The sequence below is a fragment of the Mus musculus genome, chromosome 8 (genome assembly GCF_000001635.26).
Source record: "Mus musculus strain C57BL/6J chromosome 8, GRCm38.p6 C57BL/6J".
NCBI classification, from domain to species: domain Eukaryota; kingdom Metazoa; phylum Chordata; class Mammalia; order Rodentia; family Muridae; genus Mus; species Mus musculus.
Window position 1 is genome coordinate 20593861 of NC_000074.6, and position 72089 is coordinate 20665949.

A 72089-nucleotide genomic window follows, 5' to 3' on the forward strand; every position below is an offset into this window, starting at 1 on the left:
ATTTGGTTATTCACTGGGGAGTCAGGGTCAGGTGGATCCCTGGGGCTTGCTGACTGGCCTGCCTAGCTCACTGATTAGGTACACCACTGGGGGATCCGCTCTTAAAATGAAGTGGGCGGTGCTTGAGGAGTGAAATCTGAGCTGTCCTCCAGCCTCCACACACATGCGCACCACACACAAGCACTGGTCATTTGGCCAGTGAGATACTTCACTCCCAAGATTTGGATACTAGCATATATTTCTAAAGTTGAACAAATATCCACTAAATGGGACTTCCGATTGAGAATACTGGAGCCACACTGTCCAATTTATGACTACCAATACTGGATAATCCATTAGAATCTAGACTTTCCAACTCAGGACTATCAAATACAGGATAGTCTACCCATATTGGTCAATACGTGGTCTATTTTATCCCATTCACTTGGTGTGGAGTGATGGATGCCCGAAGTCACGCACTAATATTCCAAGAACAAAAAGCACACACTCACAGATGAACTTTGTGTAGCTTATGAAGTGTTGAAAATATTCAAATTGTTTTTGACATTTCAAGACCAAGAAGTTTAATACAGAAACTTGGGTTTCCAGTTTACTGGACAACATTGTCCTCATGGGGACCCAGTTCCCATTGTGATGCTACTGTTTGGGGCTGAGTCTCAAGTGTCCTCTCCAGAAGTGAGTATATGTTTTCTCACTGTGATGGTCACCTGGTTCCTTTGAGCATCTGAGTGTATGACCCCACCCCTGGTCTGTGCTAACCTATGAAAATCTAGGAACTAGCTAGCTTAAGCTTGTCTGGGAGAGAGCACTCAAGGAAGCCATGACAATGTGTGTCATCATACACTGACTGAGAACCATTTATTCAGATAGGTTGCTCCTCCTGGCTCCTATATGGCAGAGTTAGCCCTTTAAAGCAGTGGTTCTCAACCTGTTCTCGACCCCGTTGGGGGTCACATATCAGATATCCTGCATACATACCAGATATTTACATTGTGATTCATAACAGCAGCAAATGTACTGTATGAAGTAGTAATAAAATAATGTTATGGCTGGGGGTCACCACAACATGAGGAACTGTATTAAAAGGCTACAGCATTAGGAAGGTTGAGGACCACTGCTCTAGAGACTGTTGGGCTTCTAGCTGGGTTTTGTGGCTGCTCGTAGGTTCCGGGTCGCATGATCTAACAGTCAACTCCTCACTTTGGATGTCCTTTCTGATCCAGAAGACATCAGAGGCCATACTTAGTGAATTGAACTAGGTATCATGTAAGAAGTGGCGGAGAAAGCCTAGAGTCTCAGTGAATGTGTATTGTTGACATCAGATAAAGACATGTTGTCACAGACCTCAGAATCTCAGACCTATGGAGAAAATGGCAATGTCTCCTCTAAGGGGAGAGGCTCAGAGGAAAATGGCAAAGCCTTCCTCTGGACCAAATGTAGATATTGAGAGTGTGCACAGGAAATGTCCACTGTAGCTTTCTCTCCCTGGATATTTATAGTCTGAAGACTGTTCCCCTATAAAGACCATTCCTACTAAGATTAGGTAAACCTGTCTACTTGATCCAGCTGTATACCATACACCCTGTCTCCTTTGTTTATCTGTACCTACTAACCCCACTTCCTTGTTCAGCCATATGCACTCACCCTGCCTCTCTGTTTATATAATAAAAACATGTTTCCATTATGTGCTGAAGTTTCTTCAACTGAGAGCTCAGACCACCCAACCTTGGCTTTTCTGCTTCTGGATTTGTTTGTGTTTTTCATTCTCTTGCCACCCCAGTCAGGGCCATGTCCCCAGAGCCATGCTAGATGTAGCAGTGTTCTCTCCTGCGTGGGTCTATCCTTGAATCCAGCACTGGCTATAGAGTCCAAGTGCTTTGAGAATTCCTGGGTCAGGAGGCTGACCAGCGGTTCCAATGGTTGTAGGTCCTTTAGTTTGCTCCTCTGTTCCTGTGATAAAACACTCATCAAAAAAACAACTTAGGAGAGGGAAGGATTAATTTGGGTTGTGGGTCACAGTCTACCATCAAAGGAAGCTTGTGCAAGAACTCAAGGCTGGAACACAGAGGCAGGAATGGAAACAAAGACCATGGAGGAATGTTTACTGGCTTGCTCTATGTGGCTCACTCCGACAGCTTTCTTATACAGCCCAGGAGAATGTGCCCAAGGTTGGCACTGCCTACAGTGGTCTGAGCCCTCTCGCACCAATTAGAAATTAAGAAATGTTTCTTCCACAGACATGACAACTGGCCGATCTGATAGGGGCAGTTCTTTAGTTAAGGTTCCCCCTTTCAGGGGACTCCAAGCTTGTGCCAAGTTGACAACTGAAGCTAGCTATGATAGGGGTCTTTGTCCAGTTCCCTTCTCCGGGCGTGTATCCATTTCTCTGTAGCTGAGGCAGTCATTTGGTGGGCATTGCGGTCAGCTAGTGGACACTTGAAAATCCTAGATTCTTAACCTGTGGGTAGTGATCCTCTTGGGGTCTGCTATCCTGCATATCAGATATTACATTATGATTTATAGCAGTAGCAGATTTACAGTTATGAAGCAGCAACAAGATAGTTCTTCTAATACTATGAATGACACTTTATCAGTCATTTTCTTTACAACTGAAACTCTGGGAATTCCGAATTAACATCCTTGCCTGTGGGCTTCTTGTACACACCAGAAAAAGTTCCAACCTTGTGCTCCTAGTTGTTCTGCTGTGCTTTGTCTAAATGAACTTTTATGAGCCGGCTGCCATCCAGTTTCACACAGATCCTCTACCCACAATTTCACTTGGGAAGACCAAGTCTGCTGTCATGCACTACTGTCAGGGTGTGGTTTCTGGGGCGCTTCTGCTTATTTTTCATACGGATTTTCCAGGTTGGCTTGGGCAGAATCCTCCTCTGAGCAATGAACACTATTTGCTTCCCACTGAATTTTTTCTCCAATTCACGAACTAGCCTGACATGAATTTTCTGGAAAGACTTAAAACTGAGGAACTGGTACAAAAATTATGGTAGCTTTCCGACCACCACCAACTTCAATTTCCTTGGTTGTGGTGATGTTGACTTCCTGCAGCAGAGCCTTGACATCTGCGTTCATCTCCAGCTCGAGCAGCACCTGAGAGATGCCAGACTTGGAACTCATCCGGCTTCTCCCCATTTGGCTTCACAGTCTTGGCACTGGAGCTGAACATGGCTTCATCCTTACGGAGTGCCAACTTATAAAGAGGGACAGCTGTCGAGAGAACCGCAACAAGATAATTTTATGGTTGAGAGTCCTCACAACAGGAGGAGCTGTGTTAAAACTCCAACCACTGTCTTAGATGAGAGCCTGTAGTGAGTAAAGCTGACACAGGTGGTACTAAGGACCCCCTCCTCACAGTTTGGAGCCTCCCCAGCTCCTGTAGAACTGGCTTAGACCTCAGTGGCTACAACATTGAGGCTCAGCTCCTCTGTCCACCCAACTCTGTCTTCCTTTCTCACGAATATCTTGCTTGGGGGGGGGGGTAGAGGGGGAGTGGCGGGGGGGTGCATTTCCCAGCATCTCTTCCAGAATGGTTCCTAAGGAGCACACATCAAGACTTGGCAGGTCTTTGTAAAAATCTGGCATCCTTTTGGCATCCCCCCCAAATCATCTTAGAACATCTGGATTCTTTTACAGCTGAGAATTCCACATCAAGACGGGCTTTCCAGCTGTGGCTCGTGGCTGAAAGTCTGCTGTTTGCAGAGCAAGTACCTGGGTAATTTGGATACTGTTGTGGCCACCTCAGATGTTGATATAAAACAAGGAGAGACAGAGAGAGGCACATTCTATTTAAATAATCAAACCAAATCCAAGTGCTCGTACGCCACAGCTGCTTGGGGGAAAACAGTTCCAGCTTCTTGCCTTCTTCCAACTGGGGGCCTTCTGGCTTCCCCAAACCTGTGTGTGTGTTCTGGCTTTCACTTAGAAGAGAAGACACTGGTCTTTGCCTTCTGGCTGATCAGCCCAATCAAGCAAGGCACCTTGTCCAAAGGTGAGGTTGTGGCTTCATCATCCAAATGATACTTTGTGTTTTAGAGTGCCTGCAAATGTACTGTCATTGTCAGAGAAAAAATTTAAACTCTTTGGTCTGGGACTCAGGGACAGAATCCATAATTTCATGACTTCCTCTCAAGACTGTTCTCATGTTGTACAAGTTCCTGCCCAAACAAATCACCTACATTTTTTTCTGGAATCTCCTGCTCATTTGTTTCTGTCAATGCAGCAGTGGTTCTACCTCTCTACCCTTTGTTGCTGTTGTTGTTACATTTATTCTCTCCTACACACAATGCTACAGATACTTTTGTAGAAGCTGAGCACTGGAAAGTTTCATTGGAAGCTTCACATCCTGCCCCTGTGGCTAGGAGCTGTTCTTGACATCTGCTCTAAGTCTTGCCTCTCCGCCTCCCCAAGCTGTTCTTGCTCTAGGACTGCACTGAACTGTAGGAGCATAGGTCATCTGGAGAGTTCATATTAAACTGGAAACTTCAGGGGACCAGCAGGATGGCTCAGTTGGTCAAGGCGCTCTGCTGCTGAGTCTGATGACCTGAGTTTGATTCCTGGAACTCACATGGCAGAGAGAGAGAGAGAGAGAGAGAGAGAGAGAGAGAGAGAGAGAGAGAGAGAGAAGAGGAGAGGAGAGGAGAGAGAGAACTGACCTTCACGTGCATGAGTTTGTATGCATGAGTGAGAGTGGGAGAATAAATGGGAAAAATACACATGTAGAAAGAAGTGAGACAGGAAGTCACACAGTCTTCCTTTTCACCAGTCTCTGTGGGATGGTTTCCGGGCCAAGAGGAGCAGAGCTGCCCTCAGGTCTATCTCCATTCTGTCCATATCAGGGAGTTGGGCAGGGCTCTCCTGAGGAGGCAGCACACCCCCAGGCTCTGCTTCATCCACTTAGCCTAGGCCCGTGCTCCTCAACCTTCCTAATGCTATGACCCTTTAATACAGTTCTTCACCTTGTGACGACCCTTCCCTGCCAACAATAAAATTATTTTTGTTGCTACTTCATAATTGTAATTGTCCCACTGTTTCGAGTCAAAATGTAAATATCTGATATGCAGGATGGTCTTAGGCAACTCCTGTTGCCTGATATATGATGGCGTTGGGGTTGGGGGAGAGGGGCATAAGGGGTGCAACCCACAGGTTGGGACCTTAGAACCACTGTTCTAAGACCTTCCCAGAAGTCTTCACTTCTAAGGCAAACTTGGATCGAGACATTACTTGATTCCAAGACTCGGAGGCCCCCTGAGCTCTGTTTTATCTCACTTTGGGTCCGACAAGACACAGTTAAAAACAGTGATCCTTATGTGCCCCAGCCTTGTCTCAGCTCTCAATGTCAGCCTGTGTTGTCCTTGCAGCAGCTAGATGGGCATGGTGGGAGTTTGCAAGTGAGCAAGGGGGGGATGTTTGGGAGCCATACCCCGGGGAAGCAATCAGCAGCTACCAGGGGTGGGAAGAAGCAGAGGCTTAGCTGTGACTCAGCATAGCATCAAGCAAGAGCCCAGACAGCCTCAAAGATCTCTGGGTAGCCTGAGTTTAGGGCAGGCTTTCACACTCTTTCACTGCTCCATCACTGCCACAGGCTCCTTCGGAAGGAGGTGCAACTAAAACTTCCGGAAGTTTTCTGTAGCAGGTAGCTTAACACTGTCTCCTGGCAGCAGGCTGGTCACAGAGAGGGGGAGAGGAGGAATGTGTGGAAGTTGAGGCACACCACACCACAGCGTCCACCACCCACATATTATCTCACTTAACTCTCTCAGGACTCCAAGGAAGCTGATTCTAGTGTGTTGCTGCCTACGTCTGCTTTATAGAGAAACACAGGGAGGCCCAGAAGAGTCTCTTTACTCACTCAAAGTCATGGCGCCAATGAGCGATAGTTCATCTTTCTGGAGTTTCCCCAAGATCCTTTCTTATAAAGACTCTCAGTTTTTCCCAGTAGCTTTGTAGAATTAAAACGCACGGATGCCAAGGGCTGGGGACACAGCTTATGGGTAATTGTCTAGTCTGCAAAGCTTCGGATTTGAGTCCCAGCATTAGAAAAAACAAACTTATAAACTCCTATAGTTCTTCTTGTTTTTACTTGGTTGATTTTTGCCCCTGAGTTTGATTATTTCCTGCCCTCTACCCATCTTGGGTGAATTTGCTTCCTTTTGTTCTAGAGCTTTTAGGTGTGCTGTCAAGCTGCTAGTGTGTGCTCTCTCTAGTTTCTTTTTGGAGGCACTCAAAGCTATGAATTTTCCTCTCAGGAGTGCTTTCATTGGGTCCCATAAGTTTGGGTATGTTGTGGCTTCATTTTCATTCAACTCTAAAAAGTCTTTAATTTCTTTCTTTATTTCTTCACTGCCCAAGGTATCGTTGAAGAGAGTGTTATTCAGTTTCCATGTGAATGCTGGCTTTGAATTATTTATGTTGTTATTGAAGATCAGCCTTAGTCCATGGTGATCTGATAGGATGCATGGGACAATTTCAATATTTTGGTATCTGTTGAGGCTTGTTTTGTGACCAATTATATGATCAATTTTGGAGGAGGTACCATGAGGTGCTGAGAGGAAGGTATATCCTTTTGTTTTAGGATAAAATGTTCTGTAGATATCTGTTAAATCCATTTCTTTCATAACTTCTGTTAGTTTCAATGTGTCTCTGTTTAGTTTCTGTTTCCAGGATCTGTCCATTGATGAGAGTGGGGGTGTTGAAGTCTCCCACTATTATTGTGTGAGGTGCAATGTGTCCTGTGAGCTTTACTAAAGTTTCTGTAATGAATGTGGCTGCCCTTGCATTTGGAGCATAGATATTCAGAAATGAGAGTTCATCTTGGAAAATTTTACCTTTGATGAGTATGAAGTGCCCCTCCTTGTCTTTTTTGATAACTTTGGGTTGGAAGTCGATTTTATTCGATATTAGAATGGCTACTCCAGCTTGTTTTTTAGACCGTTTGCTTGGAAAATTGTTTTCCAGCCTTGCACTCTGAGGTAGTGTCTGTTTTTTTTTCCCTGTGATGGATTTCATGTAAGCAGCAAAATGTTGGGTCCTGTTTGTGTAGGCAGTCTGTTAGTCTATGTCTTTTTATTGGGGAATTGAGTCCATTGATATTAAGAGATATTAAGGAAAAGTAATTGTTGCTTCCTGTTATTTTTATTGTTAGAGTTGAGATTCTGTTCTTGGGGCTGTCTTCTTTTAGGTTTGTTGAAGGATTACTTTCTAGCTTTTTCTAGGGCGTAGTTTCTGTCCTTGTATTGGTGTTTTCCCATTATTATCCTTTGAAGGGCTGGATTTGTGTGCATTTGGTTTTGTCATGGAATACTTTGGTTTCTCCATTCATAGTTTATGAGAGTTTTGTTGGGTATGGTAACCTGGGCTGGCATTGGTGTTCTATTAGTGTCTGTATAACAACTGTTCAGGATCTTCTGGCTTTCATGGTCTCTGGTGAGAAGTCTGGAGTAATTCTAATAGGCCTGCCTTTATATGTTACTAGACCTTTTTCCCTTTCTCCTTTTAATATTCTGTCTTAGTTTAGTCCATTTGTTGTTCTGATTATTATGTGTCAGGAGAAATTCTTTTTCTGCTCCAATCTATTTGGAGTTCTGTAGGCTTCTTGTATGTTCATGGGCATCTCTTCCTTTAGGTCAGGGAAGTTTTCTTTTATAATTCTGTTGAAGATATTTGCTGGTCCTTTAAGTTGAAAATCTTCATTCTCATCTACTACTATTATCTGTAGGTTTGGTTTTCTCACTGTGTCCTGGATTTCCTTGATCTTTAGAATTAGCATCTTTTTGCATTTTGTAATTTCTTTGATTGTTGTGTCATGTTTTCTATGGAATCTTCTGCACCTGAGATTCTGTCTGTCTTGTATTCTGTTGTTGATGCTCACATCTATGGTTCCTGATTTCTTTCCTAGTGTTTCTATCTCCAGAGCTCTCTCCCTTTGTGTGCTTTTGTTTTTTATTGTTTCTACTTTTATTTTTAGATCCTGGATGGTTTTGTTCAATTCCATCACCTGTTTGTTAGTGTTTCCTGTAACTCTCTAAGGGTATTTGCATTTCCTCTTTAAAGGCTTCTAGCTGTTTACCTGTGTTTTCCTGTATTTCCTTCTTAAAGTCCTCCATCATCATCATGAGAAGTGACTTTAGATCCATGTCTTGTTTTTCTGGTGTGATGGTGTATCCAGGACTTGCTACGGTGGGAGAGTTTGGTTCTGATGATGCCAAGTAACCTTGGTTTCTGTTGCTTCTGTTCTTAAGCTTGCCTCCTGCCATCTGATTATCTCAAGTGCTTGCTGCCCTCAGTATATCTGATTGGAATATGTCCTTCCTATAATCCCAGTTGATTCAGGACTCCTCAGAGTCCAGCTTTCTCTGTGATCCTTTGATTGTGGACTCTTGTTAACCTGAGATTCTGGGTGTGTCAGAGTTTTTGGCAGTCAAGCTTCCTCTGAGACCCTGAAATACTGGTGTGACCCACCTTAGGATATCCTGAGATCCTGTTGTCCTGAGATCCTGCACGTGTTACAGTGCCTGGAAGTGGTGTTGCCATGCAGTCAGTGATCCTAAGATCACGTGGAGAGTCCTCTGGGGACTGTGGGGCTGTCCACAGACTCCACGCCCTAGGTGACTGGGTGCTGGCACTGACCAGAAGGGATTTGTGCCCCTGGTCAGGCCGGTTTTCTACTTCCCTTCTGCTGTGTAAGGTCCCGCACGATTGGATTGGAACGGATGTTGTGTTCCACTCACCAATGATCCTAAGATCGAGTGGAGAGTCCTCTAGCAACCATGGTGGTGTCTGCCAACTCTGCTCCCTAGGTGACAGGGTGCTGGTTCTGACTGGAAGGAACTTGTGCCCCTGGTCAGGGCAGTTTTCTGCTTCCCTTAGGCTCTTTTATACTGAGCCTCACTAGATTATTTACCTGCTTTAGGGTCCTGGGCACCTAGACATGCATACTTTAAGACATCAGCTCCTAGGCCTTCTATAAGGAAAGAAAACCAAAAAATTCAGTTAGTTTATAAATACTTTTCCATTGTCTCTTTTGAAGTACTGTATTGGATACTTTAACATGACTTAGTTAAAGAAACTACATACATTTTACTTTGTTGTATATGCTTAACTTTTGTAGATTTATATAGAGGAGTATTTTGCTGCTATGTGTTTTCTATGCACTATGTGGTAGAATTGAGTGGGGAATGCTCTGGAATTGGAGTTATGGACAGTTGTGAGCTGCCATGTGGGTAATAGCACTCAAAACTCAATGCACTACAAACAAAACTAGATCGCTTAACTACCAAGCCATCTCTCCATAATATTTATGTTACTTATACGATGTTATAGATAATACGGAAAGTTTTATCATAAGGTCTATTGTCAACTTTAATGCAAAAATATAACTAAGAAACATTCCGTCAATATGTCTCGTGTTGGCTAATGGACCAAATGAAGACATTTTGAACTGTAACCATGACCCTGCTCCCCCATATTCACCTTGTGCACATGTGGTGTGTGCATTGATACACATGTGAAGGACAGAGACTGACACTGTCTTCCTCTCATTTTCCTGTGTCCCACACATGAGGAATTAAGTGTGTGGTGGTCAGAGGATTTGCCGCTTGGCAGTTCTCTTCTGCCACATTATGTGTTCTGGGTCCCTCAGTTTTAAAGACATGTTCACTCACCCAAAACCCTGGTGTGGTTGATTTACTCTCTTGAAGCACACTGACTCTCAGACTTGCAGGCAAGTAAGCTTTGGGGATCCCACATCTTCACTCAGGATTTCAGGGCAAGTGTTTTACCAGTTGAGTTTTACCGACCACCCTAGCCCCTTATTCTTATTCCTATTCTTATTCTGCACTAGGTTATGAAGGGGAACCAATCACACAACTGTAGATTTTCTGTAGTCCCCTTGCTTCTAGATCATTTTGTAGCTCTAAGGGGCTAATTATTCTTTACTTTGGAGCTTGATATAGATAATATAAGAATAAATTATAAATTTTAGTTTCCAGATATTCTTTTGCTCATTGAATGTTTTCTTTAAAAACACTGAACTGTCCAACTGTAGTTTTTCATTTTGTCAGTCCATTTATTTCCCACACATAACTTACATAGCTACTGTGTAGAATGTAGATTCTACTATCTCTCCAGATCTTCCTATTCTTATATCTTTATGTTCCTCTTCCCAGTCAAGTTTAACACACTCTATAAATTTATATTATGAAATGGAACGAGCCATACTCTTTGGAACCCTAGTTTCATTTTGCTTAAAGTCTTTTGAATATCAAGCATAGGTTATCACTTTGTAGGGATATTTACCCAATTTTGGTACTGGTCCAGGGGCACACTGAGGATTTTATGGCAAAGCATGAGGTCCTGCTTTGCTAACATTTAGCACCTGGATTACCATGGACACTTTATCTATTACCTTAGGAGTGTGTTGTTCTCCTGCTGGTAGTGAGGTATGGAAACACTACTCATGGGCATAGAACAAAAGAAATGAAAAAAAATCAAAGTAATGATGACTTAGGGTTTAGATTTTCATTTGTTATCAAAAATTTATATAGATTCAAGAGATCTGTAGAATTGCATCTATAGGTCATTCCTATGCAAGACCCAAAGCCTGTCAGTCATCCACAGGACACACACAGCTTATCAAAATCTGTGCAACAACCCCCCACAGCCTGTTAATTATTCATAGGAAAAGCCCACAGGCTGGCAGTCATCCATAAGAAGTGCCCAAGTCCTGTCAACCATTCACTGGAAACGTCCCCAGCCTGTCAGTTATCTACAAGCAACTCACAAATCCTGAGAGTCAACCAGAAGAAATAATCACAGCCTGCCAGTCATCCACAGAAAATTCCTACAGCCTGTCAATCATGCATAAAAAATGGCCATGGTCTGTTAATCATCTATAGGACATGCCCACAACTAAACAGTTTTGCATACAAAGTGTTCAAAGCCTGTCATTTGTGCATTGGAAACTCCTATAGCCTGTCAGTCATCCAATGGAAACACCCACAGCCTGTCAATCTTTCCTAGGATATCTCAGAGCCTGTCAATCATTCATAGGCAATGCCAACAGCCTGTCATTCAACCACATGTCCTGGCCACAGACTGTCAATCATCCACAGTAAACACATACCAACCCTGTCACTCGTCCAAAGGACAAGCCCACAATCGGTTAATCTTCAATAGGAAATGCCTATACCCTGTCAATCATTCACAGGAAATACCCAAAGCCTGCCAACCATACATAGTACACATCTACAACTTTTCAATACACACAGGAAACATGCACAGCCTTTCAGTCATCCACAGGATATGTCCACAGCCTGTCACTCATCTATAGTAAATGGCCGCTGCCTGCAAATCATCCATAGGAAATGTCCACAGCCTGTCAATCATGTATAGAAAGTACCCAAATCCTGTCATTTACCCACAATGTATACCCACAGCTTGTTAGTCATTCACAGGAAATTCCCACAGACTTTCAATCATTCATAGGATATACCCAGATCATGACAATTATCCTTAGGACATTCCCACAGCCTATCAGGCATACGTAACAATTACAGCTTGTCAATTATCCATAGCAAATACCCACAACCTTTCAGTCTTCATAGGAAAAGCCCATAACCTATCAACCATCCACAGAAAATAGCTACAGCCTGTTAGTTATACACATGGCACACCCCCAACCTGGCAATCATCTTGAGGAAAAACCTATATCCTATCAATCATCCATAGGAATTCCCCACAGCTTGAGAATCATCCATGAGAAATGCACATAGCTGATAGTCAAATACCGCAGGGATAGTGTGGGTAGCACTGGAGTGCAGACATACCTGTGAGCACAGGTAAGACTGGAGGGACCTGCCCAGAACCCTCAGGACACAGGATCGGAAGAACAGCCATGGACAGGTCCTTCTGGTTTCTGTCTGCACCCAGGAGCTGACACTGTGCCACAGCTTTTCATACCCAAATTCCTCTCAGAGAGACCTGGTCTCCCAGGAGTACTGACACACAGGCTAGCAGGAGGGACAAGTCACAGTCAGAGACAGTGAGACCAGCTAGCGCCAGAGATAACCAGATGTCAAGAGGCAAGGGCAAAAACATAAGCAACAGAAACCAAGCCTACTTGGCATCATCAGAACCCAGTTCTCCCACTACAGCGAGCCCTGGATACCCCAACACACCACAAAAGCAAGTCTCTGATTTAAAATCACATCTCATGATGATGATAGAGGACTTTAAGAAGGATGTAAGTAACTCCTTTAAAAATACAGGAAAACACAATTAAACAGAAGTCCTTTAAGAGGAAACATAAAAATCCCTTAAAGAATTACAGGAAAATACAACAAACAGGGGAAGAAATTGAACAAAACCATCATCCAGGATCTAAAAATGGAAGTAGAAACAATAAAGAAATCACAAAGAGAGACAACCTTGGAGATAGAGCACCTAGGAAAGAGGTCATGAGTTATAGATGCAAGCATCACCAACAAAATACAAGAACTAGAGAAGAGAATCTCAGGTGCAGAAAAAGACAATAGGAAACATTGACACAACAGTCAAAGAAAATGCAAAATGCAAAAAGTTCCTAATCCAAAACATCCAGGAAATCTAGGACACAATGAAAAGACCAAACTTAAGGATAATAGGTATAGAAGAATGTGAAGATTCCCAACTTAAAGGGCCAGTAAATATCTTCAACAAAATTATAGGAGAAAACTTCCCTAATTTAAAGAAAGAGATGCCCATGAACATACCAGAAGCCGACAGAACTCCAAATAGATTGGACCAAAAAAGAAATTCCTCCTGACACATAATAATTAGAACAATAAATAGACTAAATAAAGACAGAATATTAAAAGCAGTAAGGGAAAAATGTCAAGTAACGTATAAAGGCAGACCTATCAGAATTACACCAGACTTCTCACCAGAGACTGAAAGGTAGAAAAATCCTAGGCAGATATCATACAGTCCCTAAGAGAACAAAAATGCCAGCCTAGGCTACTTTACCAGCAGAACTCTCAAATACCATTGATGGAGAAACGAAGATATTCCATGACAAACCAAATTTACACCATATCTTTCCATAAAACCAGCTGTACAAAGAATAATAGATGGAAAACTCCAAAACTAGGAGGGAAACTACACCCTAGAAAAAGCAAGAAAGCAATCATTCAACAAACCCAAAAGAAGATATCCACAGAAACATAATTCCACCTCCAACAACAAAAATAACAGGATGTAACAATTACTTTTAATCAATAACTCTTACCATAAATGGACTCAATTCCCCCCAGAAGACATAGGTGAGCAGGCTAGATATAGAAACAGGATCCAGCATTTTGCTTCCTACAGGAAACACACCTCAGTGACAAAGAGAGACACAACCTCAGAGTAAAATATTGGAAAACAATTTTCCAAGCAATTGGTCCCAAGAAAGAAGATGGACTAGCCATCGTAATACTGAATAAAATCAATTTTTAACCAAAAGTTATCAAAAAAGACAAGGAAAGACACTTCATACCGGTCAAAGGAAAAATCCACCAAGATGAACTCTCAATTCTGAACATCTATGCTCCAAGATGCAAAAGCAACTACATTCACAAAAGAAACTTTGCTAAAGTTCAAAGCACACATCATACCCCACACAATAATAGTGGGATACTCTTAGCAATGGACTGATGATGGAAACAGAAAGTAAACAGAGGTACAGTGAAACTAACAGTAGAAATGGTTCTAACAGATATGTATAGAGCATTTCATCCTAAAGCAAAAGAACATACCTTCTTCTCAGTACCTCATGGTACCTTCTCCAAAACTGACCATATAAATGGTCACAAAACAGGCCTCAACAGACACAAAAAGAATGAAATAATCTCATGCACCCTATCAGATCACCATGTACTAAGGTTGGTCTTAAATAACAACAACAACAACAATAGCAACAACAAAAAACAGAAAGCACACATACACATGGAAGCTGAACAAGACTCTACTCAGTGATAACTTGGTCAAGGAAGAAATAAGAAATTAAAGGCTTTTTAGAAGTTAGTGAAAATGAAGACATATCACAACAAAACTTATTGGACACAGAATGCAATTTTAAGAGGAAAAGTCAAAGCTTTAAGTGCCTCCATGAAGAAACTGAAGAGAGCTTACAGCTTGACAGTACAACTGAAAGCTCTAGAACAAAAAGAAGAAAATACACCCAACAGGAGATGAAGGCAGGAATGAATCAAACTCAGGGCAGAAATCAACCAAATAGGAAGAAAAGGAGCAGGGCTGGCAAGATGGCTCAGTGGTTAAGAGCACTGACTGCTCTTCCAAAGGTCCTGAGTTCAAATCCCAGCAACCACATGGTGGCTCACAACCATCCATAACGAAATCTGATGCCCTCTTCTGGAGTGTCTGAGGACAGCTACAATGTACTAAATAATATAATAAGTAAATAAATCTTAAAAAAAAAAGAAAAGAAAAAGATCTATACAAAGTATCAACCAAACCAGGAGCTGGTTCTTTGAGAATATCAACAAGATAGATAAACACTTAGGCAGACTAACAAGAAGGCACAGAGACAGTATCCAAATTAATAAAATCAGAAATGACAATGGAGACATAATAACAAAATATGTCTTTAAAATTATCTTTAATGTTGAATATTGACAGTTGTAAATATTATAATCATGTTCTACAAAAAAATAAACGGAAGGTGAATATGCAAATTTTATCAGGAATTTGTACAGTGACCTAACTAAAGTTTTATTAAGCACTGTCTGAATTTGTCAATAGATATTGGACCACAAAAAAAAAATAATGCCACTGGAAAAAAGAAGAAAGAAAGAAAAAAATAAAAGAAAAAAAAACCAAATATAAATAGGAGCAAATAGCACAAGAACATGAAGTGACTCACAGTGTCGCAGGACCATCATGAAGAACCAGAGAAGGGCACCTGACTCCAAGATTTTTGCCAGCTCCCTCTTCTACCCTACCTGCCCATCCGGAGGAGCACACAGCTGCCAGTGGATGAGAAAAACCCCAGTTCTCTTCAGTATGCTGAACTTACCATAGGTAGAGGTAGAGCGAATGGATCAAGCCATCTGTGAATGGTCTGGCCAGTCCAGGTTAATGAGCATGAAATGGAGTCCCTTGTAGGGTCTCCCTGTGTCCTGAGAAGGTCTTGGGGCACTCCCATCTATGTGAGTGAGCCAGGTCTGGGTGCCAACATCAAGAGAAGTAAGCTCAGGTCTCTGGCCCTAAAACAAGTACCTTGGTCTGAGCCAACAGAATGTCAGGCTTCTTTCCTATAGAATAATAAATCCAAGTTCGGAAGACTCTCCAAGCCAGGGAACATTTCTATATCAGAGAAAGAACTGTGGAGTTCAACAGTGCCTGCTCCACAGTCAGCTGTGACCCTTTACGTAGGCTCCTGGTACAGCCAGCATGTCTGGCCTCCTGAAGGCACTGAGTTATTTCTGGACTAGGAATCCAGACCAGAGACACCTAGCAGCCGCAAATTGACCCTCCTGCCTTGTTGCCCCCTCCTATTTATCTGAGATGAGGTCAGAAACTGACATTGTATATTCATTTCTGGCCAATCAGAACATGTCACTACACCCTTATTTACCAACAGACCCTGTCAGCAGACAGAGCTGCCTCACTGCCAAAGACGCGGTTTAATGGAGGCAGATAGTGATGAACTTCACAGAGGCTGGTGTTCCGAGGGTGCGGGCAGCCACCTGTGCTATTGTAGTGGGGAGTGCCCTCCTCCTTGTAACCTGTAAAGAGACATCATGTACTGCTCTGGCGTGACTATGGTTTCTGAGCAGCTGCTGGACTTAATTAAATGGCCCTCCGAGGGTTTCTCTTGGAGATGATGACCCATGTAAAACCCCCATCCACCTGCAAAGCAGTCCCCCTAGATGTGCCTGCTCCTGCCTGCTCCTAGCCCTGCCTCTGTCTGGAACCCACCCAGACATGAACAGGCTTCTAATTGCATGGTGGCTTGCCAGGGCCTTCCCACATCATTAGGATTCATCAACATAATGCCTTGGCTCCAGCCACAGCTGCCCAGCCAATCATGGGCCACCTTGACCTCAGGAAGGAGGTGACTTGTGATGTGAGCTCCTGCTGAGACCTATGTTGCATCACTGTCACATGAGAAGGGGGCTCCAGAAGGACTTGCCACCAAAAGCATGCTGAAGCCTGCCATCAAATATTGATAAAGGCAGAGGGGAGAGGACTATGTAACTGAATTATCAATGACCAGACCTGGCTCTCAGGCCCTGCAGTCAGGGATGGGCCTACATGGTGGGCTTGCTGTTATTGTTGTTTTTTTTTCATGAGACTCCTTGTTTGATTTACTGACTTGAGTTAATTTTTTTATTGCTTAATTGTTTTATTTACATTTCACATGTTATCCCACTTCCTGGTTCCTTCCCTGCACACCCCCCCCCCTCACTCCCTGCAACCCTGATGCTCACAGCCAACTATTGAACTGAACCCAGGTCCTAAGTGAGGAGTTAGAGAAAGGACCGAAGGCTGTTTTTAAACAGGGACACTCGGGTTCATTTTACTTTGAAACAATTTGTCAAGCATGTTTGTTAGATTGGGCTCATGAGGCAAACACCACACAGGCATTCAAGGTCAGAGCCACTAGCTTGCCACATGGGTGACCTGCCTTCCCAGGAGGCGAGGGTGAGACCTGAACCACATGCTCCTAAGGCAGCCCAGGCTGGGCCTATAGACTGCAAGCCCTAGAGGCAATGAGGAATGGGGATGGGAAGCAGGTATGTGAGGCAAGAAACTTCGGGAGGTTTCTTACCTTTTCAGCTTACTGAGACCTTTGAGAATGTTCTGAGCTTTCAGCAGCATTGTGTTGTGTTACTTAGGGCTCTTACATGTATCCTTTTATCCTACATGCAGCCTGTGGCCACCCTGTTAGGAGACAGTTTCCTGAGTCCAGTCATCTCAGAAACTCCTTGGAATACCTTGCTGACAGGCTCAAAACTGAGTTTATGTTCCTAGGCTCCAGAAGCTAACTCCTTCCTGTTCTGCTCCTTCAAGTGTTCCAGGTTTGTCTGATGGCCAGTGGAGGATGTAAAAAGGGAAGACAGCTGTTATCCCTTTATGTAAACTAAGGCACATAAGTCATAAGTGTGCTGCCTGTCTTGACTTAATTAATGTGTGTAACTTGCCCACTCCTTTGTTCCCTTAACATTCTAAAATTCTGGGCCAGAGTCCAGAAGGGGACCTGACAGCAAAAGCTAAATCAAGGACCCTGAAACACGTGACCCAGATAAGGCCAAGAATGTCACCAATGTTAACTTCCTTGTTAATTTCCTTGCTTAAGCCCTTATGTCAAAATTGGTCAATGCAACAGCCCACCCTTGCTTTTTGTTTCCATTCTATAAAAATGTTGTACAGCTCCATTCCGGGATACAGTTCAGATCATGAAATGTCCAACTTCATGAGCACTCAGAAAATAAAGCTTTCATTTTTAAGCTTCAAAAAAAAAATAGGCACTATCAATCACAGGTCATTAATATCTCTCAATATAAATCGACTCAATTTTCTAATTAAACACACACACACAAACACAAGCAAATAGAATGGATGTGAAAACAAGATACACTATTGTAGTGCATACAAGAAACACACATCAGCAATAAAGATAGTCATTACCTCAGAGTGCAGTGCTGAACCAAAATTTTTCAAGCAAGCAGACCTAAGTATCAAGCTGAGTCAAACCAAGACGAAAACCTTCTAATATCTAATATTATAGACTTTTAACCAAAGGTAATCAAAAGAGACAGGCTTCCCTGTATGAGTATCCTTCATAATGTATGAGTATACTTCATATACTTCATATACTTCATACAGGCTTCCCTGTATGAGTATGCTTCATACTCATCAAAAGAAAAATCTACTGAGATGATATCTCAATTCTGAACATCTAAGTTTCAAACACAAGGACAACCACGTTTGTAAGAGAACACTATTAAAGCTTAAAGCATACACCAAACCCCATAGATTATTAATGGGAGACTTCAACACTTCTCTTTCACCAATCTACAGGTCATTCAGACAAAAACTAAATGGAGAAATAATAAAACTAACAGATGTTATCAATCAAATGGACCTAAGCATTATGTGTAGAATATTTCACCCCAAATCAAGAGCATGTAACTTTTTCTCATCATCTTCTGGAACTTTCTCCAAAATTGACCATATCATTGGTCACAAAGAAAGCCTCTTCAGATACAAAAAATTTGAAATGACCCCTTGCATCCTATCAGAACACAGTAGGTTAAAGGTGGACTTCAATAACAACAGAAAAACCAGAAAGCCTACACACTCATGGGAACTGAACAACTCTCTACTCAATGATCTCTGGGTCAAGGAAGAAATAAAGAAATTAAAGACGTTCTAGAATTCAATGAAAATGAAAGCACAACATACCTGAAATTTCAGGGGCACAATAAAAGTGCTGCAAAGAGGAAAGTTCATACCTCTAATGGCCTCCCTAGAGAAATTAGAAAGCCCTCATTCTAAAAATTTAAAACTACATCTGAAAGCTCTAGTAAAAGAGGCAAACGCACACAAAAGGAGTAGACAGCAGGAAACAATCCAAATCAGGACTGAACTCAATCAATTAGACACAAAGAAAACAACAAAAAGGATCAACAAAATCAAGAGCTGGTTCTTTGAGAAAATCAACAAGATAGACAAACCCTTAGCCAAACTAAAAGGCATAGAGACAGTATCCAAATAAACAAAAATCAGAAGTGTTAAAGGATACATAACAATAGACAATCAGAAAATTCAACGAATTAATAGGTTTTATTGAAAGACCTGTATTCACAAAGTTGGAAAGTCTCAATGAAATGGACTTTCTTTTTCTAAACAGATACCACTTACCAAAGTTAAATCAAGACCAGGTAAACTATTTAAACAGTCCTATAATCCCTAAAGAAGTAGAAGCATTAAAAGCCTCACAACCAGCTCTTACCCTCTTGCTCTCTTGCCTCTCTCTTCCCCCTTGTGCCCCCCCTCTCTCACTCCCTTCCCCTCTCTCTCCATGTGACCATGGCCAGCCTCTATGTCTCTACTTTCTCCTTCTGTCTGCCTTTCTCTGACTCTGCTACCCTCTTAACTCCCCTCCCCATGAGCTCCATTCTATACTAAAAAAAAAAAAAGTCTCACAACTGAAAAGCCCAGGGCCAGATGCCAGATGGTTTTAGTGCAGAATTCTACCAGAACTTCAAAGAAGAGCTAATACTCCTCAAACTAGTCCACAAAATAGAAACAGAAGGAACACTGCCAAACTCATGGTATAAGCAACAGTCACCCTGATACCTAAACCAAGAAGCACTGAACAATGAAAGAGAACTTCAGACCAATTCCTTTCATAAACATTGATGAAAAAATACTCAAGAAAAGACTTGCAAAACAAATACAGCAGCACATTAAAAACATCACCCATCATGATCAAGTACACTTCATCCAGGGATGCAGGAATGATTCAATACATTGCTAGGGTTTCTTCTTAAAGATAAAAATGTTTTTAAAACAGAGTGATGGGTGCATAATTTTAATGACATACTAAGAAAGCACTACTAGATTGTATTCTTTCTTAGAATGAACTTAAACATAAGTATATTACATACCTGTAAACCCATTATTACTGAAAGATAAATTATGTTTATTTCATGTGTATGTATGTCTTGCCTACATGTATGTGTGTGCACTGTGGGCATGTCTGGGCCTGTGACAATGCAAGAGGATTTGGATAGCCTATAATTGGCTTTGAAGATGGTTGTGAGCTGCCTTGTAGGTGTTATTGTAGGTTTCAGGGTTTGTAGCTGACAGATATTGAGGATTTCCTTTGTTCTCCAGTAGTAACAGGTTTCCTTCCATTCTTATGAACTCTGGTTAGTAGGGTGAAGAGTCTAGTTAGACCCAGCTCAACCTATTGCACTGTGATGACAGAAAGGTGACCTTCAGAAATCAGTCCTAACCATCAGATTGTGTAGACCACCCAATACTCTTGGCACTAGCCTGTGCTGATAGTTGAGGCGTAATGTAGGACCCTTTGGTTAATGACTCAACAGGTTGCAACCCATTCCTGTTACTGGAGGTGTAACTTGGTGGCACAGGATGTGTAGTTGGAGCCTTGTCTCCTCTGTCAGTTTTTGGCTCCATAAGGATCCCTTGCATAAATGTATAGGAAGCTGCTAGAGTAGCTGATTTCCATATAGCTTTTCAAAAGGCCTTTAGTGTTTGTGGTCCCTCCCCTTATTTCCTACTTTAGCTAGGCCTGCATGCCAGGGCTGTGGGTGCTTGTATAACCAAAGGAAACTGACCCTCTACATGTTTCAGGTAGGAATCCCTGTGCAGCCAACAAGGGTGACCTGGATACAATGGAGAGACTCATCAACTCCAGTCAATATCATGTTGATGAATATAATAGGAGGGGCAGGTAACGGAGCCTGAAAGAGGTGAGGGCTGTGGAAGGGTGTACCCCATGCCTCTACCTGTCTCTCACAATTGCCTCTTATTAAACCCTCCTGCTCTAGATTTTCTGTCTCTCTTTATAACACTCTACACTACTTGCTCTTCCTTGGGAGATAGCATTCTCCCACTGGTTCCTTACAAGATACTAATCCTGTGCGGTTATTTAGATCATAGTTCTCATCTCAGATCCTTAACCACTAACATCCTTAAAAGAGGCCACATAACATATTTGTGGTGTTGGGTCTGGATTTGGCAACACAGGATGATCATTTTTGCCCCATCAGGCCAGTTAGGTCCACATATTGGCAGGGCTGCAGGGTTGCAAAGTATCTAAACCATCACCTATCTGCCCTCAGTATTCCCTTTGAAGGCCATGCACGTAGATCTAGTGCAGAGTCAAAACTGACAGTGCTTTGCCCAGGCACCCAGGAGGGTGGGCTCCTGCCACTGCACTCTGAGGAAGAAATGCATAGAACACACGCATCATAGATAGCACCATTGTGTGCTCAGAGCATGTCACTGTGGTGGTGCTAGCAGGGCTGTGCTGCTGCTACTTGCTGAAGTACAGTTCACTTCACACTGAACTGGTTGTGCTCTCCTGCTTTTTAGATACAAGAGTTGCCTTTTTTTTCTTTAATTATAGAATTTGAGAGTCAGATATCAGTTAAAGGGAAGGGAAGAGAGGGAAGAAGGTTCGTGGGCTACCCTAGGCTCCAATAATGGAGGAAGAAATCAACTATGATTCCCAGACAATGAACATCCCCAGAAGGAGACGCTGGTACACTCACCTGTGGCGTTCATGTCTGGGTCTTAGATGCATGCATCCTCAGAAAAAGAAGAAATATCCCCTCTACTTGATTGGCTATGATCCTATAGGCCCATTACAACGAGCGGCCAGCGTGGGTGACCTTGATACAACAGAGAAGTTAATCCACTCCAGTCAACATCATGTGGATGAATCTGATAGGAGGAAAAGGTAATGGGGCTTGAAATTGGTGAAGGTGGGGGGGTACACAGAGGTGGGTGGGATCTGTCAGGTGTACTCAGAGATAAACAGAAAAATCAACTTTCAGGGCCACATCCTAATGGAGGAGAGATGTCATGCTTAGGGTCATTTCCACTGGGGTCCCCTACATTGTGTTTAATGCTCTTAGTAATATGAGACCTGCATACCCTGAAACAACAGGTCCTAGGCCTTGATCAAACTACATCATTTTATTTTTATGTTACACTAAAACTTTGAAGACACTCATGCACAGCAACACACACACATGCACGCACAAAGGTTTTTTCTATGTGCATTTTCGTTGAACCATGTGTGACACAATCAGTACTTGGTCCCCTGGAAGTGGAGCTATACACAGTTGTGAGCTGCCATGTTGGTGCTAGCAATCAAAGCTGAGCGCTCTAGAAAACATACCTAGAGCTGTTAACTGCCAAGCTGCCTGTCTAGATTTGTCTCAATATATAGAACTTTAGCACTAATATACAACACTGAAAAATTTATCATAAGATAAATCATCAACTGAAATGGAAAAAATCACTATGAAATCTTAGATCAATATGACCCATTTTTATAATGGATCAAAGACATTTTGAACTGGAACAATGATACATTCCCCCACCACCACCAATCCCGGTTCTCATCATATGTACATGTTATTTGTGCATTGATACACATGTTAAGGGACTGACATTGTCTTCCTCTCACTTTTCTGTGTCCCACACATGTGGAACTAAGTGTGGGGTGATCAGAGAAATAGCCACTTGACAGTTCTCTTCTGTCACATTGTGGGTTCTGGGGACTGAACTCTGGCCATCAGGGCCCCTGGTGGGTTCCACCCAATGGTCCCTCAGTTTTAGAGACATGTTCACTCACCCAAATCCCATGGTATGTTTGATTTACTCTCTTGGAGCACACTAATTCTCAGACTTGTAAGCAAGTAAGGTTTGGGGATTCCCATATCGCCACATCTGCATTCAGGTTTCCAGGGCAAGTGTTTTACCAATTGAGTTTTACCAACCATCCCAGCCCCTCATTCTTATTTCCTATTTTTAGGTCATACTAGGTTATGAAGGGGAATCAATGACACAACTGTAGATTTTCTTTCTGTAGTCCACAAGCTTTTTGAGTATTTTGTAGTTCAAAGATGCTTGAAGTTGGAACTTCATATAAATAATAGATGAATAAATTATAAATTATAGTTGAGGATATTCGTTTGCTTAATGAATGTTTTCTTTAAAAACACTGAGTTGTCCAACTGTAGTTTTTCATTCTGTCAGCCCATTCGTTCCCCACACATAACTTAGATATCTACTGTGTAGAATACACATTCTGCTATCTCTCCAGATCTTTCCAGTCTTATACCATTATGTTTCTCTGCCCAGTCAAGCTTCCTTACATTCTATAAATTTAAATGTTAAATGAACTGAAGCATGCTCATTGGAACCCTTGCTTCATTGTGCTTATAGCCTTTTGAATATCAAGCATAGGAGCTAGGATGGCATAGGTTATCACCTTGTAGGGATATTGACCCAATTTTGGTGTGAGTCCAGGAGCACATTGACCATTTTATGGCAAAGCATGAGGTCCTCCTTTGCTACCATTTAGTGCCTGGATTACCATGGATACTGTATCTATTACCTAAGGACTAGGTTGTGCTCCCCCTGCTACCAGGAATGGAAACACTACTCATGGGCATAAAAAAATGAACTGTAGAAATGAAAAACAAACAATCAAAGAATTGATGGCTGATGTCTTAGAGTTTTGTTTGTTTTTAAGAATTTACATAGATACAAGTGATCTGTATCATTGCCATTTACCTGTGGATTGTGCCATATTTTGTTCAATGTAAGGCACAATGGGTTTCATGATAACCCTTTATTTTGTAGAGAAACAAAGTTAAAAATATTGGCAATTATAGTTGCTAAATAATAGAAATGATGAATGACATTCCAATGTTAGAGAGGCTAAAATGTGAATGAAAAGGGACAGTGAGCCCAGTGTCACTGGCCACTATTTAGGATGAGTTAGGAGGATTATCATGTTCAAGACTTGGTTGGTGAAAAAGAGTTATTTTTAAAGACATGTAAACTTCCTTGACTAGAAAAGTTTTATATGTGTACTGTTGATAGAATCCTGTTTTACCTTCACTGAAATGTTGTGTTTGTTATAACAAGGAAGAGAAATCATTATCATGATGAGCAAATGCTGAACTCTCAGGAGCTGTAAATGCTTGTAATGTTCTAGCAGAGTACTTGCTCATCCAACCTGAAGCCTCCCAGCAGCCCCGGGTAAGATAACAGCTATGCTTAATCTCCATTCTTTGGATCTGGAAATGGAGTCATGGAGCTCATAGAAATCCCAAGTAGTCACTAGTGAGTACCAGATATTAGAGTAGGATTTGAATTCATGCTGAGATGAACTTACTGGGAACTTTTCTATGATGCTTTGTACAAAGATGAAGGTAGTGAGAGAACACCTGCCTTATGTGGACACAGCCATGCACATTATCCCTAGCACAGTAAATGAACATTTGAGTAGTTATAAATAAATAAGGCAATTCCAGTTATTTTCTTGCATCAGAAGAAAATTTGCTTCATAGTATGTGGTGCTTAAAGGAGATGGGGCTCTTATTTAGCATTTGGGAATGTCCCTAAATGTCCTTTCCATTTGCAGGACTTCGCTGCATTATGCATGTGCCCACAACCATCCAGACGTGGTGACACTATTATTAGAAAATAATTCCAGCATTAACATCCGGGATGATGAAGGCTGCACACCCTTGATTAAGGTAGCTATTGGCCATCTGTTTTGACATGAAATGGATAGAGGTTGTCCTTGTTTGGTTTCTCTTGCTGTGATAAAACACTGACCAAAAACAACTCAGGAAAGGAAGTGGTTATTTGGCTTACATTTACACATCACAGATCATTCTCAAGGGGAACCAGGGCAGGAGCTCAAATCAGGAACTGGAGGGAAGAACTGAACTGGAGTTCACAGGAGAATGCAGCTTTTCCATGGCTTCTACCAAGCCTTGCTCAGGTGTTTACTTTTTGTTGTTGTTGTTGTTTTTGTTTTTTAACAAAATTGAGGACTTTGTCCCAGGCATGCCCCAACTCCTAAAACCTAGACTTTCCTACTTCTATCTCAATTTAAAATTAAAAAAAAAAAAAAAAAAGTCCACATAGTTAACCAGAGGCCAGTCTGATAGAGGCATTTCCTCAAGTGAGAATCTTTCTAGGTGTGTTAAGCCTGTGTTACACTGGCAAAAAGAAAAACAAACAAACAAATAAACAAAACCAACCTACAAACAAAAAACCTAACCAAACAACTAATCTCTGCACTGCAACAACGAACCAGCACAGAGCCTGAATTCTTAGAATATCTAGGTGTGTTGGCAGAATCCTTAAACTCTACCACTGGGAAAGAGATGTGGTGGGGAGATTATAAAGTTAGGCAAGCAAGCCTGGGGGTTCTTGAAAGACCTTGTGTCTAAAGAGAGTGATAATATGCAGAAGTGGAACTCTATGTTTTATTTTAGGGAAACTATTCAGTGCAATGGTAGAAAACATCTCTCTTGACTTCCTTGAATTTAAGATGTATTTCTTTGTACAATTTTACAGGCCACCCAACGAGACAATGTGGATTGTGCTTCCGTATTGCTCACCCACAATGCAGATCCAAATCTGATAGATTCCAGTGGGAACACAGCCTTCCACCATGCTATATCCAGGGGTAACATAAGGATTGTAAAAATGCTCCTTGAGCACAACGTAGACATTGAAGCCAAAACAGAGGTAAAGATCACTCAACTTCATTCCCAGGGCACCTCTAGCAGTGACACGCACATCTATTTTCTACACACAGAAGCTCATGCATTTTCACTGTATCTGTTCAGTGGAACACTTTTATTTTCACCAAATATGTTTTTTCATATTTTTGGTAGTTCATTCAAAAAAAATAGTGTATTTTGTCTCAGAATTGGCCTTGATTTTAAAATTCAAAAATAAAGGATTTAGGACCACACAAACATCACATACGCACAGACAATAAAAATAAATTCATTTCAAGTTAAGTGATTGTAGAATAAATAGAAATGTGTTGATGCAAAGAAGGTACTGATATGTGTTTGGCTTAGGATAAGGGTAGACTGGAAAACGAGAGAGGTAACAGGCAAATGAAGAAATTTGGTCACTGGAGAAAATATGCCAAAAAAGTTATTTAAGGTTTAAAAAGTTTTGATGTACATGGGAGAGGCTGTCAAGCTTCTGAGATAAATTCTTAGTTTAGAAAAGAAATATATTTGAAATACAGGTTGAGAAACTCTGCCCCAGACCCCTCCTGAGCACACTCCTTCAACAGGGGCATAGCACAGTGTACTCTGTATTCTGGGCTGTGGCAATGGAGGCCCCACTCCACGGAGCTAAGAAGATTGCAATCCTTGAGTGTTTGGGGAGAGTTCTGGAAGGGAGCCCTGTTATAGGCAGTGTTGGACAGGGAAAAGGTGTGTCAAAGGGAAAAGACAGCTGTGTGTGGGAAAGTTCAGCAGGTGTTGTAGGATGAATGATCCCTTGTGACTCTTTTCTTGTCTACTTATCTTCACAAAATCGGTGATGAGCAGATTGTTGAGAAACAAGTAGTTTTGTAAAATGCATTATTTTTTTCCTTTATAGTATGGCTTGACACCATTGCAACTTGCAACATTTGAACAGAAACCTGAAATGGTAGAATTTTTAGCAGCAAAGTGTGCAAAAAGGTACAGTTTCTTCCTTTCTTCAATCTTAGTGCTGCTCTTGAGGGTGACAATTGCTTAAGTCAGGAGTATTAAAATGATAGAGAGATTGTAAGCAACTCAGAGGCATAGTTAGGAAGCTTAGCACACATGAAGTGGGAGCTGGAAAAGAGACAGTTTCACCACAACAAAGAACAGCATGCAGTAGGGATCACTGCCTAGTTCAGGAGTTCACCTCATGAGCCATCCACCAAGCCAAAGGATAACAAAGATCGGTTGCTGCTCCACAGCCATTGTATTTTTACTTTTGAAAGTGTTTGTCACTGAATTAAGAGCCATAGGTGTCTATGGCAAGTGTTCTACCATGATAAACACCCACAGTCCCTAAGTCTGAAAACTTATAACCTGTGACCTCAAAGATGACAGCATAAGCCATTTCTTTAGAATTATACCATACGTAATCACAGGTACCAAGCAGTGTTTCCAAATGATGTTTGAGTCTTGAAATGTCCAAGTCAGCAGAAAACTACCTTTCACTGGGAGATGTTCTTAAACTGTCCTAGCACAGGTACCCAGCAACTTTGGTGATTCGGCAGTTCAAGACATTTTTCTTCCCCATTTCAGATGGAGCTTTCATAGTGGATATATAAGTAGTTCATTTCTTTCCGCAGAGTCTACTACTTTAATTAGCGTTATAAATCTTGTACTGAATTCTGTGAATATATAGCTCTGAAAGAGTTTGCTCTTACAATGCCACATGCTTTTTCCATATGGAATACATCTGTTTATGCTGAAATTTTCTGTTTAGTAGACATGTATATCTGTTGTTTATGTTGAGCCATTATTTCCAAATAACAGTTCTTTCTGTGATTGAAGATACATTTCAAAACTTTAATGATTTCTGTAAAAATTTAATTTAATTTTTTTCTTATGTTTACATCTAGCTCAGTGACCCCCTCCTGGTCACCCAGTCCCACAGTCTCTCCCTGCCCCTCCTCCACTTCACCTCTGAGCAGTTTGGGACTCCCTGTATGTCCAAACCCTGGCACTTCGTCTCTCTCTGAGGACAGAAAAAGTAGCTCAGCTAGAAGAATAAAACTGAGGTAGGATGAACAGCTTTTTTTGATACCCCCATTCCAGTTGATTGGGACCCATGTGAAGACCTAGCTGCCCCTCTGCTACATAGGTGCTCGGAGATATCCGTCCAACCCATGTTTGTTCTTTGTTTCATTGTTCCATCTCTGAGTGCCCTGAGGGTTCATGTTATTTGATTCTGGTGGTTGGTCATTCTCTGGAGTTCCTATCTCCTTCAGGCCTGGAATCCTTCCTTTTAGACTTCCATAAGTGTCTACAGCCAAACCACCCTGAGCATGCCCGATCTTGTCTTTAATTCTTTTTAGTGTGTGTGTGTTTGTGTGTTTGCGTGCGCGTGCACCTTTGTTTGTGTTTTAATTAAGAGCTAAGTATTCCTCATATTTTCTCTTGAGAAAAGGTGGGAGGAGAGCAGTCAGCAATCATAGTCAATTGCTGAAAAGTGAATTCAACGTTTTGTCTAGTCTTGTTGGCCCATGGATTGCATCCCAGAACTTGGGAAGGAGGACATGAACAGATTTCTGTGAGTTAAGGCCAACATGCTCCATAGAGCAGTTTTCAGACCAGCATGGATACATAGTGAGATCCTGATTCAAAAAAATGTTGTTTGTAAACATCTAAAGTAAGATACAGAAGGGACACAAATATAAAGTACTTAAAACACTTGCTAAATATTTTTCTTATGAATAGCACAATAATGCTAACTTTAAAATCTATGTCACAGTACTGGATCGTCAGCTCAGAGAACTGAAGTGAAGCATGTCAGGTTCAATGAAGGTAAGGTTTTTTTTTTTTTTTTTTTTTTTTTTTTTTTTTTAAAGATTTATTTTTATTTATTATATGTAAGTACACTATAGCTGTCTTCAGACACTCCAGAAGAGGGCGTCAGATCTTGTTACAGATGGTTGTGAGCCACCATGTGGTTGCTGGGATTTGAACTCTGGACCTTCGGAAGAGCAGTCGGGTGCTCTTACCCACTGAGCCATCTCACCAGCCCTGAAGGTAAGGTTTTTATAGTGAATATAAATATGGTATATAGTAGCCAGTCCTATTACCCTAAAGAAGAGTAGAGATTAAGCTTCTTTCCCACTGAGTCCAGAAAAGGCAGCTCAACTAGCAGAAAGGAATCCAAATGCAGACAACAGTGTGAAGCGGTCCTCCCTTCAGTTTATAGAGAACCCACATGAAGACCAAGCTGCACATCTGCTACATATGGGGAGGGGGTCTATGTGCAGCCCATGCATGCTCTTTGATTGGTGGTTCAATCTCTGTGAGCCCTCATGGGCCCAGGCTACTTGATTGTGTAGGTTTTCTTGTGGTGTCCCTGACCCCTCAGTCACAATGTTCTCCTTTGAGTTCAATGTCCTTCCCCAACTCTTCCACAAGACTCTCCAAACTCCCCTTGATGTTTGTCTGTGGTTCTGTACATTTGTTTCCGTCCTCTGCTGGATGAAGCCTCTTAGAAGTGTTATCCTAGGCTCCTGTCTACAAGCATAGCAGAACATCATTAATGGTGTCAAAGCCTGGCTCTCTCCCACAGTGTGGGTCTCAAATTGGGCCAGTTATTGGGTGGCGATTCCCTTAATCTCTGTTCCATTGTAATCCCTGAATATCTTGTAGGTAGGATAAATTTTGGGTTGATGTTTTTGTGAGGGCATTGGTATTCCCCTCCTTCCACTGGAAGTCCCTTCTGGCTACAGGAGAAGATTGCTTAGGGCTCCATATCACCTGCTGCTAGTTGACTCACCCCTATAGATTCCTAAGAGCCCCCACAGTCCCTGGTCTTTGTTTCATCACAGAGGTGCCTCTCCTCAGGTATCTCTTCTCCCTGATACCACCCTACTCTTGCTCCCCACCTTAGTTCCCTCTCCATCTCCCACAAATTTCCCTCCCTAAATCAAATCCTAATGTCTATTTTATTTTCCCTTCTGAGTGAGAATCAAGCATTTTCCTTTTTTGCCCTCGTGTTTTAGCTTCTTTAAGTCTGTGGATCTTAGCATGATTATCCTGTACTATGTCTGAAAAAGTACTCATTCTAAGTGAGTACATACCATGCCTGTGTTTCTGGGTTTGGATTACATCACTCCAGATGATATTTTCAAAGCCTACCCATTTGCCTGCAAATTTCATGGATTCCTTGTTTTAAGCAGTGGAATGATATTTCACTGTGTAGGTATACCACATTTTCTTCATCTATTTTTCAGTTAAAGTCCATCTTGGTTGTTTCCTGTTTCTGGCTATGACAAATAAAGGTTTTATTAACAGAGTTGAGCAACAGTTATTGAGATGGTATGGTGGAACATCTTTTGGGTATATGCCCATGAGTGATATAGCTGTGTCTTGAGGTAGAACTATTCCTAATTTTCAGAAAACAACAACAACAACAGCAACAAAACCTGCCAAATTACTTTTCTTTTTTTTTTCTTTTTTTTTATACTTAAGAATCTAATTTTATATTATCATTTTATTTATTTATTATTACGTATTTTCCTCAATTACATTTAGAATGCTATCCCAAAATTCCCCCATACCCTCCCCACCACTTCCCTATCCACCCATTCCCATTTTTTGGCCCTGGCATTCCCCTGTACAGGGGCATATAACGTTTGTGTGTCCAATGGGCCTCTCTTTCCAGTGATGGCCGACCAGGCCATCTTTTGATACATATGCAGCTAGAGTCAAGAGCTCCAGGGTACTAGTTAGTTCATAATGTTGTTGCACCTACAGGGTTGCAGACCTCTTTAGCTCCTCGGATACTTTCTCTAACTCATCCATTGGGGGCCCTGTGCTCCATCCAATAGCTGACTGTGAGCATCCACTTATGTGTTTGCTAGGCCCTGGCCTAGTCTCACAAGAGACAGCTATATCAGGGTCCTTTCAGCCAACGCTTGCTAGTGTATGCAATGGTGTCATCGTTTGGAGGCTAATTAGGGGATGGATCCCTGGATATGGCAGTCTCTAGATGGTCCATCCTTTTGTCTCAGCTCCAAACATTGTCTCTGTGACTCCTTCCATGGGTGATTGTTTCCAATTCTAAGAAGGTGCAAAGTGTCCACACTTTGGTCTTCGTTCTTCTTCAGTTTCATGTGTTTTGCAAATTGTATCTTATATCTCGAGTATACTAAGTTTCTGGGCTAATATCCACTTATCAGTGAGTACATATCATTTGAGTTCTTTTGTGATTATGTTACCTCACTCAGGATGATGCCCTCCAGGTCCATCCATTTGCCTAGGAATTTCAGAAATTCATTCTTATTAATAGCTGAGTAGTACTCCATTGTGTAAATGTACCACATTTTTTGTATCCATTCCTCTGTTGAGGGGCATCTGGGTACTTTCCAGCTTCTGGCTATTATAAATAAGGCTGCTATGAACATAGTGGAGCATGTGTCCTTCTTACCGGTTGGAACATCTTCTGGATATATGCCCAGGAGAGGTATTGCACTATGCTCCGGTAGTACTATGTCCAATTTTCTGAGGAACTGCCAGACTGATTTCCAGAGTGGTAGTACAAGCTTGCAATCCCACCAACAAAGGAGGAGTGTTCCTCTTTCTCCACATCCACGCCAGCATCTGCTGTCACCTGAATTTTTGATCTTAGCCATTCTGACTGGTGTGAGATGGAATCTCAGGGTTGTTTTGATTTGCATTTCTCTGATGATTAAGGATGCTGAGCATTTTTTCAGGTGCTTCTCAGCCATTCAGTATTCCTCAGGTGAGAATTCTTTGTTCAGCTCTGAGTTCCATTTTTTAATGGGGTTATTTGATTTTCTGGAGTCCACCTTCTTGAGTTCTTTATATATATTGGATATTAGTCCCCTATCTGATTTAGGAGAGGTAAAGGTCCTTTCCCAATCTGTTGGTGGCCTTTTTGTCTTATTGATGGTGTCTTTTGCCTTACAGAAGCTTTGCAGTTTCATGAGGTCCCATTTGTCAATTCTCGATCTTATAGCACAAGCCTGTTCTATTCAGAAATTTTTCCCCTGTGGCCATATCTTCAAGGCTTTTCCCCACTTTCTCCTCTATAAGTTTCAGTGTCTCTGGTTTTATGTGGAGTTCCTTGATCCACTTAGATTTGACCTTAGTACAAGGAGATAGGAATGGATCGATTTGCATTCTTCTACATGTTAACAACCAGTTGTCCCAGCACCATTTCTTGAAAATGCTGTCTTTCTTCTACTTGATGGTTTTAGCTCCCTTGTCGAAGATCAAGTGACCATAGGTGTGTGGGTTCATTTCTGGGTATTCAATTCTATTCCATTGGTCTACTTGTCTGTCTCTATACCAGTACCATGCAGTTTTTTATCACAGTTGCTCTGTAGTAAAGCTTTAGGTTAGGCATGGTGATTCCACCAGAGGTTCTTTCATCCTTGAGAAGAGTTTTTGCTATCCTAGTTTTTTTGTTATTCCAGATGAATTTGCAGATTCCTCTTTCTGATTCGTTGATAATTGAGTTGGAATTTTGATGGGGATTGCTTTGAATCTGTAGATTGCTTTTGGCAAGATAACCATTTTTACAATGTTGATCCTGCCAATCCATGAGTATGGGAGATCTTTCCATCTTCTGAGATCTTCTTTAATTTCTTTCTTCAGGGACTTGCAGTTCTTATCATACAGATCTTTCATTTCCTTAGTTAGAGTCACGCCAAGGTATTTTATATTAATTGTGACTACTGAGAAGGGTGTTGTTTCCCTAATTTCTTTCTCAGCCTATTTATCCTTTGTGTAGAGAAAGGCCATTGACTTTTTTGAGTTAATTTTATATCCAGCTACTTCACCGAAGCTGTTTATCAGTTTTAGGCGTTCTCTGGTGGAATTTTTAGGGTCACTTATATATACTATCATATCATCTGCAAAGAGTGATATTTTGACTTCATCTTTTCCAATTTGTATCCACTTGATCTCCTTTTGTTGTCGAATCACTCTGGCTAGGACTTCAAGTACTATGTTGAAGAGGTAGGGAGAAAGTGGGCAGCCTTGTCTAGTCCCTGATTTTAGTGGGATTGCTTCTAGCTTCTCACCATTTACTTTGATGTTGGTTACTGGTTTGCTGTAGATTGCTTTTATCATGTTTAAGTGTGGGCCTTGAATTCCTGATCTTTCCAAGACTTTTATCATGAATGGGTGTTGGATCTTGTCAAATGCTTTTTCTGCATCTAACGAGATGATCATGTGGTTTTTGTCTTTGAATTTGTTTTTATAATGGATTACGTTGATGGATTTCTGTATATTAAACCATCCCTGGATCCCTGGAATAAAACCTACTTGGTCAGGATGGATGATTGCTTTAATGTGTTCTTAGATTCAGTCAGCGAGAATTTTATTGAGTATTTTTACATCGATATTCATAAGGGAAATTGGTCTGAAGTTCTCTATCTTTGTTGGATCTTTCTGTGGTTTAGGTATCAGAGTAATTGTGGCTTCATAGAATGAGTTGGGTAGAGTATCTTCTACTTCTATTTTGTGGAATAGTTTGTGCAGAACTGGATTAGATCTTCTTTAAAGGTCTGATAGAACTCTGCACTAAACCCATCTGGTCCTGGGCTTTTTTTTTTTTTTTGCTGGGAGACTATTAATGACTGCTTCTATTTCTTTAGGGGTTATGGGTCTGTTTATATCGGTAACTTGATCCTGATTTAATTTTGGTACCTGGTATCTGTCTAGAAATTTGTCCATTTCTTCCAGGTTTTCCAGTTTTGTTGGGTATAGCCTTTTGTAGAAGGAGCTGATGGTGTTTTAGATTTCTTCAGGATCTGTTGTTATGTCTCCCTTTTCATTTTCATTTCTGATTTTGTTAATTAGGATGCTGTCCCTGTGCCCTCTAGTGAGTCTAGCTAAGGGTTTATCTATCTTGTTGATTTTCTCAAAGAACCAACTCCTCATTTGATTAATTCTTTGAATAGTTCTTCTTGTTTACACTTGGTTGATTTCGCCCTTGCGTTCTGATGATGGTGAGTGGTCTTGATTTCTGTTAGTAGGATTCTTTCGTTTGCCTTTCGCCATCTGGTATTCTCTGGAGCTAGTTGTTATAGTTGTCTCTGGTTAGAGCTTGTTCCTCAGGTGATTATTTTAGCCTATATCAGCAGATCTGGGAGACTAGCTCTATCCTTAGTTTCAGTGGTCAGAGTACTCTCTGCAGGCAAGCTCTCCTCTTGCATTGCAGGTGTCCAGATATCTGTTGTTCGAAACTGCCTCCTGGCAGGAGTTGTGTTCCACTCATCAGAAGTCTTAAGATCCCATGGAGGGTCCTGTGAGGACCTTGGGGGTGTCTAGAAACTCCGCGCACAAGGAACTCCACTGCTGGAGTGAACCGGAAGGGACTTGTGCCCCTGATCAGGCCGGGTTATCTCCTTCCTTAATTAATGCAGTCTCAGGTCCCGAGCGATTGGATTGGAGCAGACACTGTGTTCCACTCACCAGAGGTCTTAGGATCCCATGGGGAATCCTGTGTGGTTCCTTGGGGGTGTCCCCCAAATTACTTTTCAAAAGGGGTTGTAAACATGTGCCCTCCCACCAGCAATAGAAGAGTGTTCCCCTTGCCCAATATTCTTACCAGCTTGTGCTGTCACTCCAGGTTTTGATTTTAGCCATTCTGACTGGTGTAAGGTGGATTCTTCGAGTCCTTCTGATTTTCATTTCACTGAGGACTGAAGACTTTGAACTTTCAGGTGTTTCTCAAACTTCTGAGATTCCTCTGTTGAATTCTCTGTTTAGCTATTTACCCCATTTTTAAATTGATTTATGAGTTTCTAACTTCTTGTGTTCTTTATATATTTTGGACTTTAGTTCTCTCTCAAGTGTAGGGTTGGTGGGTATCTTTTCCCAATATGTAGGCTTCCATTTTTTCCTATTGACAATGTCCTTTGTCTTGCAGAAGTTTTTCAGTTTCATGAGTCCCTATGTTTCAAGTATTGATCTTAGAGCCTGAGACATTGGTGTTCTGTTCAGAAAATTGTCTACTGAACCAATGTATCAAGGATATTTCCCACCTTGTCTCCTAGCAAATTTAGTGTATCTGGTTTAGTGGTCTAGAGGTCTTTGGTGCCTGTGAACTCAAGTTTTGTGCTGGGGGATAAATATAGGTCTATATGCATTCATCCTCTTGTAGACGTCCAGTTAGACCTGCAACATTTGTTGAAGATATTTTCTTTCTTTTTTTCCATTGTATGACTTTTATGTCAAAATCAAGTGTTGGTGGGTGTGTGACTTATTTCTGGGTCTTCGATTTGATTCCACAGACCAACTTGTTCATTTCCATAGGTATACCATGCAGTTTTTATTCTGATTGCTCTGTGGTATGTCTTGAGACTAGGTATGATGATACATCCAGGAATTATTTTATTATATATAGTCATCTTGCATTTTTTGTTTTTGATAGGAAGCTAAGAATTGCTGTTTCTCATTCTGTAAGTAATTGTGTTGGAATTTTGGTGGGAAATGTACTTGGTGGGAAGATGGTTTTGGTAAAGTGGCTATTTTCACCATGTTAATCCTGTCCATCCATGAGCACAGGAGATCTTTCCATCTTCAGATGTTTTCTTCAACTTCTTTTTCAGGGAATTGAAGTTTTTGGTAGACATGTCTTTCAGTAGGTTGGTTAGAGTTATACTGAGATATTTTAGATCATCTGTGGCTATTGTGAAAGGTTTCATTTCTTGTCCCTTTTATCTTTTGTATAAAGGAGGGCTACTGATTTCTTTGGGTCAATTTTTTTTATTCAGTCATTTTGCTGTAGGTGTTTATCACCTTTGGTGTAGGCATTCTTTGGTAGATTGTTTGAGGTCTCTTATGTATGTGGGCAGCGTTGTTTAGTCTCTTACGTTTCTCTCCATTTAAGTTGTTGGCTATTGACTTGTCATATTTTGGTTAGATGTGCAAATTTTATCACTGAAATCTCCAAGACTTTCAACATGAAGGGGTGTTTGATTTTATCAAAGTTTTTTTTTTTCACCATGCAATGTGACAAGCATGTGAATTATGTCCCAAACCCCAACCCCTGCCACCTGCGGATATCCCTTCATTCTCATGGACATCAGGTCATCTCCCCTGTGTCTCCGTACATCTGATACTGAAACACCCCATTTCCCTGACCATCCCCACTCCCACCTAGTTCTCTCCTTCCATTTTGCTCCTATGACTATTTTATTCTCTGTTCTAAGTCAGGTTCAAACAACTTTGTTTGGTCCTTACCCCTTGTTTATCTCCTTTTTGTCTGTGGAATATGGTATGGTTATCCTGTAATTTATTACTAATATCCATTTATAAGTGAATACAAACCATCCATGTTTCGGATCTGGGTTACTTCATTCAGGATGATAATCTCAAGTTCTATCCTTCTGCCTGCAAAATTCATTATGTCTTTACTATTAATAGTTGAATAGAATTTCATTGTATACACATACCACATTCTCTTTTGCCATTTTTAAAGAATAATTTTTATTTTTAAAATTCTATGTGCACATGTGACCCTTGAAGCCAGAGGAAGGCATTCTCCTAGAGTTGGAGTTTTAGAGACAGTACTGAGAACTGAACTGCAGTCCTCTGGAAGAGCACTGGGTGTGCTTAACTGTTGAGCTGTGTCTCCGGACTACAATTCTTATATATTTTTTTAATTTAATCTAATTGTTTTCAGTCATTCACATTATTTTTTGAATTTACTTATTTATTTTCTTTATCTGCATTTCAAACTTTATCCTCTTTCCTCATTTCCCCTCCACCACCACCACCACCACCCCAATCCCATCCCTCCTCCCCCTGCCCACTAACCCACCGACTACTGCTTCCCTGTCCTGGCATTCCCCTACACTGGGGCCCATCACAAGCCCAAGGGCCTCTCCTCTCCTTGATGTCCCACAAGTCCATTCTCTGTTACATATGCGGCTGGAGCCATGAGTCCCACCATGTGTACTATTTGGTTGGTGGTTTAGTCCCTGGGAGCTCTGGAGTTACTGGTTGGTTCATATTGTTGTTCCTCCTATGGAGCTGCCAACTCCTTCAGCTCCTTGTGTCCTTTCTTAGCTCCTCCATTGGAGACCCTGTGCTCAGTCCAATGGTTGGTTGTGTGCATTTACCTCTGTATTTGTCAGACACTGCAGAGCCTCTCAGGAGGCAGCTCTATCAGGCTCCTGTCAGCAAGCACTTGTTGGCATCCACAATAGTGTCTGGGTTTGGTAATTGTATATGGGCTGGATTCCCTGATGGGACAGTAACTGGATGGCGTTTCCTTCAGGTTCTGCTCCAAACATTGTCTCTGTATCTCCTCCCGTGGGTATTTTGATCCCTCTTCTAAGAAGAACTGAAGTAGTCACACTGTGGTCTTCATTCTTCTTGAGCTTCATGTATTCTGTGAATTGTATCTTGGGTATTCTGAACTTCTAGGCTAATATCCAATTATCAGTGAGTACATACCATGTGTGTTCTTTTGTGATTGGGTTACCTCACTCAGGATAATATTTACTAGTTCCATTCATTTGACTAAGAACTTCATGAATTCACCCTTTTTAATGGCTGAGTAGTAGTCCATTGTGTAAATGTACCACACTTTGTGTATCCATTTCTCTTTTGAACGACATCTGGGTTCTTTCCAGCTTCTGACTACTATAAATAAGGCTGCTATGAATGTAATGGAGAATGTGTCCCTATTATGAGTTGGAGCATCTTCTGGGTATATACACAGGAGTGATATTGCTGAGTCCTCTGATTAGTACTATGTCCAATTTTCTGAGGAATCACCAAACTGATTTCCAGAGTGTGTGTACCAGTTTTCAATCCCACCAGCAATGGTGGAATGTTCCTCTTTCTTCACATCCTCACCAACAACTGCTCTCCCCTGAGTTTCTGATCTTAGCCATTCTGAATGGTTCTCAGGAGTCTAACATCTTGAGTTCTTAGTATACATTGGATACTAGCCCTCTATCAGCTGTAGAATTAGTAAAGATCTTTTCCCAATCTGTTGATTGCTGTTTTGTCCTATTGACAGTGTCTTTTGCCTTACAGAAGCTTAGCAATTTTATGAGGTCCCATTTGTCAATTCTCAAACTTACAGCACAAGCCATTGCTGTCCTATTGAGGAATTTTTTCCCCCTGTGCCCATATCTTCGATGCTTTTCCCCACTTTCTCCTCTATAAGTTTCAGTGTCTCTGGTTTTATGTGGAGTTCCTTGATCCACTTAGACTTGAGGAGATAAGGAGATTAGAATGGATCAATTTGCATTTTTCTACATGATAAGAGCCAGTTGTGCCAGCACCATTTGTTGAAAATGCTGTCTTTTTTCCACTGGATGGTTTTAGCTCCAATGTCAAAGATCCAGTGGCCATAGGTGTTTGGGTTCATTTCTAGGTCTTTAGTTCTATTCCATTGGTCTACCTGTCTGTCGCTATCCCAGTACCAGGCAGTTTTTATCACAATTGTTCTGTAGTACAGCTTTAGGTCAGGCATGGTGATTCCACCAGAGATTCTTTTATCACTGAGAAGACTTTTTGCTATCCTAGGTTTTTTGTTATTCTAGGTGAATTTGCAAATTGCTTTTTCTAACTCAGTGAAGATTTCAGTTGGAATTTTGATGGGGATTGCATTGAATCTGTAGATTGCTTTAGGCAGGATAGCCATTTTGACTATATTAATCCTGCCAATGAGCATGGTAGATCTCTCCATCTTCTGGGATTTATCATCCTTTGAAGGACTGGATTTATGGAATCATATTCTGTAAATGTGGTTTTGTCATGGAATACCTTGGTTTCTCAATCTATGGGAATTGAGATTTTTATTGGGTATTGTACCCTGGGCTGGCATTTGTGTTCTCTTAGGGTCTATATGACATAAGCCCAGGATCTTGTGGCTTTCATATTCTTTGGCGAGAAGTCTGGTGTAATTCTGATAGTTATGCATTTATATATTACTTGACCATTTTCCCTTACTGCTTTTAATATTCTTTCTTTGTTTTATGCATTTGGTGTTTTGATTATTATATGACAGGTGGAATTTTTTTTTCTGGTCCAATCTACTTGGAGTTCTGTAGGCTTCTTGTATGTCCATGGTCATCTCTTTCTTTTGATTAAGTAAGTTTTCTTCTATAGTTTTGTTGAAGATATTTACTGGCCCTTTAAATTGGGGGTCTTCACTCTATTCTATACCTATTATCCTTATGTGTGGTCTTCTCATTTTTTCCTGGATTTCCTGGATGTTTTGGCTTAGGAGTTTTGTTGTTGTTGTTGTTGTTGTTGTTGTTGTTGTTGTTGTTGTTTTGTTTTGCATTTTGCATTGTCTTTGACTGTTGTGTTAATGATTTCTATGGTCTTCTGCACCTGAGATTCTCCCTTCTATCTCTTGTATTTTGTTGGTGATGCTTGCATCTATAACTCCTGACCTCTTTCCTAGGTTTTCTATCTCCAGAGCTGTCTCCCTTTGTGGTATCTTTTTTTGTTTCTACTTCTATTTTTGGATCCTGGGTGGTTTTGTTCAATTCCTTTGCCTGTTTGTTTGTTTCCATGTAATGATTTAAGGGAATTTTGTGTTTTTTCTTTAAGTTCTTTTACCTGTTTTCCGATGTTCTCTTGTATTTCTTTAAGGGACTTATTTATTTCCTCCTGAAAGTCCTCTAACAGCATCCTGAGATGTGATTTTCAATCCAAATCTTGCTTTTCCGGTATGTTGGGGTATCCAGGACTTGCTCTTGTGTGAGAACTGGATCCTGATGATGCCATGTAGCCTTTTTTCTGTTGGTTAGGTACTTGGGCTTGCCTTTTGCCATCTGGTTATCTGGGGTGTTAGTTGGTCTTGCTGTCTCTGGGTTGAGCTTGTCCCTCCTGTGGGCCTGTAAGTCTGTGTCAGCACTTCTGGGAGACCAGCTCACCCTGGCAGGGCCCATGCACAGAGGGCTGTGGAACAGCCCCAGCTCCTGGGTGCAGATGGAGGCAGAAAGAACACTGTCTCATCTGTTCTACTGCTTGTGCACTGCTAGCTTTGTGGCCCTCAAACCCCATTAGCACCTTTAAAAGTGGGATTTAAGTTGTAAATGTGGGGATTCAGAATTGAGAAGTCATCTTGGTGTGTTTTTCTTTGATGAGTGTGAAATATCCTTCCCTATCTCTTTTGATTCATTTTGGTTGAAAGTCTCTTTTATTTAGATATTACAATTGCTCCTTAGCTTTCATCCTGAGTACCTTTTCTTGGGAAAACTTTTTACAGTCCTTCATTCTTAGGTAATATCTCTGTATGTTTGCCAAGGTATGTTTCTTGCATGAAGCAGAATGATAGATGCTGACTTCATATCCAGTCTGTCAGCTTATATCTTTTTATTGTGGAAAATGACTTTACTGGTGTTGAGAGCTACCAATAACCAATGATTGTTAATTCCTGTTATTTTGATGTATGTGGAGGGAAGATGATTATGTGTTGAGAACACCAATGAAGTTGGTGTTTTGTAAGCTTTTTCTACGTTATTAGGCATTCTTTCTTTAGTTTGGGTGAATTTTCTTTTATGATTTTGTTGAAAATATTTCCTTGTCCTTCGAGCTGGTAGTCTCTTGACTTGTTGTTTATTCCCATTATTCATAAAAAGATTTTTTTAGAGTGTCACAGATTACCTGAATACTTTGAGTCAGAAATTGTTTTAGGTTTAACATTTTCTTTTGTTATATCATCTATGCCTGAGATCATCTCTTCCATTATTTTTGCTCTGTTGGCTGTGCTTCTGTCTCTGTTGTCCTTCTTAGGTTTTCCATGTCCAAAGTTCCCTGAGTTTGTATTTTCTTTACTGCTTCATTTACCATTTGCAGATATTAGATTGTTTTATTCATTTTCTTCACCTGTTTGATTCTATTTTCCTGTATATTTAAGGGATTTATTATTTTCCCCATTTAAAGGCCTCTATCATCTTCATAAGACTGGATTTAAAGACATTTTACTGTGCTTTGATTGTGTTAGGATATCCAGAGCTTGCTATAGTAGAATACCTGGGCTGTGGATATGTCATATTGATTTAGTTCTCTTTGATTGTGTTCTTATGTTGGCCTTTAGCCAACTGGTTATCCCGGGTAGTTTCTGTCACAGGCGTCCTGAGGTGGGCTACCTTTGCCTGGACATTGGAAATCAGGTGACAGTGTATGTCTCCAGGAAACTGGGCAGAGCAGTGGATGTTCCTGCTGCAGCAGGCCTGCTTAATGTGGGTTTAATTGTAGCCAAAGACTGGCACTCAGGGGAGAACATCTTTAAGATCAGCTCTGGACTTTACTCTTTTTAGGGGAGGGGTTGAGACACGGTCTCACTAAATATAGCTCTGTTTGTCCAGGGAGTCACAGTTTCTCCATCTGCTTTTGCCTCCTAAGTGTTGAGATTCAAATTGTGTGCCACCAGACTCAATCTATAATTCTTTCCAGAACCATTAGCCTAGAGTTAAAAAGAATCACAAGAAGTTATTTTTGAAACAGTTGTTTATTCTGGTCAGGATTGTCCTCGCTATCAGACTGTGAGAGTTCATTTAGGATCATTACAAATGTGTATGTGTGTATATTGTTAGGCATTAATGTTTGATAAATTATCGTCGTCTTCAATTTGAAATATACAGGGAATGAATATTTCTATGCAAAGTAATTTGCTAAAAGTGGATATTTACTCTTGAATAGTCTCTAGATTGGTCTCATAGAAATTGATACTAACAATGATTCTGATCATTTTTATATGTAATGTTTTTCTATAGTTGTAATAAGATATATTTTGTTTTTCTTTTCAGAAGTCTTATACTTTAAAGAGGAAAGGCCTTTGTCCTGGTAAGGTTTAACAATTCATTAGTAGTAGGTAAATTCAAAAATAAGAAGCAAATTCTTGTTGTGAGTACTTTGAGACCTGTGTCTTACAAGTCCCATAATATTATGAATATATTTTTTTAGCTTGGAAACTTGCTCAGTGTAGTTCATAGGAACATGAACACGATAGTCACCCACCATTTCCAAGAACCAACTCTGAAGTTTGGAAAAAGAGCCTGCTGGGATTAGCTATGCATATGGATGTCCATCTAAGATTCACTGGTTTTTCAAAGCCTTACTGGATTCAGTTCGTGAACTAAGACCCACACTAGGAGCTATCATTTCAGGCATTTCTCTTGTCTGAGAGTTTACATAATTTAGGATGATTCTCAGTTGTCAGTCATCACTACGGGATGCCAATAAATTTCTTTCCACTTCTGACAGAGCTTTACTTTACATGCAAAGGACCTTTTTTGTCAGGTGTAGCATCTTTCATAGCTGTTAGAAGACACCCATGTCTTCCAGAATGTTCCATCCATCAATGATCTGTTCACATGATCTGTTTTCCACCGGAATGATTCCTTTGACTCTCAATTGATTATCTGAATGACAGTGTAACTAATAATTATCTCTCTATAAAGGGGGCATTTGTCTTCCACATCAGTTAGACATGACCATAGAGTTGAAGGCCCATCCACTCCTGTCCAGGATGCTAGGTTAGACACTGGTTTGATAGAAAATGAAAAGTTGTATTTCAAGGTAATTCTGTGCTCATTAGGATTCATTACTTCCACAAGAGAGGACAATTATATTGTCCTCTTTATTTGTGCTATGTATCAACAAACATTTTCAAACATTATTAAATAGCTTACTGAATCCATGTTTGAAAATTCCCAAAATCATCAAAGGTAATGTTGAAAGTGAAGATTCAAAAATCTTCAGTACTTAAAACTCTTCAGAAACTCCTTGAAAAATACACATGTTGACTTCTATTTGGAATCCTAAACGGTTCCACAGTAAAACTGCAAGTGTCAACTAAATTTTATTGTTCTTTGCTCTTGTTACTATCTTATTATGTTCCTAGAAATGCTTGTTTGGAATAGAAACAAGCAGACTACGATATCAGGACTCAGTCATACATGAGAACAGAAGGAGCAGCTTGAACATTATGAAAGCTGTGGTGGGTTGTTTAGAGTTCTAGAAATCTACTTGATGATGCACAAAGCATCCTCTTGTGTGGTAACATCATAATCAATGAAATATGCACAAAGTATCATGAGAGAAGTACTTTGCCCTTCCAGGAGCAAAGACTGAAATTGAGTGAATACATTAAAAACAAAAAATCTGTAAGCTGTTAAAACAAAGGCTGAAGAGGTACTAGTGTGTATGCATGTGTGCACGCGTGCTTGTCTGTATCTGTGAGTGGTTTTGTAGGGCTATATTTTGTATGCTAACTTCTCCCATATGAGGAGAAGTTGTAAGGAAAGTGTCCCCAAATGTAATCAACTAGTTGAAGAACAAGTTAATAGATTTTATTGGTTTGTAATGTAGCATAAATTGGGAAATCAAACAACAAAGTATTCAAAGTCTTTGATTAATTTTTATATGAATATTAAAATAACATTCTTAAAATATGCCACAGTGAAGCAAGACCACCAAGACAGCTTAAATCTATCTTGAAAAACACTGTCCAGTATAATACAGGTAAGTTTAAGAGTAAGTACTCTATTGATTCTATCCCAATCATAAAAAGAATTTTGTTCCTGCTAGAATAGAAACTAAGGAAATCAAATATGCCAATAGTAGTTATAGCCTTTCTTAATTTGCTGCCAAACATTTTTAGGATTCAGGCTTATTTAGGAATTGTTTCAAAGAAATTTCAAATTCAAATTGTATCACCTGAAATATGTTTGTTTATTTAAAATGAACTACTGATGCATGTAGTGTCTTTTTAGAAGTAAAAAGATTTTTCACCTATTCTACAATGTAGATCCTCTCTAGTTCCATAACAGCAAGTTGACTTTGGTATGAAATGAGTTTTTACTTAAGTTTTATGATTGATATATATTACTGACTGCATGTTGTTGTATGTGTATCGGTGTCCATAAAATGTGGTTATGTTAAGCAAACAAAAATAGAGTATTAAATTACTTTCACTGTATTTTGAGGACTTAATGTCATAAGGGCACTCTGGATTTTTTTCCATCATAGAATTTCTGAATTTCCACTCATTCGATAATTCATACATTGTCTTCTGGTTATTTTTATTTGTCTTCCATTTAATGTGAATATCCTGATACAATAAATAACTGGCTCAATAGGAACTTTTAAAAAAATGACTGGTGTGTGAGTTTTGTTGGTAGTGCTGTGGAATGAGAACTGCCATTCTCAGTATTCTATGCAACAGCCTCCATATGGGCTACTCTGACAGCACCTTTTCCCTGTAGTTCTATTAGTTACCAAATATATAGTGATACTTGGTTTACATGCTACAAGACATAATTTGCAGAAAAAACTGCCACAGTAGGAGGAAGGTTGAGAAAATCCTATCATCCTGTAGTGCATAGCATGGAAGGGCCCATTGGTTCAGTCTGAATATGATTCTCACAGTGGGAGAAATACCACACAGTTTATGCTTTCAGCAACTGTCACCACAGCATCTCTTGCACCTACTTTGCCTTTGGAAAACACCAGCCAGAGAATAGTGTAGAGGAATCTAAATGGCTGTCTTCACATAAACATAGGATGAAATACTATTAGTGTAATGTGGGTGAGTTTCTTTTAAGTTATTTTAGCATTAGAGTTTTCTTCTGGTGATAAGGATTGACAGAGGCCCCATACATGTGTAGCATAAGGTCCTCCAGAGGTTCACTTTCTCAGCCCATTTCTTGTTTGGGACAAAGGCTGTGCTCTGGCCATGGGCAATGTCCAGCAGGGTACTGTGGAGTTTTACATATTGCAAAGGAAGTAAACAAGAATTGTTTATTTGTTAGCTTGTTTGCTGAGCAGGCTTTTTCCATATAGTGAAACCTGAGTCACTCAATGGTTTATATGCAGAAATAAATAAAAAAACGTTTCATGTGAGGCATTAGTCCCTTGGAATTACTGCTTCATTGTGTCTTCCATGCTTCTCTCTGGAGTAATACTTCAGTTTGCATAGCTACTAAGAGGTCTTTCCAGCAGCTCATGCCATGGGAAGCAATGGAAGTTGATGCTGAGCTTCTTTGCATTGCACATGAGCTAGGGACCAGTGCTAGAACTGAGGGCCTTTAGGATCTTCCTCAGAAGATCTAGAGTAGAGTAACACACTGATCTCTCTAGAGCTTTATCACACTTGCAGCTGGAAATCCTTTGCAAAGGGCTTTGGGTCTCCTGTATTTGGCTATGTTGCATAGCCATAGACTGAGCTTCCCTGTTGTAGGAATGGATATTTCCCCTCAGTGAAGGAAGTTCAAGTCAATACTTGGAGAAGTCCCTTCACTTCTGTCCAAGATGAGTTTGCTCACTTAGAGTTGTGCCAGCATCCCTAGGGCAGAGACAGAAAGCAGCAATGGCAACACAATTCACTGTGGAATAACACTTCAGGCTAAGATGACACTTTTTGTGTCTGATAGGGCTCAGGATTGTGGGTATTTTGCACAATTAATTATAAATAGTAACTTTAGATAAAATTTTCTTTTTTAATTTTAAAAATACAAGAATGAAGAAAGGAAGAGTTCTAGTATATTTGTTGCTTACAAATCAATATTCATCTTAAAAGCTTTTCATAAATGGTGTCAAAGCATATCAGGTCACAAAAATATTTGCTTCAGCACTGGCTACCATTGTTTAATGACAAATTTTGCCTCCCTCTTTTGTAGTTAATGAGAAAATTACAAGAAGAACATCACTGTGGTAAGAATGTAGTGTGCATTTTATAATATATTAATCTGTAGAAAATATGAAATTCAGAGCCTGACACTGTCTTTGCCTCTGTGTAAGACAATTTCAGCTCTTTACTTTTCTATAATCACAAGCTGAATAATTATTTATAGAGCAAACCATGTTGAAATTACTGATGATATCTCTCATGCAGCATGAAATGCTCAAAAGGATCCATAGCTAGGTGGAAGATCCAATGGATAAAGTGCTTGCTATGCATGTGTGAGAATGAGAGTTTGGATGCCCAGAATCCACATGAGGTCTGACAGTCTCATGTGCTGCTGTATGCTGGGGCCCTTATGGTGAGACTGGAGGTGGTGTCAGAGAATCCCTAAAGTTTACTGGATAGTTAGCCTGGGGTTTTTCTCCATGAACAAGAGATCCAGCCACACATCTAATGTTGAAAGAAGGTTGCATATTTGCATTCTAATGGCTCCCTGACAAACCTCCCATTGTTGTTTTTAGGTGTTCAAAAGCAGAAGATGTCAGGTATACTTCCTGTATCAAGGTAAAATGCTACTCTGTGAAATCGAGTTTCTTATGAATTGTCTTAATTCAGCAGTAGTCTAACTATCCCAGTTTTATATGGAAAAGGTGATTCAGAGAAAACCATATTGTAGATGTGGATCTTTCTATCAATTGCAAGTGAGCAGTAAGTCCTTATGGGTAGTCGTGGCCCAATATGAGAATGGACTCAAGAGACATAGGGAGTGAAGACTGACTGCAGTTCTCACATAATAGAAGGTGTTTGATGTTTGACAAAGTAATGTTTGCAGAAATGAATACACATTAGACTGATTTAAAAATGTGCCCGTGATAATAGACCAGAATACCATTTAGTAAGTCCAGATATTTCAATGATCCAGCAATCTCCAAAGTGCCTTTACCCCCAGCAGAATGCCCATAAGTTTTATCTACCCTTGGGCACTCCTATTTCAGGATCATATATGAGAGCCTCTCTTTGGTTTCTCTCTTTCATCTGTTTTTAGACTGAGAAGAAATTGTGGATATTTAGCAATTATGTTCATCAAATTTGCCTTATGAAGAGATTAGAGCATTTTCTATTTGATTCTTATAAGGGTATGTTGAAAGTTCTTCATCTAGTTAAACAATAACTGTCCTTCCCCAGTTAGCCAGCATTTCTAGAAGCAGAGAGTCAATTGCTATATACATCCATATAAGTTCTTCTTTTTCTTATTTTTGAAATATACATGTATAATCTTTGTGCCATATTCAAACACTTAAAATATTGTAGTATTTTATTTAGATACATCCATATTCAGTATGAGGCTACTTAATCACTATGAGATACTGGAGTTTAGGAAACTTGTTTCTGTATAACCTCTAGCCCTAGAGTGAGGGGATGTGTGACTGATAAGTGACATTTTAATGATTTTTGAATGTGACTAAGTGATCCAATGTGTTTCTATAAAGTAGTTCCACAGGTACTATGATAAGGATAGCAGTGGCAATTTAACTGGCATTTATTTAAAATGGTAAACTGTGCATTTTGTTCCCCCCAGCAATGGAGGAGAAAGAATGCCAAAAGAGGTTTTAGCAATATTAATGATCATCTTATATAAGATGGAGAAAATTTGGCACATAATGAATTAAGCTTAGTCTCAACCCGGAAGAACAATATCCTGTTTCTCATTTCATGATTTTCTCTTAATCTAGTCTAGCCTAAATATTTTTACATCTTGATGATATCCTAGCAATTTGAAAATAGATAAGCGTATTAGAAAATATTTCATGTTTAATTACAGTTTTTATTTTTTATGTGTCAATACCCCATGATTACTAAGAAGTAAAGTTGATTTGAAAGCATGCACCCCAAAAGAAAAGAGTTAATTTCACAACCAAACAAAAAGTTAACTCTATACCTTTGCATTGCTGGAAGAATCTAGCAAAACTTTACATAGACCACAGAGGAGGATGCAAAAGGATTTTGTGGGTTTTTGGAGTTCTGGAGTTTATGTGTGTTCTTGGGGAGAGCCAATAACTAACACTTATGAAGAAAAAGCATCCCTAATGTTAATTCTCCCCCATTTGATAAGTAACATATTTGCTTGTTATGAAGGAAAATGTTGGATGTGTGTGCCTGTGGTTGAGTACTGCAAGTAGTGTCAGGGAAGAGAAACCTAGCTTGAACAGTCCCCTCATCTCCTTCATATCCTCACTCCTTGTCAGGCCCTGTATTAGGTAGTGCTTCCCTACCTCCCTAATGCTGTGACCCTTTCTTTAATAGAGTTCCTCATGTTGTGGTGACTCCCAACCATAAAATTGTTTTTGTTGCTGCTCCATAACTGTAGGTTTGATAATGTTATCAGTTGTAATGTCCTATCAGTGTTTTCAGACTTTCTTAGGCAACTTGTGTGAGCCTGTTCTGTGCACCTCCTCCAATTGGTCATGACAGATAGGTTGAGAACCACTGTGTTAAAATGTAAGTGTTAGGAAATTAGACTATGGAAACAACAAGAAAGAAACCAAAAAAATGGGCATGTTTGTAACACAGTGAGAAGAATTCATAAAATGACAAAAAGTAAATAATACAGGCTCCTGGAATTAGGTACAGTCAACATGGAAGCAACCAATACTTGTGTTTCTCTTCTTAGATCGACTGACTTTAAGTGTGTGAATGCTTTGCATGTGTATTCTTTCTGTGTCCCATGTGTGTGTGTGTCCCACAGACATCAGAAGAGGTTATTTCATCTCATGGACTTGGTGTTCCAGAATTTTGTGAGCAAACGGTTATGTATTACAAATCAAACCCAGGTGCTATGCAAGAACAAAACATGTTAAAAACTCCTCAACCCCCTTTTCTAGCTCCTACAGTGAATATGTTTGATATGAAAACGATTAAAAGAATCATAAGGGGAAGTAAGTAGTCAGTCTTAGGATAATTGTTAACTTCCGGGACCCAGGCCTCAGCCTTCACATTTTACCTATTGAAGTCCAAAGGACTAATAGGCAGGGTGTGCACAATAGAGACTCGGTATGCTGGGCACACCTTTAATTCATGAACCCACAAATCAGGCAGGATTGTCTTTGTCAGTTCAAGGACACCCTGTTCATAATTGATATGGGAAGTAGAGGAAGGCAAGGTGAATTGTGGGTATCAAATGATAACTAATAGGAGTCAGTCTTCACCTTCCACTATTTCAGTCTCAGGTATCAAGTTCAAGATGTTTGTCATGGTGACAAGTACCTTTATCTACTTAGCCATCTCGCTGACCCTGATTTACACATTGTCTGAAAATGCTTTAGTATGAACACACATACACGCACACACACACACACACACACACAGAGAACACACACAGAGTATATAAAAAGTGTGTGTGTGTATGTGTGTGTGTGTTTATAACATGACACACCTGTTACCCAGTGCATGGGAGGTTCAGACAGAGAGAGATGACTTCTCCTGGGTTTTAATACTGGGCCACACTTAGGGAGAGGGTTTAACATTCGGGATATGGCCTAGGTAGCACAAGGTTGTCAGTGGTAGGTTTTCATGGTTATGACTACATGTGGTACCAGTTCTGTGTTATTTGTTTCCTGGTCTACCAGCATGTGAGAAGCAATAGAATAGTGCCACAAACTGGGACACCCTGTTGCCTTGCTGGAAGTAACTGACTGACTTTCCCATCAGACATTTTGTCACAGCAACTACAGAAACAAGTTAAAGAATAATAGCCCTCTTTTCTGTTTTAATCCCCACTGAGAAGTTACAAAGCAAACAGGAGGGTCTGTTTGCAGATCTTACACCACTTCCTCCACTGCCTACTGTTAACAGCTAGCTAATTATCTTAATGTAAGCCCTCTAAATTCACCATTAAGAAAGGGTCAGATTAGATGTAATTATTACACCCAGTGAAACCTTTAGAAAGTGTAAACTTCATATTGTCAGAAACCAAACTCAACTGTTCCTTCTTTTTAGCCTAGCTCAATTTAGTTTCCAAGTTAATATTAGCTACAATATGTGATGAACCGAGTAAATTTTGTTCTAGAGAGAACTAAGCAAGAAGGTAGAATTCAGGTAAATTTTATGCACAGAAATTCACTTGGCAATCATCTTCAAGTTCAGTGAAAAGCCGTTAGAGTTTTCAAAACTAACATTCCTAATACAAACACATTTCCCCTAAATAGAATTTTTATGATGATACAGAATGTACATAATAATGGTGAAGGATATGGTAACCACAGATTAGTTACAGTTGACATGAAATGAAGCAACTTCTTTTATATACCAATTATTAGAATACAATCCACAATATCATTAAAGCAGTGATATATGCCAGGCACAACTTAGCCAAAGGTAGTTTCCTTTCTTCAAAGAAATGAATTATGTGATTGAAATAAAATAGATGCTATTTTCTGATATTAAACTTGCATAAAATCAAACTAACACAAACTTCCCAGAAGCCTATGTGGCAATTGCAGTGTAATACGTATAAAATTTATAAAAAAAAAAATGGACCTGAGCTAGATAATAATAGTTCTCTATTGCATGCTAAGAGAATACCCAATAGAAGTCTTTATGAAGAGGTACAGCCAGACAGGGGTGACAATGACACAGGCATGTTTCAAAGAGGCTAACTAGCTTGGGGCAAAGGAAATGTTCTCATGTCAATGAGAAATTCATACTTTTCTCCATTTCATTTGCATTGTAAACGGGTAACAACCAAACACTCTCTCTCTCTCTCTCTCTCTCTCTCTCTCTCCCTTTATTTTAAAACTAGAATATAAATGCATAATATATATACATATATACACATTCATATACACATATATATGTATAAAAATATACACATATACATGGACTCATACATGTATATATACATAAAATATAGCAACCAGGTGGCTCAGTGGATTAGTGCACTTGCCTTGGAACCCTAATAAGCTGAATTTCATCCTGAAAAAAGGAAAAAGCCTGTAATCTCTGCACCCCTGAATCCAGATTGGAGGCTAAGAGAGTAGAACAGCCCTGAAAGACAAGCTAGACAGATTAGACCATAGAGAGCAGCAGAAATGGTCAGAGCCTCTTTCTAACTCTGTGGAAGAAGATATCCAGCTCCTGAAATTTCTCTCCAGTCTACACACACACACACACACACACACACAGAAACACAAAAGAGAGAGAGAGAGACAGAGAGACAGAGAGAGGGAGGGGAGAAATACACACACAAGCATAACATAAGCAGAGTAATGTAACCACATGTGCACAAACCCCTAAGATAAAGATTATTTTGAATCATGAATTTAAGTATACTGGTAAATAAATGCTGTTAATATACACCTGTTGTGTGACTAACAATTCAGGGAAACCTCTTCAGGGTCCTCTCCTTTATCTTCAGTGTTATCTTCATGGAAGTGGCAGATGTCCTGGAAATTTAATTTTGCATCATATGGTCCTTTATTCTTCTTTAATAACTGTCCCAAGCATATTTACACAATGAGGAAGGGGATAATGAGTCCGGTAACACGTGGTGTATGAAAACGTGCCTATGTCTGAAAATTCCACATGCTTTGCTGTATTCAAGTCCGTTTCTCAGTGAATCGAGTGAACTAAATTCTAACATTTGAACAGTTTGAAGACACAGAGATGCTTCCTCATCCTTTCCCTTTGATCAACAGTGCTGCTTAACTCATTTTGTTGAATCTTCTCTGTGTTATATTGTTTGATGATGCAGAGTATGTTTTGGAGTGTGACTTTTTCATGTAAGTAGCATATCCCATCCTCAAACCTGGTACTGAAGGGTAAAAGGTGGCTGCTAAGTTATGAATTTCATGGAGGTGTAAGGAGCAACAAATATATGGAGACCTTATTTGCCATGCCGCATCAAATCCACTTTCAACACTCACATTTCCTAAGTGTATCTGGTTGAATCAGTGAGTGCTCTGGGTAGCCTATCTAAGCTAGCATTATGGAATTTGATCACTTGTTTTGTGACCAAATCCACTGGGCAAAACCTCTGCACAGCTTGGAATGAATCCTTCAGACATTTGAAGTCACTCCTACTGTACCTAGATAATGGTTATGTTAGTTACTTTCTATGGCTGTAAGAAAAGACCGTGAGAAAGACAACTTCCAGAAGAAAGGGTGTGTTTGAAGTTGGGCTCATGGTTCCAGTGGAATGCACACATCACCATCATGGCTCAGGCAGCAGGCATGGTACTGAAGCAGCAGCAGAATGATCACATATTGACCTACACAGGAAAGAGAGAACTTTACGAGAATGGCACCTGTCTAGTGTAATCTTAAAGCCCATCCCAGTTACACATATCCAACAAAAAGGCCACAACTTCTAATCCTTTCCAGAATAGGTCAGCCATCTGGAGAGCAAGCATTATATGAGCCTATGGGCCTCTGACATTCAAGCCACCACAGAGGTGCTGGATCAAGTCATTATATTCATCCTCTCTGTGTAACAACAGTCATGGTGATGCAGGATAGCTGATCATGCTGTGCTTGTGTTTGATTGTGTTGTTTACTCAATAAACTCTTGTCTAGTTATTGTGTGACTCAGCCTTTGCACCAAACTTTAATCCCTCTAGCCAGAATACAGACACCTCCTTAGTAAACACCATAATCCTAAACAATCAAGGTAAAGTTAGTTTGTAGAATGAAGCACCTTGTCTGAAAGTGATGTCTAATTGCATGGCAGAGAAGTTGATGAATCAGAGAAAGTTTTGATTAAATAGAATGTGTCCAACTCTCTCAAGAAGAAAGGAAAGGGAAGCTACTTGAGAGGTAGTGCAGAGAGAAACAGAGAGAGGAGGCATTTTTACCCAGACAGTTTTAGAGAGATTCATTGAAGAGAGAACCAGCAAGACACGGGTGAAGGCAGAATGAACCAGAGAATATGAAGGAGTCAGAAGATTAGAAAAAAATTGCTAGTTAGTTTGAGGTCAAGCAGAACAAAAAACATCAGAGGCCAAGAGAGAATCCAGACTGAATCAGTTAGCATGGGGAGCAGCTTTGAGCTAGAACACCTGAGTTGAACCAGTCAGCCAAAGATGAAAAAGAACCAGAAATAACGGTGTGCTTATTCAGCAGTAAGTATGAGAGGCAGAAAATATTCTAGGCCTATGCTAAGTTTCACAGAGGCTAGAAGCTTCCAGGACTAGGTCTAGGTTATCACTCAAATGGAGGTAGTAAGCATCAAAGATTACAATTACACCTAGTGCATAAAAGTTACTTTGACATAGAGCTAATAGGTGAGATTTTGGAAGGCATATATAGAATCCATCCATGGAACTCAGCAATTCCCCTCTGCTGTAGGTAGTGACATACTTGATTCATGCATTTTACAATTCAGCTCCACTGTTCTGATATCCCAGGTATCTAATGGACAACTGTGGAAGATCATTCATTGGGGAAGGGTTAGTGTAGTGCAGAAGAGAGAGGTTCCTTTTGTTTTCAGAGCACCTCACTGCCCTATTCACCTCATCTGGCTGGAATTCAAAATTCAGGTCATAAGGACAGGAGAGGACACATTTTGTCCTTTCTTTTTATGTCTTTCCATTTTGTAGAGAATGATGATGTGAGGTAGCAAAGAGCAGAAGATAAAAGCATAACACTAAGCAGGTCCCCATCAAAGATTTCTAGATACTCTGGGCCTTTTACTCATCATGCAGAGAGGAAGCAGAGGTTGCTAAATATCAGATAGTGTCCTTAGTGATGAAGTTGGTCTGAATACAGAAACATTTTGGGGACTATAAATCAAGATTCTGACATTAGCAGACAGGTGATAAAATGAATAAAATCAGTGAAACTTTAAATCAAAAGTAACATTGCCAATTTTCCTTATAGGTGCGAGGAAATAAACCACCTATTTTCCGTACCTTTCCTCGGAAGCATAGAATTCATGTGCTTGAGGCTCCTGGTGACATTGAGCCAACTCATTCCACCTGTGCTGCTGACAGCAGGGCTCCTGCTGATGCTGAGCCAAATTCTTCCACCTGTGCTGCTGTCAATGGGGCTCCTGCTGGTGTTGAGCCAACTACTTCTTCCCAGTGTGCTCCTGACTGTGAGGATCCTGCAGTCATTAAGCCAACTCATTCCACCTGTGCTGCTGACAGCAGGGCTCCTGCTGATGCTGAGCCAAATTCTTCCACCTGTGCTGCTCTCAATGGGGCTACTGCTGATGTTGAGCCAACTACTTCTTCCCAGTGTGCTCCTGTCTGTGAGGATCCTGCAGTCATTGAGCCAACTCATTCCACCTGTGCTGCTGACAGCAGGGCTCCTGCTGATGCTGAGCCAAATTCTTCCACCTGTGCTGCTGTCAATGGGGCTACTGCTGATGTTGAGCCAACTACTTCTTCCCAGTGTGCTCCTGACTGTGAGGATCCTGCAGTCATTGAGCCAACTCATTCCACCTGTGCTGCTGACAGCAGGGCTCCTGCTGATGCTGAGCCAAATTCTTCCACCTGTGCTGCTGTCAATGGGGCTCCTGCTGATGTTGAGCCAACTACTTCTTCCCAGTGTGCTCCTGACTGTGAGGATCCTGCAGTCATTGAGCCAACTCATTCCACTTGTGCTGCTGACCACAGGGCTCCTGCTGATGCTGAGCCAAATTCTTCCACCTGTGCTGCTGTCAATGGGGCTCCTGCTGATGTTGAGCCATCTACTTCACAACTTGTTCCTGACAGTGGTGCTCCTGGTGATGTTGAGCCAACTACTTCCCAGTGTGCTCCTGACTGTGAGGATCCTGCAGTCATTGAGCCAACTCATTCCACCTGTGCTGCTGACAGCAGGGCTCCTGCTGATGCTGAGCCAAATTCTTCCACCTGTGCTGCTGTCAATGGGGCTACTGCTGATGTTGAGCCAACTACTTCTTCCCAGTGTGCTCCTGACTGTGAGGATCCTGCAGTCATTGAGCCAACTCATTCCACCTGTGCTGCTGACAGCAGGGCTCCTGCTGATGCTGAGCCAAATTCTTCCACCTGTGCTGCTGTCAATGGGGCTCCTGCTGATGTTGAGCCAACTACTTCTTCCCAGTGTGCTCCTGACTGTGAGGATCCTGCAGTCATTGAGCCAACTCATTCCACTTGTGCTGCTGACCGCAGGACTCCTGCTGATGCTGAGCCAAATTCTTCCACCTGTGCTGCTGTCAATGGGGCTCCTGCTGATGTTGAGCCATCTACTTCACAACTTGTTCCTGACAGTGGTGCTCCTGGTGATGTTGAGCCAACTACTTCCCAGTGTGCTCCTGACTGTGAGGATCCTGCAGTCATTGAGCCAACTCATTCCACCTGTGCTGCTGACAGCAGGGCTCCTGCTGATGCTGAGCCAAATTCTTCCACCTGTGCTGCTGTCAATGGGGCTCCTGCTGATGATGAGCCAACTAATACTTCCCAGTGTGCTCCTGACTGTGAGGATCCTGCAGTCATTGAGCCAACTCATTCCACCTGTGCTGCTGACAGCAGGGCTCCTGCTGATGCTGAGCCAAATTCTTCCACCTGTGCTGCTCTCAATGGGGCTACTGCTGATGTTGAGCCAACTACTTCTTCCCAGTGTGCTCCTGACTGTGAGGATCCTGCAGTCATTGAGCCAACTCATTCCACCTGTGCTGCTGACAGCAGGGCTCCTGCTGATGCTGAGCCAAATTCTTCCACCTGTGCTGCTGTCAATGGGGCTACTGCTGATGTTGAGCCAACTACTTCTTCCCAGTGTGCTCCTGACTGTGAGGATCCTGCAGTCATTGAGCCAACTCATTCCACCTGTGCTGCTGACAGCAGGGCTCCTGCTGATGCTGAGCCAAATTCTTCCACCTGTGCTGCTCTCAATGGGGCTCCTGCTGATGTTGAGCCAACTACTTCTTCCCAGTGTGCTCCTGACTGTGAGGATCCTGCAATCATTGAGCCAACTCATTCCACCTGTGCTGCTGACAGCAGGGCTCCTGCTCACATAGAACCAACTCCTTCACAACTTGCTCCTGACAGGGGTGCTCCTGCGGATGTTGAGCTGACTCATTCCACCTGTGCTGCTGACAGCAGGGCTCCTGCTGATGCTGAGCCAAATTCTTCCACCTGTGCTGCTGTCAATGGGGCTCCTGCTGATGATGAGCCAACTAATACTTCCCAGTGTGCTCCTGACTGTGAGGATCCTGCAGTCATTGAGCCAACTCATTCCACCTGTGCTGCTGACAGCAGGGCTCCTGCTGATGCTGAGCCAAATTCTTCCACCTGTGCTGCTGTCAATGGGGCTACTGCTGATGTTGAGCCAACTACTTCTTCCCAGTGTGCTCCTGACTGTGAGGATCCTGCAGTCATTGAGCCAACTCATTCCACCTGTGCTGCTGACAGCAGGGCTCCTGCTGATGCTGAGCCAAATTCTTCCACCTGTGCTGCTGTCAATGGGGCTCCTGCTGATGTTGAGCCAACTACTTCTTCCCAGTGTGCTCCTGACTGTGAGGATCCTGCAGTCATTGAGCCAACTCATTCCACTTGTGCTGCTGACAGCAGGGCTCCTGCTGATGCTGAGCCAAATTCTTCCACCTGTGCTGCTGTCAATGGGGCTCCTGCTGATGTTGAGCCATCTACTTCACAACTTGTTCCTGACAGTGGTGCTCCTGGTGATGTTGAGCCAACTACTTCCCAGTGTGCTCCTGACTGTGAGGATCCTGCAGTCATTGAGCCAACTCATTCCACCTGTGCTGCTGACAGCAGGGCTCCTGCTGATGCTGAGCCAAATTCTTCCACCTGTGCTGCTGTCAATGCGGCTCCTGCTGATGATGAGCCAACTAATACTTCCCAGTGTGCTCCTGACTGTGAGGATCCTGCAGTCATTGAGCCAACTCATTCCACCTGTGCTGCTGACAGCAGGGCTCCTGCTGATGCTGAGCCAAATTCTTCCACCTGTGCTGCTGTCAATGGGGCTCCTGCTGATGTTGAGCCAACTACTTCTTCCCAGTGTGCTCCTGACTGTGAGGATCCTGCAGTCATTGAGCCAACTCATTCCACCTGTGCTGCTGACAGCAGGGCTCCTGCTGATGCTGAGCCAAATTCTTCCACCTGTGCTGCTCTCAATGGGGCTACTGCTGATGTTGAGCCAACTACTTCTTCCCAGTGTGCTCCTGACTGTTAGGATCCTGCAGTCATTGAGCCAACTCATTCCACCTGTGCTGCTGACAGCAGGGCTCCTGCTCACATAGAACCAACTCCTTCACAACTTGCTCCTGACAGGGGTGCTCCTGGGGATGTTGAGCTGACTCATTCCACCTGTGCTGCTGACACCAGGATTCCTGCTGACATAGAACCAAGTCCTTCACAATGTGCTCCTGACAGTCCTGCTCCTTCTGCTATTGGTAAAATTCCTTCCCCATGTCCTTCTGACAGTTCTCAATCTGATGAAAAATATGACTCAGAAATAGGTAGTGACATTGGGTTGGACTTCATAACTGATTCAGATTTTTACATGGAGCATGCAAGGGCCACACCCCATTGTGACCCAGAGCCTACTCCTGGTACCTGCACTTGATGTTCCTTAGATTCCATTGAAAGAACTGACCTGGATATGGCATCTCTGCATGGTCCATCCTTTTATCTCAGCTCCAAACTTTGTCTCTGTAACTCCTTCCATGGGTGTTTTGTTCCCACTTCTAAGGAGGGGCATAGTGTCCACACTTCAGTCTTCATTTTTCTTGAGTTTCATGTGTTTAGCAAATTGTATCTTATATCTTGGGGTATCCTAGGTTTTGGACTAATATCCACTTATCAGTGAGTACATATTGTGTGAGTTCCTTTGTGAATGTGTTACCTCACTCAGGATGATGCCCTCCAGGTCCATCCATTTGCCTAGGAATTTCATAAATTCATTCTTTTTAATAGCTGAGTAGTACTCCATTGTGTAGATGTACCACATTTTCTGTATCCATTCCTCTGTTGAGGGGCATCTGGGTTCCTTCCAGCTTCTGGATATTATAAATAAGGCTGCTATGAACATAGTGGAGCATGTGTCCCAGACAAAGTTTGGAGCTGAGATGAAAGGATGGACCATGTAGAGACTGCCATATCCAGGGATCCACCCCATAATCAGCATGCAAAAGCTGACACCATTGCATACACTAGCAAGATTTTATCGAAAGGACCCAGATGTAGCTGTCTCTTGTGAGACTATGCCGGGGCCTAGCAAACACAGAAGTGGATGCTCACAGCTCCCAATGGAGGAGCTAGAGAATGTACCCAAGGAGCTAAAGGGATCTGCAACCCTATAGGTGGAACAACATTATGAACTAACCAGTACCCCGGAGCTCTTGACTCTAGCTGCATATGTATCAAAAGATGGCCTAGTCGGCCATCCCTGGAAAGAGAGGCCCATTGGACACACACTTTATATGCCCCAGTACAGTGGAACGCCAGGGCCAAAAAGGGGGAGTGGGTGGGTAGGGAAGTGGGGGTGGGTGGCTATGGGGGACTTTTGGTATAGCTTTGGAAATGTAAATGAGCTAAATACCTAATAAAAAATGAAAAAAAAAAAAAAAAAGAAAGAAAGAACTGCCCTGAATGTTCTGACACTGCTTGGAGCATAAGACAAGTATGCTATTCTTTCTTCAGGTGAGGAACCCAGTCCTGTTGCTGACCCAGATGAAGATATAGCTGAGGATTTTTATGACGCTTTAGAGTCATCTGATCACACTGGCCATAGCGGGTCCACTGTCCAGGTACCTGGTTTTCTTTGGGAACCAGATATGCTACTGCTGCCGGTAATGCCCTTGATGTGGTTTCTTACATTCCTGTTATCAATGATGATGTGGATTAGAAATGGAATTCGCAAGTGTGCTACGAAGAAAATGGCCAAGGACCTCCCTCCAAGAGAAAAGATAAACCCGGTAAGGTGGACCACAGTAGTTGCTCAAAATAGATGAACTTTTATTTTAGATAGAAAAGTAGATATCTTTGATACTAATAGTCATGATTAATACATTTCATGCTATTTGAGCATTACCTAGAATCAGAAAACATTGTTTCCTTTTCTCAACTTATTGAAAATACTTCACATAGTGTAACAAAACCAGTTTAGACCAACACAACTGACCATGGTACTTGGTTGTCTCCCATCCTGGAATGAGGAAAATTTTTTTCACTCCCATTGAAAACATTAGTGTCTATTAAACATTGGTGTCTATTTATCTCTGCTCTTCTGAACTCTGACTTGTGAGGATAGTATCAGCCTGGAAACAAACATTCCAAAGGAAGCAACATCTGAGAATAAAATTAACAAAGCTAGCCTCCACCTTCTCACTGTTTCTCATTACATTGATCATGATGATAATGACACTGATGCTGCTGATGCTGCTGCTCCTGACAGTGCCACCAATGATGTGGCTGATGATACAATTGATAATTCTTGCTTTTCTTCTAGATGCCGTTGGAGCTGAACACTCCAACACACACTGATATATGAAGACAAAGTGTATGAGGAGGAAGTTTATTATGTATATGTAAATATAAAAATTTTATATATAAATAAAATGTTTTATCTGATAGAAGACTGAAGTCAAAAATTATTGTTTTATTGGAGTCTCGGTTGTGCCATGTGATGTTTTCTGGAAAATGTTTTTTTTTTATTTCTTTTTATTTTTTACTTGTTTACTTCACATCCTGCTCACTGTTCCCTCCCAGTCTGTCTCTCCCACAACCCTTGCCCCTTCTTACCCTCCCCTTTTCCTCTTGAGTGGGTGGGGGCCACCTGGTCATCTTCCAAACCTGGAACATGAAATATCTGGAGGCTAGGTACTTCCACTCCCACTGAGTCCAGTCAGGGCAGTCCAGCTAGAACAGTATATCCTGCATTTAGGCGACCCCTTTTGAGATAGCCCCTACTACAGATTTTTTAGCAAGGGCCACACGAAGACCAAGCTGCACATCTGCTACCTATGTGCATATAGACTTAGACCCCAACTGTGTATGTTCTTTAGTTGATGGTTAAGTCTCTGAGAGCCCAAAGGGTCCATTAGTTAGTGGGTTAAAGGGTGGCCTACATCTGGCTCAGGGCTTGGGCCCCTGGGTGAGGTGGGATGTGAGCAGTTTTGACTGTGTGCAATGCATGCTGGTGCCAGGAGGGTGTCAGGTTGCAAGAAGCCCTAGGACCCTTCTTCAAGATTAGGGGAGCACAGCCTGAGCTTCCTGTAGACCTGCCAGTTGGCAGAGAGTTGAGGACAACAGGTTCTCAGGCTCTTGGACATTCCAGATGCCACTGGATGCCTCAGAAGAGCTGAGACTGGAGTTGGGGCCTGAGGGCTGGACCTTACCCAGAGCCAAAGGGAAAAGAGGGAGGAAGAGAGCCCCAGCTGGGTCTCCCTCTGGGAGAAGTGTCTTTGGCTTGCCTGGCAGGCAGCATGGCTTGGTGGAAACTGTGGCTGGGAGCACAGAGAAGCCTTCTGCAGGAGAGTAGACTTGGCTCTTTAGAGGAAGACTTGCTGAGTTGTACACCATGGAGGATTCTGATGAGAAGAAGCAGTCCATTTTTTTTTATTAGATATTTATTTACATTTCAAATGCTTTCCCCTTTCCTAGTTTCCTCCCTGAAAATTCCCATCATCCCCTCCCCCCTGCTCCCCAACCCATTCACTGCCACTTCCTGGCCCTGGCATTCCCCTATACCAGGTCATAGAATCTTCCCAAAACCAAGGGACTCTCCTCCCATTGATGAATGATTAAGCCATCCTCTGCTACATATGTGGCTAGAGACACAAGTCCCACCATGTGTTTTCTTTGTTTGGTGGTTTAGTCCCAGAGAGCTCTGGGGGTGCTGGTTAGTTTCTGTTGTTTCTCCTATAGAGCTACAGACCCCTTTAGCTCTTTGGATACATTCTTTAGCTCCTTCATTGGGGGCACTGTGTTCCATCCAATGAATGGCTGTGAGCATCCACTTCTGTATTTGTCAGGCACTGGCAGAGCCTCCCAGGAGACACCTATATTAGGCTCCTGTCAGCAAAATCTTGGCATCTGCAATAGTGTCTGGGTTTGGTGGTTGTTCATGAGGTGGATCCCTACGTGGGGCAGTCTCTGGATGGTGCTTCCTTCAGTCTCTGCTCTGAACTTTGTCTCTGTAACTCCTTCCATTGGTATTTTGTTCCCCCAGGTAAGAAAGATCGAAGTATCTACACTTTGGTATTCCTTCTTCTTGAGGTTCATGTGTTTTGCTAATTGTATTTTGGGTATTCTGACTTTCTGGGATAATATCCACTTGTACAAATTGAAAAGGAAGAGGCCAAAATATCACCATTTGCAGATGATATGTTTGTATATATAAGTGACCCCAAATATTCCACCAGAGAACACCTAAACCTGATGAACAGCTTCAGTGAAGTAGCTGGATATAAAATTTACTCAAACAAGTCAATGGCCTTTCTCTACACAAAAGATAAACAGGCTGAGAAAGAAATTAGAGGAACAACACCCTTCTCAATAGTCACAAATAATATAAAATACCTTGGCGTGACTCTAAGTAAGGAAGTGAAAGATCTGTATGATAAGAATTTCAAGTCTCTGAAGAAAGAAATTAAAGAAGATCTCAGAAGATGGAAAGATCTCCCATGCTCATGGATTGGCAGGATCAATATAGTAAAATTGGCTGTCTTGCCAAAAGCAATGTACAGATTCACTGCAATCCCCATCAAAATTCCAACTCAATTCTTCAACAAATTAGAAAGAGCAATCTGCAAATTCATCTGGAATAACAAAAAACCTAGGATAGCAACTCTTCTCATGGATAAAAGAACCTCTGGTGGAATCACCATTCCTACCCTAAAGCTGTACTACAGAGTAATTGTGATAAAAACTGCATGGTACTAGTACAATGACGTACATGTAGATCAATGGAATAGAATTGGAGACCCAGAAATAAACCCACACACCTATGGTCACTTGATCTTTGACAAGGGAGCTAAAACCATCCAGTGGAAAAAACGACAGCATTTTCAACAAATGGTGCTGGCACAACTGGAGGTTAACATGTAGAAGAATTCAAATTGATCCATTCCTATCTCCTTGTACTAAGGTCAAATCTAAGTGGATTAAGGAACTCCACATAAACCAGAGACACTGCAACTTATAGAGGAGAAAGTGGGGAAAAGCCTTGGAGATATGGGCACAGGGGAACAATTCCTGAATAGAACAGCAATGGCTTGTGCTGTAAGATCAAGAATCGACAAATGGGACCTCATAAAATTGCTAAGCTTCTGTAAAGCAAAAGACACTGTTAATAAGACAAAAAGGCCACCAACAGATTGGGAAAGGATCTTTACCAATGCTAAATCAGATAGGGGACTAATATCCAATATATATAAAGAACTCAAGAAGGTGGACTCCAGAAAATCAAATAGCCCCATTAAAAAATGGGGCTCAGAGTAAAACAAAGAATTCTCACCTGAGGCATACCGAATGGCTGAGAAGCACCTGAAAAAATGTACAGCATCCTTAATCATCAGAGAAATGCAAATCAAAACAACCCTGAGATTCCACCTCATACCAGTCAGAATGGCTAAGATGAAAAATTGAGGTGACAGCAGATGCTGGCGTGGATGTGGAGAAAGAGGAACACTCCTCCATTGTTGGTGGGATTGCAGGCTTGTACAACCACTCTGGAAATCAGTCTGGCGGTTCCTCAGAAAATTGGACATAGTACTACCGGAGGATCCAGCAATACCTCTCCTGGGCATATATCCAGAAGATGCCCCAACTGGTAAGAAGGACACATGCTCCACTATGTTCATAGCAGCCTTATTTATAATAGCCAGAAGTTGGAAAGAACCCAGATGCCCCTCAACAGAGGAATGGATCCAGAAAATGTGGTACATCTACACAATGGAGTACTACTCAGCTATTAAAAAGAATGAATTTATGAAATTCCTAGGCAAATGGATGGACCTGGAGGGCATCATCCTGAGTGAGGTAACACATTCACAAAGGAACTCACACAATATGTACTCACTGATAAGTGGATATTAGCCCAAAACCTAGGATACCCAAGATATAAGATACAATTTGCTAAACACATGAAACTCAAGAAGAATGAAGACTGAAGTGTGGACACTATGGCCCTCCTTAGAATTTGGAACAAAACACCCATGGAAGGAGTTACAAAGACAAAGTTTGGAGCTGAGATGAAAGGATGTACCATGTAGAGACTGCCATATCCAGGGATCCACCCCATCCAAACGCTGACACCATTGCATACACTAGCAAGATTTTATCGAAAGGACCCAGATGTAGCTGTCTCTTGTGAGACTATGCGAGGGCCTAGCAAACACAGAAGTGGATGCTCACAGTCAGCTAATGGATGGATCACAGGGCTCCCAATGGAGGAGCTAGAGAAATTACCCAAGGAGCTAAAGGGATCTGCAACCCTATAGGTGGAACAACATTATGAACTAACCAGTACCTCGGAGCTCTTGACTCTAGCTGCATATGTATCAAAAGATGGCCTAGTCGGCCATCACTGGAAAGAGAGGCCCATTGGACACACAAACTTTATATGCTCCAGTACAGGGAAACGCCAGGGCCAAAATGGTGGAGTGGGTGGGTAGGGGAGTGGGGGTGGGTGGGTATGGGGGACTTTTCGTATAGCATTGGAAACATAAATGAGCTAAATACCTAATAAAAAATGGAAAAAAAAATAAATCATATGTCCAGTCCCTCCAAAAAAAAAAGAAAGTGTAAACTTCATATTGTCAGAAACCAAACTCAACTGTTCCTTCTTTTTAGCCTAGCTCAATTTAGTTTCCAAGATAATATTAGCTACAATATGTGATGAACCGAGTAAATTTTGTTCTAGAGAGAACTAAGCAAGAAGGTAGAATTCAGGTAAATTTTATGCACAGAAATTCACTTGGCAATCATCTTCAAGTTCAGTGAAAAGCCGTTAGAGTTTTCAAAACTAACATTCCTAATACAAACACATTTCCCCTAAATAGAATTTTTATGATGATACAGAATGTACATAATAATGGTGAAGGATATGGTAACCACAGATTAGTTACAGTTGACATGAAATGAAGCAACTTCTTTTATATACCAATTATTAGAATACAATCCACAATATCATTAAAGCAGTGATATATGCCAGGCACAACTTAGCCAAAGGTAGTTTCCTTTCTTCAAAGAAATGAATTATGTGATTGAAATAAAATAGATGCTATTTTCTGATATTAAACTTGCATAAAATCAAACTAACACAAACTTCCCAGAAGCCTATGTGGCAATTGCAGTGTAATACGTATAAAATTTATTAAAAAAAAATGGACCTGAGCTAGATAATAACAGTTCTCTATTGCAAGCTAAGAGAATACCCAATAGAAGTCTTTATGAAGAGGTACAGCCAGACAGGGGTGACAATGACACAGGCATGTTTCAAAGAGGCTTACTAGCTTGGGGCAAAGGAAATGTTCTCATGTCAATGAGAAATTCATACTTTTCTCCATTTCATTTGCATTGTAAACGGGTAACAACCAAACTCTCTCTCTCTCTCTCTCTCTCTCTCTCTCTCTCTCTCTCTCTCTCTCTCTCTCTTTATTTTAAAACTAGAATATAATGCATAATATATATACATATATACACATTCATATACACATATATATGTATAAAAATACACACACATACATGGACTCATACATGTATATATACATAAAATATAGCAACCAGGTGGCTCAGTGGGTTAGTGCACTTGCCTTGGAACCCTAATAAGCTGAATTTCATCCTGAAAAAAGGAAAAAGCCTGTAATCTCTGCACCCTTAAATCCAGATTGGAGGCTAAGAGAGTAGAACAGCCCTGAAAGACAAGCTAGACAGATTAGACCATAGAGAGCAGCAGAAATGGTCAGAGCCTCTTTCTAACTCTGTGGAAGAAGATATCCAGCTCCTGAAATTTCTCTCCAGTCTACACACACACACACACACACACACACACACACACACACAAACACACATACAGAAATACACAAGAGAGAGAGAGACAGAGAGACAGAGAGACAGAGAGACAGAGAGAGGGAGGGGAGAAATACACACACAAGCATAACATAAGAAGAGTAATGTAACCACATGTGCACAAACCCCTAAGATAAAGATTATTTTGAATCATGAATTTAAGTATACTGGTAAATAAATGCTGTTATATACACCTGTTGTGTGAGTAACAATTCAGGGAAATCTCTTCAGGGTCCTCTCCTTTATCTTCAGTGTTATCTTCATGGAAGTGGCAGATGTCCTGGAAATTTAATTTTGCATCATATGGTCCTTTATTCTTCTTTAATAACTGTCCCAAGCATATTTACACAATGAGGAAGGGGATAATGAGTCCGGTAACACGTGGTGTATGAAAACGTGCCTATGTCTGAAAATTCCACATGCTTTGCTGTATTCAAGTCCGTTTCTCAGTGAATCGAGTGAACTAAATTCTAACATTTGAACAGTTTGAAGACACAGAGATGCTTCCTCATCCTTTCCCTTTGATCAACAGTGCTGCTTAACTCATTTTGTTGAACCTTCTCTGTGTTATATTGTTTGATGATGCAGAGTATGTTTTGGAGTGTGACTTTTTCATGTAAGTAGCATATCCCATCCTCAAACCTGGTACTGAAGGGTAAAAGGTGGCTGCTAAGTTATGAATTTCATGGAGGTGTAAGGAGCAACAAATATATGGAGACCTTATTTGCCATGCCGCATCAAATCCACTTTCAACACTCACATTTCCTAAGTGTATCTGGTTGAATCAGTGAGTGCTCTGGGTAGCCTATCTAAGCTAGCATTATGGAATTTGATCACTTGTTTTGTGACCAAATCCACTGGGCAAAACCCCTTCACAGCTTGGAATGAATCCTTCAGACATTTGAAGTCACTCCTACTGTACCTAGATAATGGTTATGTTAGTTACTTTCTATGGCTGTAAGAAAAGACCGTGAGAAAGACAACTTCCAGAAGAAAGGGTGTGTTTGAAGTTGGGCTCATGGTTCCAGTGGAATGCACACATCACCATCATGGCTCAGGCAGCAGGCATGGTACTGAAGCAGCAGCAGAATGATCACATATTGACCTACACAGGAAAGAGAGAACTTTACGAGAATGGCACCTGTCTAGTGTAATCTTAAAGCCCATCCCAGTTACACATATCCAACAAAAAGGCCACAACTTCTAATCCTTTCCAGAATAGGTCAGCCATCTGGAGAGCAAGCATTATATGAGCCTATGGGCCTCTGACATTCAAGCCACCACAGAGGTGCTGGATCAAGTCATTATATTCATCCTCTCTGTGTAACAACAGTCATGGTGATGCAGGATAGCTGATCATGCTGTGCTTGTGTTTGATTGTGTTGTTTACTCAATAAACTCTTGTCTAGTTATTGTGTGACTCAGCCTTTGCACCAAACTTTAATCCCTCTAGCCAGAATACAGACACCTCCTTAGTAAACACCATAATCCTAAACAATCAAGGTAAAGTTAGTTTGTAGAATGAAGCACCTTGTCTGAAAGTGATGTCTAATTGCATGGCAGAGAAGTTGATGAATCAGAGAAAGTTTTGATTAAATAGAATGTGTCCAACTCTCTCAAGAAGAAAGGAAAGGGAAGCTACTTGAGAGGTAGTGCAGAGAGAAACAGAGAGAGGAGGCATTTTTACCCAGACAGTTTTAGAGAGATTCATTGAAGAGAGAACCAGCAAGACACGGGTGAAGGCAGAATGAACCAGAGAATATGAAGGAGTCAGAAGATTAGAAAAAAATTGCTAGTTAGTTTGAGGTCAAGCAGAACAAAAAACATCAGAGGCCAAGAGAGAATCCAGACTGAATCAGTTAGCATGGGGAGCAGCTTTGAGCTAGAACACCTGAGTTGAACCAGTCAGCCAGAGATGAAAAAGAACCAGAAATAACGGTGTGCTTATTCAGCAGTAAGTATGAGAGGCAGAAAATATTCTAGGCCTATGCTAAGTTTCACAGAGGCTAGAAGCTTCCAGGACTAGGTCTAGGTTATCACTCAAATGGAGGTAGTAAGCATCAAAGATTACAATTACACCTAGTGCATAAAAGTTACTTTGACATAGAGCTAATAGGTGAGATTTTGGAAGGCATATATAGAATCCATCCATGGAACTCAGCAATTCCCCTCTGCTGTAGGTAGTGACATACTTGATTCATGCATTTTACAATTCAGCTCCACTGTTCTGATATCCCAGGTATCTAATGGACAACTGTGGAAGATCATTCATTGGGGAAGGGTTAGTGTAGTGCAGAAGAGAGAGGTTCCTTTTGTTTTCAGAGCACCTCACTGCCCTATTCACCTCATCTGGCTGGAATTCAAAATTCAGGTCATAAGGACAGGAGAGGACACATTTTGTCCTTTCTTTTTATGTCTTTCCATTTTGTAGAGAATGATGATGTGAGGTAGCAAAGAGCAGAAGATAAAAGCATAACACTAAGCAGGTCCCCATCAAAGATTTCTAGATACTCTGGGCCTTTTACTCATCATGCAGAAAGGAAGCAGAGGTTGCTAAATATCAGATAGTGTCCTTAGTGATGAAGTTGGTCTGAATACAGAAACATTTTGGGGACTATAAATCAAGATTCTGACATTAGCAGACAGGTGATAAAATGAATAAAATCAGTGAAACTTTAAATCAAAAGTAACATTGCCAATTTTCCTTATAGGTGCGAGGAAATAAACCACCTATTTTCCGTACCTTTCCTCGGAAGCATAGAATTCATGTGCTTGAGGCTCCTGGTGACATTGAGCCAACTCATTCCACCTGTGCTGCTGACAGCAGGGCTCCTGCTGATGCTGAGCCAAATTCTTCCACCTGTGCTGCTGTCAATGGGGCTCCTGCTGGTGTTGAGCCAACTACTTCTTCCCAGTGTGCTCCTGACTGTGAGGATCCTGCAGTCATTAAGCCAACTCATTCCACCTGTGCTGCTGACAGCAGGGCTCCTGCTGATGCTGAGCCAAATTCTTCCACCTGTGCTGCTGTCAATGGGGCTACTGCTGATGTTGAGCCAACTACTTCTTCCCAGTGTGCTCCTGACTGTGAGGATCCTGCAGTCATTGAGCCAACTCATTCCACCTGTGCTGCTGACAGCAGGGCTCCTGCTGATGCTGAGCCAAATTCTTCCACCTGTGCTGCTGTCAATGGGGCTCCTGCTGATGTTGAGCCATCTACTTCACAACTTGTTCCTGACAGTGGTGCTCCTAGTGATGTTGAGCCAACTACTTCCCAGTGTGCTCCTGACTGTGAGGATCCTGCAGTCATTGAGCCAACTCATTCCAACTGTGCTGCTGACAGCAGGGCTCCTGCTGATGTTTAGCCAAATTCTTCCACCTGTGCTGCTGTCAATGGGGCTACTGCTGATGTTGAGCCAACTACTTCTTCCCAGTGTGCTCCTGACTGTGAGGATCCTGCAGTCATTGAGCCAACTCATTCCAACTGTGCTGCTGACAGCAGGGCTCCTGCTGATGCTGAGCCACATTCTTCCACCTGTGCTGCTGTCAATGGGGCTACTGCTGATGTTGAGCCAACTACTTCTTCCCAGTGTGCTCCTGTGAGGATCCTGCAGTCATTGAGCCAACTCATTCCACCTGTGCTGCTGACAGCAGGGCTCCTGCTGATGCTGAGCCAAATTCTTCCACCTGTGCTGCTGTCAATGGGGCTACTGCTGATGTTGAGCCAACTATTTCTTCCCAGTGTGCTCCTGACTGGTGAGGATCCTACAGTCATTGAGCCAACTCATTCCACCTGTGCTGCTGACAGCAGGGCTCCTGCTGATGCTGAGCCAAATTCTTCCACCTGTGCTGCTGTCAATGGGGCTCCTGCTGATGTTGAGCCAACTACTTCTTCCCAGTGTGCTCCTGACTGTGAGGATCCTGCAGTCATTGAGCCAACTCATTCCACTTATGCTGCTGACCGCAGGGCTCCTGCTGATGCTGAGCCAAATTCTTCCACCTGTGCTGCTGTCAATGGGGCTCCTGCTGATGTTGAGCCATCTACTTCACAACTTGTTCCTGACAGTGGTGCTCCTGGTGATGTTGAGCCAACTACTTCCCAGTGTGCTCCTTACTGTGAGGATCCTGCAGTCATTGAGCCAACTCATTCCAACTGTGCTGCTGACAGCAGGGCTCCTGCTGATGCTGAGCCAAATTCTTCCACCTGTGCTGCTGTCAATGGGGCTCCTGCTGATGATGAGCCAACTACTTCTTCCCAGTGTGCTCCTGACTGTGAGGATCCTGCAGTCATTGAGCCAACTCATTCCACCTGTGCTGCTGACAGCAGGGCTCCTGCTGATGCTGAGCCAAATTCTTCCACCTGTGCTGCTGTCAATGGGGCTACTGCTGATGTTGAGCCAACTACTTCTTCCCAGTGTGCTCCTGACTGTGAGGATCCTGCAGTCATTGAGCCAACTCATTCCACCTGTGCTGCTGACAGCAGGGCTCCTGCTGATGCTGAGCCAAATTCTTCCACCTGTGCTGCTGTCAATGGGGCTACTGCTGATGTTGAGCCAACTACTTCTTCCCAGTGTGCTCCTGACTGTGAGGATCCTGCTGTCATTGAGCCAAATCATTCCACCTGTGCTGCTGACAGCAGGGCTCCTGCTGATGCTGAGCCAAATTCTTCCACCTGTGCTGCTGTCAATGGGGCTCCTGCTGATGTTGAGCCATCTACTTCACAACTTGTTCCTGACAGTGGTGCTCCCGGTGATGTTGAGCCAACTACTTCCCAGTGTGCTCCTGACTGTGAGGATCCTGCAGTCATTGAGCCAACTCATTCCACCTGTGCTGCTGACAGCAGGGCTCCTGCTGATGCTGAGCCAAATTCTTCCACCTGTGCTGCTGACAATGGGGCTCCTGCTGATGATGAGCCAACTAATACTTCCCAGTGTGCTCCTGACTGTGAGGATCCTGCAGTCATTGAGCCAACTCATTCCACCTGTGCTGCTGACAGCAGGGCTCCTGCTGATGCTGAGCCAAATTCTTCCACCTGTGCTGCTGTCAATGGGGCTACTGCTGATGTTGAGCCAACTACTTCTTCCCAGTGTGCTCCTGACTGTGAGGATCCTGCAGTCATTGAGCCAACTCATTCCACCTGTGCTGCTGACAGCAGGGCTCCTGCTGATGCTGAGCCAAATTCTTCCACCTGTGCTGCTGTCAATGGGGCTCCGGCTGATGTTGAGCCATCTACTTCACAACTTGTTCCTGATAGTGGTGCTCCTGGTGATGTTGAGCCAACTACTTCCCAGTGTGCTCCTGACTGTGAGGATCCTGCAGTCATTGAGCCAACTCATTCCACCTGTGCTGCTGACAGCAGGGCTCCTGCTGATGCTGAGCCAAATTCTTCCACCTGTGCTGCTGTCAATGGGGCTCCTGCTGATGTTGAGCCATCTACTTCACAACTTGTTCCTGACAGTGGTGCTCCTGGTGATGTTGAGCCAACTACTTCCCAGTGTGCTCCTGACTGTGAGGATCCTGCAGTCATTGAGCCAACTCATTCCACCTGTGCTGCTGACAGCAGGGCTCCTGCTGATGCTGAGCCAAATTCTTCCACCTGTGCTGCTGTCAATGGGGCTCCTGCTGATGATGAGCCAACTAATACTTCCCAGTGTGCTCCTGACTGTGAGGATCCTGCAGTCATTGAGCCAACTCATTCCACCTGTGCTGCTGACAGCAGGGCTCCTGCTGATGCTGAGCCAAATTTCTTCCACCTGTGCTGCTGTCAATGGGGCTCCTGCTGATGTGAGCCAACTACTTCTTCCCAGTGTGCTCCTGACTGTGAGGATCCTGCAGTCATTGAGCCAACTCATTCTACTTGTGCTGCTGACAGCAGGGCTCCTGCTGATGCTGAGCCAAATTCTTCCACCTGTGCTGCTGTCAATGGGGCTCCTGCTGATGTTGAGCCATCTACTTCACAACTTGTTCCTGACAGTGGTGCTCCTGGTGATGTTGAGCCAACTACTTCCCAGTGTGCTCCTTACTCTGAGGATCCTGCAGTCATTGAGCCAACTCATTCCACCTGTGCTGCTGACAGCAGGGCTCCTGCTGATGCTGAGCCAAATTCTTCCACCTGTGCTGCTGTCAATGGGGCTCCTGCTGGTGTTGAGCCAACTACTTCTTCCCAGTGTGCTCCTGACTGTGAGGATCCTGCAGTCATTGAGCCAACTCATTCCACCTGTGCTGCTGACAGCAGGGCTCCTGCTGATGCTGAGCCAAATTCTTCCACCAGTGCTGCTCTCAATGGGTCTACTGCTGATGTTGAGCCAACTACTTCTTCCCAGTGTGCTCCTGACTGTGAGGATCCTGCAGTCATTGAGCCAACTCATTCCACCTGTGCTGCTGACAGCAGGGCTCCTGCTGATGCTGAGCCAAATTCTTCCACCTGTGCTGCTGTCAATGGGGCTCCTGCTGATGATGAGCCAACTACTTCTTCCCAGTGTGCTCCTGACTGTGAGGATCCTGCAGTCATTGAGCCAACTCATTCCAACTGTGCTGCTGACAGCAGGGCTCCTGCTGATGCTGAGCCAAATTCTTCCACCTGTGCTGCTGTCAATGGGGCTACTGCTGATGTTGAGCCAACTACTTCTTCCCAGTGTGCTCCTGACTGTGAGGATCCTGCAGTCATTGAGCCAACTCATTCCACCTGTGCTGCTGACAGCGGGGCTCCTGCTGATGCTGAGCCAAATTCTTCCACCTGTGCTGTTGTCAATGGGGCTACTGCTGATGTTGAGCCAACTACTTCTTCCCAGTGTGCTCCTGACTGTGAGGATCCTGCAGTCATTGAGCCAACTCATTCCACCTGTGCTGCTGACAGCAGGGCTCCTGCCGATGCTGAGCCAAATTCTTCCACCTGTGCTGCTGTCAATGGGGATCCTGCTGATGTTGAGCCATCTACGTCACAACTTGTTCCTGACAGTGGTGCTCCTGGTGATGTTGAGCCAACTACTTCCCAGTGTGCTCCTGACTGTGAGGATCCTGCAGTCATTGAGCCAACTCATTCCACCTGTGCTGCTGACAGCAGGGCTCCTGCTGATGCTGAGCCAAATTCTTCCACCTGTGCTGCTGTCAATGGGGCTCCTGCTGATGATGAGCCAACTAATACTTCCCAGTGTGCTCCTGACTGTGAGGATCCTGCAGTCATTGAGCCAACTCATTCCACCTGTGCTGCTGACAGCAGGGCTCCTGCTGATGCTGAGCCAAATTCTTCCACCTGTGCTGCTGTCAATGGGGCTACTGCTGATGTTGAGCCAACTACTTCTTCCCAGTGTGCTCCTGACTGTGAGGATCCTGCAGTCATTGAGCCAACTCATTCCACCTGTGCTGCTGACAGCAGGGCTCCTGCTGATGCTGAGCCAAATTCTTCCACCTGTCCTGCTGTCAATGGGGCTCCTACTGATGTTGAGCCAACTAATACTTCCCAGTGTGCTCCTGACTGTGAGGATCCTGCAGTCATTGAGCCAACTCATTCCACCTGTGCTGTTGACAGCAGGGCTCCTGCTGATGCTGAGCCAAATTCTTCCACCTGTGCTGCTGTCAATGGGGCTCCTGCTGATGATGAGCCAACTAATACTTCCCAGTGTGCTCCTGACTGTGAGGATCCTGCAGTCATTGAGCCAACTCATTCCACCTGTGCTGCTGACAGCAGGGCTCCTGCTGATGCTGAGCCAAATTCTTCCACCTGTGCTGCTGTCAATGGGGCTACTGCTGATGTTGAGCCAACTACTTCTTCCCAGTGTGCTCCTGACTGTGAGGATCCTGCAGTCATTGAGCCAACTCATTCCACCTGTGCTGCTGACAGCAGGGCTCCTGCTGATGCTGAGCCAAATTCTTCCACCTGTCCTGCTGTCAATGGGGCTCCTGCTGATGTTGAGCCATCTACTTCACAACTTGTTCCTGACAGTGGTGCTCCTGGTGATGTTGAGCCAACTACTTCCCAGTGTGCTCCTGACTGTGAGGATCCTGCAGTCATTGAGCCAACTCATTCCACCTGTGCTGCTGACAGCAGGGCTCCTGCTGATGCTGAGCCAAATTCTTCCACCTGTGCTGCTGTCAATGGGGCTCCTGCTGATGATGAGCCAACTAATACTTCCCAGTGTGCTCCTGACTGTG

At 42.1% G+C, this 72089-nt stretch overlaps 1 protein-coding gene, 1 long non-coding RNA gene and 1 pseudogene across 4 annotated transcripts; 2 read left to right on the forward strand and 1 right to left on the reverse strand.

The window, feature by feature from the left end:
- Window positions 1-1736: 1736 nt before the first annotated feature.
- On the reverse strand, window positions 1737-3453 carry Gm21112 (annotated as a pseudogene).
- Window positions 3454-20543: 17090 nt separating this feature from the next.
- Window positions 20544-52889, forward strand: Gm21119 (predicted gene, 21119). Of its 3 annotated transcripts, XR_003947210.1 has the most exons (11): window positions 20544-21493; window positions 24197-24311; window positions 25144-25317; window positions 26194-26276; window positions 27197-27355; window positions 28069-28121; window positions 41075-41111; window positions 42730-42791; window positions 44948-44981; window positions 45474-50729; window positions 52825-52889. XR_003947210.1 is itself a non-coding variant. In NM_001270553.1 (10 exons), the coding sequence occupies exons 1-10, from the start codon at window positions 21237-21239 to the stop codon at window positions 45550-45552; spliced, it is 1053 nt and encodes a 350-aa protein (NP_001257482.1). In that variant the 5' UTR covers window positions 21067-21236; the 3' UTR covers window positions 45553-46843. The 3 variants fall into 3 exon arrangements, 2 of the variants coding, with proteins under 2 accessions (XP_011240336.1, NP_001257482.1); NM_001270553.1 differs by lacking the exon at window positions 52825-52889 and having other exon boundaries at window positions 21067-21493; window positions 45474-46843; XM_011242034.3 differs by lacking the exons at window positions 41075-41111; window positions 42730-42791; window positions 44948-44981; window positions 45474-50729; window positions 52825-52889 and adding an exon at window positions 28347-29625 and having other exon boundaries at window positions 20547-21493.
- Window positions 52890-55467: 2578 nt separating this feature from the next.
- On the forward strand, window positions 55468-58494 carry Gm46074. The gene is made up of 3 exons (XR_001778766.2): window positions 55468-56320; window positions 57570-57844; window positions 58378-58494. It is a non-coding gene; the product is annotated as a predicted gene, 46074 (long non-coding RNA).
- Window positions 58495-72089: the final 13595 nt, after the last annotated feature.

Excerpts from the sequence above, each read along its gene's own strand:
- Gm21119 (NM_001270553.1), top strand. The coding sequence starts at position 21,237 with ATGGAGGAAGAAATCAACTATGATTCCCAGACAATGAACATCCCCAGA. Across the intron at positions 24,312-25,143 it reads GCTGCACACCCTTGATTAAG|GCCACCCAACGAGACAATGT; the intron begins GTAGCTATTGGC and ends ACAATTTTACAG. Across the intron at positions 28,122-41,074 it reads GCATGTCAGGTTCAATGAAG|AAGTCTTATACTTTAAAGAG; the intron begins GTAAGGTTTTTT and ends TTTTCTTTTCAG.